Genomic DNA, 72,089 nt, shown 5'->3' with positions numbered 1-72,089 from the left:
AAATTTTTGAATTTTTAATAAATATAAAATTATAAATGCGACTTTAAAAAATATAATGGCTTCGACGTATCCATAAGATTTAATATGTATTCGCCTCAAGTTATATGTGGTTTGAACGCTATTTTTTCAATTTTAATATATGTAAATTTATTAGAATCGTTAATTTAAAATTTTAGAATCCGCTGCTTCTCGACTTATTGGGTTCATTTGTGAGTCATTCTTATCCTGTTATTACATAAACAAACACCGAACGTAGCTCCGAGGCAAAACCAAGAAATACGTCGGGGCGCAAGGAACTGACCTCCTCCTTTCTTTTCTATACTTTAGTACCCTTTCATTTTCATGTGTTACATATTCTTTGTAATTAGGTCTTGTCATTGCTATTTTTTACTTTTTCCCCATTAGTTTATTTGCTTTATCTTTAACTGTTGTTCACTGGATAATCATGTCCATTAGATTTATTAAGTATAATTTATAATATTCAATTGGGTGTGGGGTTTTCAATAGTGAGTTGGCATTATTCCCCATTTACAATTTGGTATATTTCGTCCATTATTGACCATTTAGGTGTTGTGCTAAGTGCGCATGGTATATCTGTTGAAAACTTAACCACCATATCATCCCTGTTGGGAATGTCAATTTTCTCATTTATTTTACCCATTATTCATCCACACATTTCTTTACTAGTAGAATAACTTTGCAGAATGCTAAACATGTGTAGTAAAATCACAGAAAAGAAAATAAAAATCTTTTCAATGACAAATCCGTCAAAACAAAATTACTTTAAACAATATTCTAATATAGTTTGTAAATTCAGACAGTAACAGTTGGTCGGATACACATTGATTAATCCAACTTTGTTGCTACATTATTAACACGCTACGTTGAGATGAAAATACCAAGTAATTTACTAGTTAATGGTTTGTGACATATAATGGAAAGAAAACGAAAAATATAACTGGATTTTCCCAAATGGAACGGGGAAATTGGGCATTTGTAGCACTTCTTAGGTGAGCAAACAATGATGAGTCACGCTCTATAAATAGGTTATTTAATCAAACTTCATTTTGCATTCTTCTAGGAGTATTATGTACAACAGTACATGGGGAGCTTTTTCAATCATTCAAAAACAATGGGAGCTCTTTCTTCTTGTACTTTCGCTCGATCTCCTTATTCTTGAATGTTTTCTCTTGTAAAATAAAAAATTCTTCTTAAGAAAAGGAAACAAGAAACTTAGAAACACCAATCGTCATTTTAATTACAGCTAGAGGGTTCAATTACTACTTGGGGTAATCTCGTCAATCGTCATTTTAATTTATTATTTAATTTTTTAAAAGATTTGCGAAGTCAGTGATGTGGTTCAAGATTCCACCCTCAATAGCGATTAGATTAAGATTAGATTGTGTGAATGGAACAAGCATTGGTGTTATTCAAAATTAGTTAAATTGTTATAAGAAAATGCAATTGACCTCAACTGAAAAAGGATCGATCATCATCCTGCTCATTGATCACCTTCTATAAACTACTCCTCATAAAAATATACCGATTACAATAAATAAATAAATAAAGCATTTATTTTTGGAGTAGTTTTTTGCAATATGGTCTATGTTGGCCCAAGGAAAGGATAGTTTTGAAGATTGACAAAGGAACTCAGGGATGAACCAGGTCCATCACTGGTAGGCATAGACACGGGCAGATTCAAAGCACGTGAGATGCACATGCAGGAGATAAATGAAATCTGGCATAATAATAGATATCTCCTGATCGAAAAGATTGCATAATTGATAAGGAGAATGTCTCCTTACTCAACGAGAACATTATCCAAGATAAGGGAGGAGTTAGAGGTTGAGATCAACTAGAACTCTTCCACCAAGGAAGAGTAGCATTAGAACTCTAGTTGCTTTCTACTCTACTAACTCTATAAATCGCAGGAAGTTCTCATTCTACAGGTGACGCACAAAAGCAGAAGTTAAACGTGAATTGAGAGCAAAATAGCAAGATATTTTGCAAGCAGTTCGTGTGTGATTCAAGTGTGCGAACCTAAAGTTACATGAACTAGATAGAAGAACCAGCTCCAAGTGTCTGTCTTTTATTCTAATTCAATTGTAATAGGTGTTTTCATATTGTACCTTTCAGCTTTATCTAGAGGCAATTGTAATAGGTACTCAAAGAATTCAAGTTAGAGTTAACTTAAAGTTGTCGCAACAGTTAGAGGCTGGTTGCCACAACGGGATTAGAGTTAATCCTAGATTTATAAAAGTATTTTATAAATGCAGTTTTTGGCTCAGTAATTTAGTGAAAAGTTTTGGGAAAATCCTACTGGAAAGTAGATCGTGATTTTTTTTCACCTTTTGAGCCAGGTGTTTTCCACGTAAAATGCTTGTGTTCTTTATTTTCTGTACTTATTATTCCGCAACAGTAGTAGTTGGAACACATAGAAGAACCAGGTCCTTCTATAATCTGTGCACGTGAAAAATTGGACACCACACAAATCACCCCCTCTTGTGTGGTATTGAAGTTAAAACATCAATTGGTAACAGAGTAGGTTATCCTTGAAGAGGCTAACACCTTAGGAGAAGATCAAGATGAGTGCACCACCTGGAATCTGGGAAGGGCAATCCACTGCTAGGCCACCACTCTTCAATGGCCAGTACTACTCCTGGTGAAAAAATAGAATGAGAGACCACATCATAGGATAAGACTATGAGCTATGGGACATTGTCACATATGGTCTACTAGCTACCATGAAGATAAATGCCGAAGGAGAAGAGGTGCCAAAAACAAGAGTTGACTGCACTGCTGACGACTTGAGGAAATGGGAGAAGAATGCTAAGGCCAAGAAATGGCTCGTATGTGGACTTGGTCCAGACGAGTACAATAGAATTCAAAGTTGTACTACTGCTAAGGAAATTTGGGATACTTTGCAAGTAGCTCATGAAGGAACACCTCAGGTGAAGAGGTCCAGAGGAACGTTACTATATTCTCAATATGAGAATTTCACTATGAAGGAAGGAGAAACCATCTAAGAGATGTATACAAGGTTTACCACACTGACTAATGAACTGAAGTCTCTTGGAAAGACTCTTCTTGAAGAAGACAAAGTCGAGAAGATTCTGACTAGGGTTCTAACAGTTTCTTGGGAAAGCAAAATCACTGCAATTCAGGAATCTAAGAACATTGCAATTCTTAAACTGGATGAGTTGATTGGAAATCTCACTGCGTATGAACTTAGAAGGAAGACCATGAAGATGGATGTGCCAAAGAAGGAAAGGAGCCTGACACTCAGGATCACTAAAGGTGCTGATCTGGAGGAAGATGAAATGGCTATGATCACCAAGGACTTCAAGAAATACCTTATGAGAGGAAAAGGTTCTTCAAGAGGTGGAAATTACAACAAAACAAGGGTTCCTAAAAAAATGACCAATGAGGGCTGCTACAGGTATGGGAAGACTGATCATCACATCAAGAACTGTCCTCAATGGGAAATTGAATGGAAGAAGGAAAGATCTGAACGAAGGCATAGGAAGAAGGAACAGGTTCATCCCAAGAAGAACTCAACAAAGGCTATGGTTGCTGCTTGGGGAGAAAGTTCAGATGAGGAATCAGATGATGAAGATGGAGATGAACAAGAATTTATGGCAATTGGAGAATCAGATGGGGAATCTCATGAGGAATCTGAGGTAAGTATAATTCATCTCAAAGACAAGATTAAGTTTTTGTCTAAAGAAAAACTCTCTGAATTATTGCTAGATTTCATTGATGAATCTGAGGTAATAAATAAAGAAAAAGAACAGTTGTCTAAGGATTGTGTGATTTTAAAAGCAAAGTGTAAGAACCTGAAACTCAGAGTTAGTGAGACTGTGAGTGAAAATACTGCTCTCAAGAACCAGGTTCATACATTTGAAGCAAATATTCTTGAGTTAAAATCTGAAAATCTAAAACTGAAACTAGGAACCAGTAAGAAGACATATGATTGCACACAACTCACTTTAGAAGAAAATGTAGGCAAATTGAAAGATGAGTTGTATAAGAAGGATGAGAAGGTAAGAGTGCTAAAGGAGGATCTAGGCAAGGTCAATCATGAATTAGACAAAACTAGTAAATGGAATAGGTCCTCTGATGCTTTGTCATGGCTACAGGAACATCACAGTAGCAATAGAAGAGGACTTGGCTTTGGGAATCAGCTACCTAAGTGGGATCCTAAAAGCAAGTACCTCACTCTTCCTGAGAACAAGATTTTGTTCTCACTGTGGTAAGACTGGTCACTATAAAAGTGAATGTAACGCAAAAGAAAGGGCCAGTCGAAAGTACAAAAATTTTGTTCAAGGGAAGAATTAGTTACCAAGTTGGGCTAAAAAGAATTTAATTCATTCTTTTGCTTAAAGAAAGGGACCCAAACTAGTTTGGGTTCCTAAGACTAACCCCTGATTTCCTTTTGTAGGTTCAAGTGAAGGGGAGCAGCCAAATATGGTACATGGACAGTGGCTGCTCAAAGCATATGATGGAAGCAAGGACCAGTTCCTTTCACTTGAGGACCTCAAAGGAGGAAATGTCTCCTTTGGAAATGGAAAGAAAGGTGAAATCATTGGGGTTGGTAAGGTAGGTAATGATGACTCTCATTCCATTGAGAATGTCTACTTGATAGACGGCCTGAAGTATAGCCTAATCAGTGTGTCATAATTGTGTGATAGAGGTAATTTGGTAGCATTCACCTCTACTAAATGTTTTGTGATAAATCGTATCACTGACAAGATTGTTTTGCAGGGTAAAAAAGTGAATAATATATATATTATAGATCTGTCCACACTCTCAGAGAATGAACTAACTTGCTTAAGTGTGCTGGATAATGATCCCCTCATTTGGCATAAGAGGCTTGGACATGCAAGTCTAAGTCAACTCAACAAATTAGTCTCCAAGGACTTGGTGATAAGACTGCCTAATATTAAGTTCAATAAAGACAAAGTTTGTGAGGCTTGTGAAAGGGGGAAGCGTGTAAGATCCTCTTTTAAATGCAAGAAAGTGGTAAGTACTACCAGAACGATGGAACTGGTTCATATGGATCTCTGTGGTCCAATGAGAACATTAAGTAGATGTGGTAAAAGATATGTGATGATGCTTGTTGATGATTACTCTAGGTTTACTTGGACATTGTTTTTAACATCTAAAGATGAAGCATTTGACATGTTCACTTCTTTTGTTAGAAAAACTCAAAAATAACTAGGTAATCAACTTGCATCAATTAGGTCTGATCATGGCACTGAATTTGAAAATGCTAAATTTGCTAAATTTTGTGATGAGCATGGCATAGATCATAATTTTTCTGCTCCTAGGACTCCACAACAAAATGGATTAGTTGAAAGAAAGAATAGGACACTTGAAGATATGGCTAGGACTATGCTTCTTTCTAGTAAACTGCCTCATAGCTTCTGGGCAGAAGCTGTAAATACTGCATGCTACATCATAAATAGGTGCATGAAAAGACCTCTTATTGAGAAAACTCCATATGAGTTACTTAAAGGGAGAAAACCAAATATATCCCATCTTAGGTCATTTGGATGCAATAATGGTAAAGACTCCCTAGGCAAGTTTGATACCAGAAGTGATGAGGGAGTATTCTTGGCATATTCTTCACATAGTAAAGCATATAAGGTATATAACAAAAGAACTATGTGTGTTGAAGAAAGTGTTCATGTGGTTTTTGATGAAACTAACATTCTTTCTGAGAGACAGGAACATGATGATGAAGCAATTGGCTGGTAAGAAACTTAAATGAAACCGCAGCCCAGACTGAAGCTGCACTGGAAGATGGAACAGGTGATGGAATAGGACCTTCTACCCAGGGCAACCTAACAGGGGGAATAGAACAAAGAGGAAATGATTCTCAAACATCAAGGGAACCTGTCCATGAACCTGTTCCACAACAACAAAACACTGAAGGAACATCAAGGGTAAACCAGTTGGTTGTGAAACCTTACAAGTATCAAAGTTCTCATCCCATTGAGAACATAATACTGATCCAACCTCTGGAATCAAAACCAGATCTTCATTAAAGAATCTTTGTACTTTTGATGCCTTCTTATCTCTTATTGAACCTAAAAATGTTGCTGAGGCTTTGTATGATACAGACTGGGTAAATGCAATGCAAGATGAACTCAACCAATTTGAAAGGAGTCAAGTTTGGCATCTGGTACCAAGACCCAAGGACATATCAGTAATTGACACAAAATGGGTCTTCAGAAACAAACTTGATGAAGATGGAACAGTTACAAGGAACAAGGCAAGATTGGTAGTTCAAGGATATAGCCAAGAAGAGGGCATAAACTATGATGAAACCTTTGCTCCAGTTGCAAGGTTGGAAGTAATAAGACTCCTTATAGCCTTTGCTGTTTACATGGAATTCACCCTCCACCAGATGGATGTCAAGAGTGCCTTCCTTAAGGGCTATCTAAAGGAAGAAGTGTTTGTCAAGCAACCTCCGGGGTTTGAAAGCAAGGAAAATCCTGATCATGTGTACAAACTTGACAAAGCACTTTATGGGCTCAAGCAGACGCCAAGAGCATGGTATGAAAGATTATCAAAATCTTTGCTTGAGCATGACTACAAGAGAGATAAAATTGACAATACTTTATTCTTGAAAGAAAAAGGTATCTCTTGGTAGTTCAGATAGATGTTGATGATATAATCTTTAGAGCAACTACTGATAAGTTAAGTAAAGAATTTGCTAAACTAATGAGGAGTGAATTTGAAATGAGCATGATGGGTGAGCTTAATTTCTTTTTAGGCCTACAAATTAAATAAAATCCAAATGGAACTATGATCCATCAACAGAAGTATGTAAAAGAGTTGCTTAAAAGGTTTAAAATGGAAGATTCCAAAGAAATTGACACTCATATTGCAACAACTACAAAGTTGGATATAGATGAACCTGGTTCATCTGTCGATCAGAAGTTGTATAGGGGAATGGTTGGCTCATTGTTGTATCTCACTGCTAGTAGATCTGACATTGTCTTCAGTGTAGGCCTTTGTGCAAGATTTCAGACAAATCCAAAGGAGTCTCACTTGATTGCTGTCAAGAGAATTTTGAGATATCTAAAAGGCACCACTGATCTTTGTCTTTGGTATCCAAAAGGTAGTAATTTCAATCTTTGGGATATGCTGATGCTGATTATGCAGGTTTTCTTGTGGATAGAAAGAGCACCTCAGGTATGACACACTTTCTTGGCTCATGTCTTGTGTCTTGGGCCACGAAAAAGCAAAATTCAGTGGCCTTATCTACTGGTGAAGCTGAGTATGTTGCTGATGCTTCATGTTGTGCTCAATTGTTGTGGATCAAACATCAATTAAAGGATTTTGGAATTGATGTTGGTTGTATTCTCATTTTTTGTGATAACACTAGTGCTATTAGTATGACCAAGAACCCGGTTCACCACAAGAGAACTAAGCACATAGATGTTAGGCATCGCTTTTTGAGGGATAACTATGAAAAATGGTTGACCACTGTGGAATTTTGTGCTACTGACAAGCAAATAGCTGATATCTTCACAAAATCCCTAAGTAGAGATCACTTTGAAAGGAACAGGTTAGAATTAGGGATGATTAAGATCTCCTAAAAGGACCAATTCAGAGTACACAACGAAAAAAATATATTTTTGGTTAGAAAATCTGAAAATTGTGTACATAATTAGATTAATTTTTGCTCAGTCTCATACTTTCAATAGTATACTCTTGTGCCATGTGTTAAAATGGCTCATTAATCTCTAATGATATTTTCTCTATTTTGGCAAATTTAGATTTACACAAGAGTATTCTCAGTGAAGAACCAGGTTCATCAAGATAACACAGTATGTTTTCTACACTCTGCATAACTTGAAATAATAATGTTTGGATCATGAGCAGAGTCCTAGTTAATTCCAAACTTCTTTTGGACTTATCTGTTACAAGTGAATCAATTCTGTTCAAAAGAGTCCCAATCGAATTGAAGTACCCAGATTTTAGGGATACACTCAAAAGTTTTTTCAAAACTGAAATTCAGTTTGATTAGACTTCCACACCCACGATCATCCCTTCCACCACCCCAACCTCTAAGAAAAGAGTAAAGATGCTTGCTCGCAAGGTTGTTGCAGCGAGAGAACAAATTTGGAGAATAGGTTTGTACTAGTAGGGTCTAAAGAAGGTGTTGAAACTACAAAGTCTGGAGGAATTGATGGTAAAAAATGAAAAAGAAAAAGAAAAAAAGAGCAAGGGTTTTCGAAGTGCTGTGACGGGAAAGGGTAAAAGAGTGGTTGATTCTTCATCCACTCCTGTGATTTTAACCAAAGACACAAGTGCAATAGTTGTTTGGGGAGAAAAATCTGCTGGAGTAGAGGAGGGTGTAAAGAAAACAGAGGAAAGTGGGTCTGGCGAAGCCACTGAGAGGCTGGTTCAACTTGGGAAAAATATAGATGAACCTGTTTCATCTTAGCAGGAAACCCTCGCAGACCTACTGAAGAGAGTGACTGAAAGTTATAATCCAAAGAAGAAAGGGAGGTTGGTACAAGCAAGGATCATTTAGGGGTAAATATGTTGCCTGCTTGTGACTATGAAGTCCATGTCACTCCTAAAGAACCTGGTTCATCTAAGAAGGTACCAGTGAATAGCAAGGTGCGAGCCTTGGTGCAAGAAAGTGGGGCTAAGGATGCTGAGATTGAGAGGCTGAAGAAAAGGTTAGCTGAGGTAGAGTCTGAGAGAGATGCTCTCAAAACTGAACTAGCAAGGGAAAAGGAGAAGAATGATGGAATTCTTCAAGACATGCTGAAACTTCTCCAAGCCAAAAACTAAGCCCCCAGTTCTTCCAAGCCTTAAGCCTCCTAGCCTAGTGTAGATCAATGAGTGACCCAGTTCGGGATTTATTTTGTTTCTTTTGCTCATGTTTCCAGTATGTTTATTTTTTTTTATGCTTTGTGAAAGAATCGTATCAATCATCAATGAAATTCACTATTTTTTGCTCTAACTATTTGTTTATATTTCTTTGATGGTTAAAATTCTTAGCTTGATCTATGATGATTAATCCATGATTGAATTTGAAGTAGCCCCAGTGGCCATGAGTAAGTTTTAAAATCTGGTTATCTTACTTAATTATGCAACTTTTTGATGATGCCAAAAGGGGGGAAAAAGGTTATGCTTTTCACTTTGAACAGTGATGCTTATAACCTAATGAACCTGGTTCTTGATGATAAGTGATAAAAAGAAAAAATGTTTCTAACATTGTGTTAATGTTGAGCTAAGTTGAAACAGGGCCTAAGCTTATGGAAGCACAGAGTTTGTCATCATCAAAAAGGGAAAATTTATTGGTCCAAGTAAAGGATAGTTTTGAAGATTGACAAAGGAACTCAGGGATGAACCAGGTCCATCACTGGTAGGCATAGACACGGGCAGATTCAAAGCACGTGATATACACATGCAGGAGATAAACGAAATCTGGCATAATAATAGATATCTCCTAATCGAAAAGATTGCATAATTGATAAGGAGAAGGTCTCCTTACTCAACGAGAACATAATCCAAGATAAGGGAGGAGTTAGAGGTTGAGATCAACTAGAACCCTTCCACCAAGGAAGAGTAGCATTAGAACTCTAGTTGCTTTCTACTCTACTAACTCTATGAATCGCAGGAAGTTCTTATTCTACAGGTGACGCACAAAAGCAGAAGTTAAACGTGAATTGAGAGCAAAATAGCAAGACATTTTGCAAGTAGTTCGTGTGTGATTCAAGTGTGCGAACCTGAAGCTACATGAACCAGATAGAAGAACTAGCTCCAAGTATCTGTCTTTTATTCTAGTTCAATTGTAGTAGGTATTTTCATATTGTACCTTTCAGCTTTATCTAGAGGCAATTGTAATAGGTACTCAGAGTATTCAAGTTAGAGTTAACTTAAAGTTGTCGCAGCAGTTAGAGGCTAGTTGCCACAACGGAATTAGAGTTAATCTTAGGTTTACAAAAGTGTTTTGTAAATGCAGTTTTTGGCTCAGTGATTTAATGAAGAGTTTTGGAAAAATTCTACTGGGAAGTAGATCGTGATTTTTTTTCACCTTTTGAGCCAGGTGTTTTTTACGTAAAATACTTGTGTTTTTTATTTTCTGTACTTATTATTCCGCAACAGCAGTAGTTGGAACACATAAAAGAACCAGGTCCTTCTATAATCTGTGCACGTGAAAAGTTGGACACCACACAAATCACCCCTCTTGTGTGGTATTGACGTATAAAACATTAGTCCCATTAGGTAATTGATTACGAAAAAACATTGTTCTACCTAATAACCATCTCTAAATAAAAGTTCCTTTTTTTTTTTCTAAAGAAAGGTGTCTCAAGATTATTTGAAGGTCAAAACTTTTCTCAGAAATCTATCAAAACTTTTCTTGAACAAAGTTTGCTTGTCCATACGAAACTCATACTTCCTTCTATGCGTCATGTTGCAGTCTCAAGTAATCCATCATTGTCTAATGATTGATGTATAATTAAGTAGGAAGGTGTAGAGGGAGTTTTATTGGTAAAAGCCTAAAGGAAATATAAAAAGTCCATTGCTTCTTTTCTCAATGAGAGATTAGAGATCTTTTAGTTTTTCTTTTGTAAGGATTATAATTAGTTAATTGAGAGTAACAGATGTCATTTTCCCAAGAGAATATTAGACCTCAATAATAGAGATTAAGGGTGGCTTATTCGAAGTGTCATTACATAATCCAGTGTGAAAGAAGCACAGCCGGGGAAAGCCAGAGTTTATTTAAATCTCTAATGATGGCAAATTCTAACAGTCCATCGCTTCTAAGGTTGGAAAAGTTTAAATTTTATTATTACCATAATTATCAACCAACATTAGGAGGGGATGATTAGCACCATATATATATATATATATATATATATATATATATATATATATATATATATATATATCTCGCTATGGCATGCAGCCCGATCATAAATATATAATCCTCACAACCAGGCCCTTGGCTTCTCTCAGTCATCATATCTTTCGATACAAAGACTTGACACTTGGATATTGGGAAGCTTGCCCAGTATGATTATTACAAATAAACAAACACTATTGTGGAAGGAACAAAAGAGATACATACCTATTGCTTTGTTACAAAATGCACCATTAATACAAATTGCTCCTTGGTTGATGGTTTACACTTACATAAATGAATTTGATCTGCCAGGACGAACTTATAATAACGTTCGTGAAAATATGCAGCAAAAGAAAGGAAAGGAATCTTAAAGGTGAGAAATAGGAAAGAGAAATCTTATCTTAATCTGCAAATGATCTCTTTGGGTGGGTGGAGATCAGCTCTAGCATTTATTTAAGAAATTAATAAAGAACGAAAGTTTGACTACTATCTAAATTATAATCACGGGTTAGTAAATAATATAGTTAAACTAAGTTATTGCCCCAAAATGATTCCATCTGTGACCTTGTTCTCTTTGTGGAGGCAACCCTTTTCAGACCTTCCTTTTTGACTATAGTAATCTTCTAATTTTTTTATGCAGTATTGTCAATCTCTTTTTCTATGTTAATAATAAACTCGCATTGAGTTTCAAGAAAGAAGCAAGAATAATTCTCTCTCTGAGGGTGGTAAAAGGCTCAAATTGAAGGCATAAAATTTCGTTGTTGTTTTCTCCTAATAAAGGTCAAAAGTTCACATGGAAATACTAGTACTACTTGTGAACAACAAAGTAAAAGAAGGAATTTGTTCTGTGGTATGGCAAAATTTGAGTTGATTATATACATTTTTTGCTTTTGTATCTCACGAATGTGCAAAGTGGAAACAAAATGGGAGAGTTGCAACTAGGTTAATTAGATAAGAGAGTGCAAAATTTTTGTATATGATAAATATAGAGAGAATGAAAAGAAGAAGAAAGAACAAAAGGAAGAAGGCATGACATGATCAGATGACTTAAAATGGGTTGACTACCCACTCAGTTTGTACCTTTGGTATCGTTTGAGTAAACGATTTAGTGGGCATTGGACATAAAAATTGTAAAATTTCAAAATAGGGAATAAATGTTTTCAAGTAAAAATGGTATTTGGAGTTGTGTTTGGAAATGAATATAATTTTGGGTTGTTTTTGAAGTTTTGTGTGTGATTTGAGTGAAAATTTTGAAAAATAGCTTTTTGGAGTTTTTCAAATTTTTAAAAATTTTTAAAATATATTTTCAAGTAAAAATTAAAAATTTTATGAACAAACGATGATTTAGGAAAAAAAAAAAAAAATTTTGAAAAAAAAGGAAATTTGTTTTATGTCCAAACGGGCTCTTAAGCATTTAAACCCAACAGCCAAGGTACACCTCTTCTGGACTGTACTCCCCTACCATGCCCTACGGAATATTCTGAGATAGATATAATTATTGAATACTTCCTCCGTTTGAATTTATATGAGATAACTTGACTCGATACGGAGTTTAAAAAAAAAATTTAAAATTTGTGGTCCTAAAAGATTAAAGGGTAAAAGCTTTGTGGGGCTATGACATTTGTGTAATTATAAAAGTTTCTCATTAAGATTAAAATGAATAGTTTAAAATTGAATTATTTTTAAATTTAAAAATGTATCATTTATTTTGGACCATAAGAAGAAGAAAAGTAACTCATCTAATTTAAAACGGATGGTACGTACTATCACTTTGAAAAATGATACATATAATTAGAGGTGACCCTTAGGGAAGGGTTCAATATTATATATATATATATATATATATATATCAAATGATTTAAATTTAAAATCCTGAGCTTAGGTAATTGAATTGGTCAATTTGTGTATATATATATATATATATATATATATATATCAAGAGGAACCAATATTAGCACTAATTCTCATGTTTTAGTAATTGGTCAATTTGAAAAACACAACTTCTTTTTAAGTATACTGTCATTTTATTCGACAATAATACTCCCATCACTTTCAAATATTGAATATACCTCTGCATATCATATAACTAATCACTATGAACGCTATTTCTTTTGTGATAATAGTAACAAATGTCTAATATACATTATTCTTCAAATTTCGTTCAAAGAAGTTATTGCCAAAATAAAATAACAATATATTAGGTGCTTGCTTTCTCGCCCCCGCCCACATCTTCTGACGCTTTTAAGGCCGCAAAAAAATAAAATAAAAAACACACCAAATTCAGCAGCCTTTTTCTTGTGGCCATCCTGCCATCCAACACATCTATCAGTTTGCTCTTTTCATCACATTCCAGATAGGTAAAGGTCATAACAATTCACCTGTTTTCCCTTGGCTTAATTTTAGAGAATAGGGTTAAACCCACTTTCTGTATCAATTTTCACAAGTATGGTTAATAATTCTAGTCATATATCTATTCATAGTCCATTATGTACATTACATATATATCGCTTATATTTAGACAATAAAGAAGCATTTCATGGGGACGAGAAGAACAGTTGTGCTGGAACATGTATTTCAGAGAACATTTTCTTTAAAATATATATATTAAATATAAGATAAATTACACTAAACATATCCATGTAATAAGACTCAGTTGAAGATACACCCCTTCTCTCTTGATTTTACCACGAAGTCATCAACATAGCATTTGACATTCTTGTAGAGAAGATCATCAAAAATATTATGCATAGCCCTTTGGTAAGTAGCACCAGCGTTCTTCAAGCCAAAAGGCATTACCTTGTAGCAATAAATACCCTTGGGGTATGGAATACAGTAAGCTCTTCATCTTTTGGCGCCATACGAATTTGGTTATAGCCCTATGAACCGTCCATAAATGACATTGCCTCGTACCCAGTAGTAGCATCGATCATCAGCTCTGGAATAGGAAGCGGGAATTCATCTTTGGGACACACATTATTAAGATCTTTGAAGTCAACGCACACCCTAATCTGGCCATTCTTCTTCCTTATAGGGACAATACTTGAGACCCATGTTGGGTATTTAACTTCGCGAATAAAGCCAGCTTCAATGAGTTATTTAACTTCACTTTCGATCAAGGGAACCAAGTCCGGCCTAAAGCGCCTTTGGGCTTGCTTAATAGGACGAGCGCCATTCTTGACTACAAGGTGATGAACTGCTACTTTAGGGTCCAAGCCAAGCATCTCTTTGTAACTCCAAGCGAAGACATCCTTGAACTCTTTGATTAACTCGATATAAGTGCTTTCTTCATCGATTGCTAGTAAAGCACTTAGGTAAGTGGGTCTTGGTTCTTCGTTGGTGCCAAAGTTAACTTCTTTTAAGGCATCAACTGTCATCTTCACCCCTTCTTCAAGTTCAGGTGGAGCATCTTTCGCATCTTCATCTTCTTGAGGGTCCCCATCGTTGAAGGATATGTGATAGCACGGTGAAACATCCTCCAATTCTGCATTATCCTCCATTGAAGACGAAATACCATTCTCGCCTTGTACGGTAACATGATACGAAGAACCCACACTTTCTTCATTTTCATCACGTTCCTTAGTGTAGACCATAGTATATGGATTTACCTTCAGTACTTCTTTACATGAAACCACAAGTTTTGTTTGTCGCCTCATTCTAGAAGGAACCAAACTTTGGAAATCCTTAGAGATCCCCTGGATTTTGGGCGAAGCGGGTGTTCTTATGCTTTGATAATTTCTCTGGAACTTGTTCTCCTTCTTTAATGGACCCAATCTCTCAAATACAGAAGTCCTCATAGTTGATTTTCCAAGTTGATCAAAGAGACTTGTTAGATGCGGCAGATTCATCTTCTACAGTGATATAATTGTTGCTCGCCGTTCTTATGGAGATGCGCACTGGTGACGGTTTCTTGTATCCCAAACCTTCATGTGGTTGTCTCATCGCAGTTTCCGATGGGATCTTCCCTAACTTTGACAGCTCATTGGGATTGTATCCATCTTTTGCAAATAGCATGTAAGCGTTAGGATCAAAACCTTTATCGGTTCGCTTTGTAGGGAGTGCCACATTTTGTAAACGATTTTGGGCCACAAACCCTGCAAGTGGATTTGAGGACAACTTTACTGCCTCAATTCATTTTACCGGAAGAGTTAACGCCCTTAGCATGTTAGTTTCCAAATTAGATGATTCACCTTCATCTTTCTTCTTTTTATGGACATATTGGAGCGCATAAGTTACTTTCTTGCCGTGAGACACAATGTTCCCTTTATGAGACTTATTTGGGTTGGGGTGTACCTCCTCAACAACATCTTTGGTCTTGTCGGCAACCACCTCAGCTCTCTTAGTCGTGGACTCGTCATTCTTGTTATTCATGACATCATCAGCTTTTAGCTCCTTCACAATGCGGTTCTTCAAGTAGAACTTTGCATCGTCATATTGTAATTCAGCCTCGGTGAATGGCTCATCATCAGCACCTATCTTCTTCTCGACTTCACCCTCGTGGTATTTCAAACATTGATGGTAGGTAGATGGAACCACTTTATTATCGTGTATCCAAGGCCTTCCAAGAAAGACGTTTTATGAAGTCTTTTTATCGATCACATGCAGCCATGCACTCGATTGCATATCTTCAATGGTGATTCCCAACCTGATCTCACCTATGGCTTTTTTCCCCCCTTGGTTGAATCCTTGGATCATCACACAACTTTTCGAGAGTTCGTTCATGGGAATACCAAGTTCTTTCATAGTGCGAATTGGCAAGATGTTCAATGAGGATCCTCCATCAACCAAAATTCGATTTACCCTTTCATTATGCATATAGCCAACCTGGTACAACAGGAGGTTATGAAGAGTGTCACCTAGTAGAAGGTCATCATTTGTGAATGTAACTTTTTCCTCGCACGTGTTAACTTCTTGAGGGATAGACTCGATGAGCTTTTCTGGAGATGATGCCAATGGTAGGTCATCACTCTTTTCTTCCCCTTTATCAGCATTGCAATAAGAGGCCTCAATACCATCATGGGAAATCTTCATGCGAAACCAACATGGCAAATAATCCTCCAAAGTCACTGGATGTCGTGGCTTTTGAGGGTGGTACACCTCCACTTTTGCTTTCCCCAAACGCCTAACTAGATTCCGTTTTCTTGGTCTTTTTACCATCATTTTTCTTGTTGGTTGTTCTATTGATTCTTTTCGTGGGCTCCTTCTGTGGCGCCTACGATGACTCACCAACGTCCAACCTTTATCATCATCAGGTTGATCGACTTCAACTTTATTGTTCTCTAGTAATTCTTCATCTTTACTTTTTTTAAAACTACATAATTCATCTGGACTGAATGAGCCAAATGTAATAGAGACTTGATTTGCGCTCGCTTTCTCATCTTCAAGCACGATCTTCTTTTCACGAGCCAAGTCCATAACTTTGTCCTTTAAGACAAAGCACCTCTCCAAAAGGTGGCTCACAAGTCGAAGATATTTGCAGTAATTTAGGTTATCAGTTTTCCCAGCTTCATTTGGCCGCTTCATCTCCGGAAGCTCAATGAGGTTTAACTTGAGGAGTTCTTCGAAAATGGCTGGCATATCAGAATCCATAAATGGGTATTCTTTCTCTTACATTTCTTTTAGTGTCAACTTTCCACTTGGCTTATCTTGAAAAGAGGTGGATTTCATACTCTGCTTCTTGCTCATCTTTGTCGTGAACTTCACAGGTGATGTGTTGACATTCATAGCTTATTTTCTTTCAGACTTAGGTACGAAATTGCCCCACTTCCTAACTTCTTGCTTGTCGTTCCCTTGCGAGGTTCATAGATGGGCAACCTTTCATTTCAAGTGGAGGCCATGCTTAATTCCATGTCATGGGCACGAGTTACAAGTTCTTCAAATGTGCTAGGCTTGATACCTTGCAAGATGTAGCGCAATCCCCAATGCATGCCTTGGATGTACATCTTTATGCAAGAAGCTTCAGTAAGTCCGTCTTTACAATTGAGGCTTGCATTCCTCCAACAATTGATAAAGTTGATAACTGGTTCACCCTTCCGTTGACGAGTATTTGTGAGTTCTACCATGCTCACAATACGCCTTGTGCTATTAAAGCGATTGAGGAACTTTTGCTCTAGTTGATCCCAGCTATCAATAGATCCCGCCTCGAGGTATGTATACCAATCAAAAGCATTTTCTTTTAGCGAGCGGATAAACTGTTTGACGAGGTAATCTCCATAAGTCCCAGCGTTGTTGCATGTCTCAACGAAGTGCGCCATATGTTGCTTTGGATTGCCCTTACCATCAAACTGTTGAAACTTTGGAGGTTTATAGCCAGCAAACATCTTTAACATATCGATCCTTGCAGTGTACGACTTTGCGTATGTATGGGAGGACTTGGCAAAAACTTCGTACTTGTTATTAATGGTTCCTTCAATGAAATCTTTTAGTTGATCGATTGGAATCATCCCTTCAGATGAGACATGGATAGCCTTAGTGGATGCTACTTGTCTTGTGGGAGAATCACTCTTTGGAACTTCTGGGATCTTGCCAGGTGCGTGTGTGGATTCTTCTTCCATCAAGATTCCCACCGTATTTGTTAGCTTGTCGATTCTAGTATCTTGATTTTGCATGCACTTGGTCAAGCCTGTGATTGCTTCTGTCAAGTTTGCCAACTGCTCCTCCACAGATGAAGTGTTTGTCACCATAGCTTGCATGATTATCATGGACGATGGAGAGTAGCATGGATTGTCACACATATTGATCCTCGATTGGATCACACTATGTGATGTAAGTGGGGAAGATCGATCACTTGAAGCATCATCATTTTCCTTTACAGTAGAGTGCTTGGATCCGGAGAGGTCAAGCAGAGCAAGAGTTTTCTTGATCTTTTCAGCAACATCGCTTCCTCCTTCGGGTGCAATTGTGGAATATCTTACTCCTTTTGAGGATGAATATCCGAAAATAGGGGTTGATGCGGATGACACTTGGGGTGCTTGTTGTCCTAACGATCTTGCTTTGCTCCTCATAACTAGCCTAAAGCTTCCAAAGGTAACATCAAGGATGCTTTCTACATCAGCATAGAACAATTAGCAGCCTTGGTGGAAGTTGAACTGGAGTTGATTTTCCTTGAAGCCATTTCAATGTTCTTGAACTTTGGCGATTCAAAAGTTGAGATGAGAGGTAGAGATTGTCCCATTGGGCGCGCCAGAATCTGTAGACAATAAAATTGCGTTGAAAAAATAAATTCAAGACCAAAAAATATCGCAACAATCGTAGTATTTTATTTCAAGTAATTTGAATATACAATCTCTTTGAATCCTCTGATTCTTCTTTTCAATTGTAAATAAATTCAAGGGCCTTTGAGCTTGATCTTGAACCTATATTTGTTGTCACGAACGATGATCTTGAATTCAACCAGCACGAACTTTGATTTGAACTCGCACTCCTTGAATCTTGATTTGTTCTTCGTTCTTGAGCTTGAACTTGAACTTGATTGCTTGAAGCTTGAAATTTATGGAGGAATTTACAGCGTTTGATCCACGAGTTCTTTCTTGCTTCTTGTTATAACTTCTGGTGTGTTTTCTGGATTATGAAGACCCCTATTTATAGTTGTGGGAGTGAAGAGTTATGATAAGAACAAACTCTTTCCGACCAATCAAATCGAAGTGTGATAAGGTCGCATTTGATTGGCCAGAACATGTCACTTGCACACGTGACGCGATTTCATTGGCCCTTTAATTTGACTTGGTATGCCTTGTCATTTTGACACGTGTCACAATCCTATTGGTTCTTCCGTTTGACTTGGTGTGCCACGTCATTTGACGCGTGGCACCAAACTGGGCCTCTAAGAAGATGACATCTTGGGCTTAATGAAGTGGGCTCATCACCTTAGCGCAATTAAATAGGTTATCCCAGTGGATTAATGCTTATTTATTTAATCTATATATATCAGACTTATATAATTTTATATTAGCCCATGATATTTATTTGAACTAATATCTTGAATTTAAAATATAATCCAAATTATTTTATGAATTTAATTTTAATAAAATTTATATGCCTACACTTACACCTCTCTACTATGTTAATCCTAAAAGAATATGATTGAGGCATAATGAGTGATGAATCTATTAAAAGAAAAAAAGGGTTTACAAGTCATCCCGGAAATGATGGAGATTAAAACAAATGGAGTAGGCAATAATTTTGGTCAGCATAGGTTGAATTGAAATCTCAATAATCTATAACTAGTTATTGTACGACGACCCTATACATGGTATAATATTATATGTTGCCAAAGAAGACAAAAGAGGATTTATTCCCTAGCTGCCAGGGAAAGTAACTTTCTTACCGTTAAGCTGCACAATATAATGAACTACTCCTACAATAGAAGAAATTGTAGATATCCTTTTTTACTCCAAATAACCAAAAGTAAGAATTACTCGAAGCACAATGTTCATGCTAGTCAACTTGAACAATTACGAATGTGTGTCTCACATTGCTTGGTACTAAGTTTCTTAGAGTTTTGAATTTGATACTCAGATTTACAAACTCCCTCTGTTAAAAGAATTCAGAGGATTATTTAACAATTTGTTTGAGAACAACATGCAAATCCAGCGTTATCATGTTTAAACTGTTGCATTACTTCAGTTTCAACTTCTTCACCTTGATCATAAGATTTCTTTGATTACTTTCATAATTTCACCCTACCTAAGAGGATTATCCGTGTTAGTGTTTCTATTTATCTTCCAAATGACTCTAAACTTTTAATCTATCAGTTAAGGGTAGAAATATTTTATCATTAAAACAAGATTCACTCGTCAAATCACATGATGATGCCTTCATACATTTGATTCCTTGGATTGGGTCATGGATCCGAAGTTTATCGAACCACCGAAGGCCATGCCCAGTTGCCCACACTGTAACTTCGGGTGAAATTAAAAAATAGTCAGATTTATAAGTAGTAATTGAAAAAAAGACACAATTTTAAAAATAATCGAAATTTAATCACTTTTTATGTAAAAATAAATATAAACGAAAACACTGTTCAAAATCTGGAAAATATTACAGCATAATATACTGGAGTTCCAGCATATGTTGTATAGGTGCACCAATCTCCAGTATAGTATGCTGGAACTTTCCGTGTTGCAGGAAAATAGTGGTTATTTTTCAATGACTTTGCAAACGCTGACTATTTTTCAATTACCAGTCCGAAAGCTGGCTAGCCCGTGCTATTTTCACTATAATTTCTTGTGCAATCTCGGAGGTAAAGTCCAGGCCTGATTATTTGTAGAATTGTTTTCAGCTACCATTGATGTTGGTCTTGTATGCTTCGTCCTTTATTTTTACTGCAAACTTTAGGTCCATACCATTTTCTTCGTCAATTAGTGATCTCCAAGGGAACAATACAGTGGCTACAAAGTCATAATTTGGATTGCAGGACACGAATTTGAAGCTCGAAGATTATTGCCATATTTTTTGGTTCCATTTGGACTCCCACTATTACTGCTATGAAGAAATAAAAATAGAAGCTTGTGCACAAGACTTGATAGTTTCTCGTAACCGAATGAAGTTGAAAAAATGGTGCTCCCATGGATCTAAGAAAAAGCCCATATGTTTTAAGTATTTTCTGTTGGGATATACTATTAACCATGCATTTTAGACATAGTATTGTGTTTTATTCTTTGTGGAACAATTATTTATTTATTTATTCAATTCAATAAAGTACTATTTTAATTGATCATTTGTTATTTGTTACATGTGTGTCCTTTAGTTATGTAGTAGACAATTTAGTGTATGAAGTCTTAGCTCATACACAGAAGATTAAATTGTCGGTTCTCATAATTAATAAACTATGTTCACAATCGAAGATATCATTGGGCAAAATATCTTGATGATTGTAGTACAAGATTATAGTATAATTTGTCTTGATTATGGGAGTGGTTTTACTCCGACTTCTTGTGCTAGTATACTTAGTGTATATTGAACGGACCAAGTAGAGAAAAGATATTTTTGTACTGAATATATAAAAAATATTTTCTCTAATTCATTAAATGAGCTTATACTCCCAATCTTGATATAATTATTATGATCAATGTGATTTGTTTATTATTTTGATTTATCAAAAGGTACAACTCTATTTAGAGTTAGTGTATGCCTAATAGATTGGGCAATTTGTGAAATAATAATTAGTTGATAGAATCCATGACTCGATTTTGAGTTTGATGATACCCCTTTATGTAAGCTTATAAATTTTCATGTGAAAACCCAACCGGTAGATTTTGTATCCGTCACATGAAATAGTTTAAGCGGAATTATAGAGGATTTAATTAGTTGATTAAATTAAATTATCAGTAATTTAATTTAATTAACTAGTATTTGTGATCTTAACACGGGGAGTTAAAATAAGTGTCAGTGAATTTTCGAAATTCATATTGAGGAGTTCAATTGCTATTTTTCAGTGGAATAGCTTGCAATTAACTATAATAGGAATTAATTCATCCAAATTTTCGAATTATGCTATAATTGGTAGACTCTTACAATTTTTGCGGTCCATGCTATACCTAGCAAAAACCTGAACTGACTTGGGTAAAAGAAGAGACTTGAGAGAAAAGTCATCTTGTAGAGTTAAAGTAGGTTCTGCTTGCACAAGCAGAATCCTATACGTTTTTTGAACCTTCTTTGGCTGAAAAACGAGTCTACATAAGGAAGACATTTTTCATCCAATGACTTACTTTTAGAGTTGTATTGTTCTTGCCCTCTCAAAGTAAATTCGTCCAAGGTCTTGCTAGGACCATAGCAGAAGACTGCAGCCCTTGATTATTGCTCTAAGGAGGACCTGTGCAACGTTTTCAAGAGGTTAGTGATTCTTAATCTCGTAATTATATCATTATCTAGTTTACATGTATGTGATGCCTGAATTGCATGCTTGCTTCTGCTGCGCATGTTCTAACAATTGGTATTAGACGTCGTCTTAGTAATACAACATGAATAGAGTAATATTAAAACGTGTTGTTTAATGATACATATTTAGTATGATTATTCTATGTAAAAAATGTGACTATTTTAATTAGTATTTTAATTCTGAAAATATGGATTAATATACATATGCATAAACAATGGTGTTATATTTAATGACAAACTGTTTTATTGTGTTTTTGTTGAATAATAGTGTTGTTTTTAATAAAAGCGTGACTGTTTTTTAATACGCCGCAACGAGCCTTATGGATATATATATATATATATATATATATATATATATATATATATATATATATATATATATATATATATATATATATATATATGTATGTATAAAATTGTTATATTTCATGACAATCTGTTTTAGTTGTGTTTTTGTCCATAATCACAATATTATTTTAATAAAAATGTGACTGTTTTGAATACTATTAGTTCTGAAATTATGGATTAATATACGAAATTATGAACAATGGCGTTTTGAATGGGTGAAAATACTGTTTTTTTCCCCATGTTTGTTTAACTTTTTTTTAAAAAAACACTGTAATAATAATATTTTTTTCTGCTGTTAAATCATGGATTAACATACATAAGTATATTATGTGATGAACGAGTCAAAATAATCAAAACCCTAAAAACCAAAATGCCAAAAATAGAATTTTTCAAATAGGTCATGAATTAGGAATTCTGAAATTCTGTCGAACTCCGATTGACCTCAAATTTGGTATGTTCATCAGAAACGACCCAGTGAGCAATACTCATCATCTTTGCTCGTGATGTACTTCGTATTTTGGGCATTTAGAGTGGTTTAGATGGGGGTTTGGCTATTTTCCTATTTTCTGGATGATTTGTTTTAAGAAAACAATGTTGGTAGGGTTAAATTCTCATGGTTCCCAATCATATTTTACAGTAATATAATGAATTTGTATGTTGACATAGGTCTTCTTCCACATCGGATAAGTTCGTTATAGATGATTGATGTAGTTTTGCCTCTAGTTATTTGTTTACTTGTATTAACTCTTCAACTGAGTTACATGTTGATTCAATGAAACTAGAGTTTATAAAAATGATATTTACCTATCTTAAATTAACAGTTTACTCCATCTGAGTTGGTCATGCTTTAATTTATGGGTTAAACATCTTACATAACTCATATATTTTGCATGAATAATTAAGTTTCCCTAACGAATCTAACTATTCAATGAGCATGGTTATATGTGTAATGTGCTGTTTTGAATTTAACTATTCTAATTACATAACTAATGATCTATTTAATGTGAATATCTCTCAGATTAACATGTCTTCATTCAACCCACTTACCTTAATTTTGAACCAAAACAAGTTAGAAGGACCAAATTATATTGACTAGAAAAGGAACCTTGATATTGTCCTAACTAATGAAGGTTACAAATTTGTAATCACTGAGGAGTGCAAAGAAAAACCTGATAAAGATGCTATTGATGATCAGGTTAAGGCCTATGACAAATGGGTCAAGGCTGATGAGATGGCGCGATATTACATTCTTGCCTCTATGGCTAATGTTTTGCAATATTCGCATTAGTCTATAGGGTCTGCTTATGACATGCTCGAAAATCTCAAAGAGATGTTCGGTGAGCAAAGTCGTGCGGCTAAGAAGACAGCCATGAAAGCCCTTTTAAATACCAAGATGGTTGAAGGATCATCAGTAAGGGACCATGTTCTGAAGATGATGGGTCTTCTGAATGAACTGGAGGTCCTTGGAGCTGTGATTGTTAAGGAATCTCAAGTTGAGATGGTGCTGCAGACGCTGCCTGACAATATTCAACAATTTCGCTTGAACTATACTATGAACAAAATGGATTTGTCACTGGCAAAATTGTTGAATGAGCTGCAAGTGGCAGAATCTATTATCAAACAACAAGCTCCAGTTGTGGCACTGAATGTTGAGAAAGCTTCAGCTTTTAAGTCGAAAGGCGGTAAGAAAAAGAAGAAGGCTCAAAAGGTTTTGGCACCTAGAGGTGCGACTGGTGTGAAAAATCCTAAAGGAAAGAGTTATCATTGCAAGCAACCTGGGCATCATAAAAAGCAATGCCCTGCCTATCTGGCAAAGTTGAATAAGCAAGGTAATTCGAATTTAAATGTCGCTGAAACTTGTTTAGCGACTGTCTCTACCATGTTTTGGTGTGTAGATTTAAGAGCCACTAATCATATTTGCACCACTTTGCAGGGGTTTCAGGAAACGCGACGGCTAAGTGAGAATGAAGTTTTGGGTTTTCAAGCCAATGGCGAGCCAACACCAGCTTTAGCATTAGGAGATATTAGAGTTTTATTTAGTAGTGATAGAGTTTTAGTTTTGAAATATGTTCTCTATGTACCTTCTATTAGAAGGAATTTGATTTCGGTTTCGAAAATAATGGATGCTGGTTATAATGTTTATTTTGCTAATAACTCTGCTGTTATTAAGTTTAATAAATGTTTTATCTACATTGCTGCTAGAGTACATGATCTTTTTATTCTTGATATATCTCCTCATGTGCTACAACAACCAAAAAAATTAAATAACATTAATATGCCACATAAAAGAAAACGTATTTTTGAATTGAGCCAAACTTATTTGTGGCACTTACGTCTAGGTCATATAAATCTAAATAGGATTTCGAGATTGGTCTCTAATGGACCTTTGAGTTCATTGAAAGTGAAGTCACTGCCAACATGCGAATCATGTTTAAAAGGTAAAATGACCAAGAGACATTTTTCCTCAAAAAGAATTAGAGCCAGTGATAAGTTTGAATTAATTCAATCTAATTTGTGTGGACCAATGAATATACAAGCAAGAGGTGATTTTGAGTATTTTGTGACTTTCACAAATGATTACTCAAAATATGGATACATTCATCTGTTGCGCCGTAAGTCTGAATACTTTGAGAAATTCGAAGAATTTAAGACGAAAACGGAGAAATGACATGATAAATATATCAAAACATTACGATCTGATCGTAGTGGTGAATACCTTTATGTGGAATTCATTAAATACTTATCAGATTGTGGAATTTATATCTCAATTATCTGCCCCAGGAACACCATAATAAAATGGTGTGGCAGAAAGAAGAAATTGAACCCTTATGAAAATGGTTAGATCAATGTTAAGTTATTCCGATTTACCTTTTTACTTTTGGGGATATGCTTTAGAAAGAACAAATTACATTCTAAAATTGGTTCCTTCAAAGTCAGTACCTTAAACTCCAGTAGAATTGTGGACTGGGCGCAAGCCAAGTTTACGGCACATTCTGGTTTGGGGTTGTCCATCACATTTGCTGAAAGGGAAGCGGATAAATTGGAATCGAGGAAAGAAGTATGCATTTTAATTGGATATCCAAAAGGAACTAAAGGCGGTTTATTTTATGTCCCAAAGAAAAAAAGGTAATTGTTACGACAAATGCCAGATTTTAGAAGAGGACTATTTAGTGAATCATATTCCTAGAAGTAGACTAGTTTTACAGGAATTAAATAATGGAGTAACTAATGACTCATCTCTGGAACATATCCCAGAAGCCATTATTGACATACCACTGCATTATCATAGTGGGAGAAATGTCAATAGGCAGCAGAACGCACAAGAGCAATTGCCTGACATCTCACTACCCCAAAGTAGTGGGAGTAATGTTGAGCAACCTCAGATTGTTGAGCAACCTGAAATTGTTCTGCAGCGTGCACTCCAGGAAAAAGTTAATGATATCCCAACACTGTAAGGTATGGAGGATAACATTGAGGCTTCAATTCCGATAAATGATGTTGTGATTCAACAACAAAATCGGACTGCACCTGTAGTGACTAGTCGTAGTGGGAGAATTATTAAGAAACATGTCCGGTTTGCGCTCTTAGGAGAATCTTATGATAGAATCCCCGAAGAGCCTATTACAGAACCTCTTAATTACAACGAAGCACTACAGGATACAGACTCTGATAAATGGGTTGTTGCTATGAAATCTGAAATGAAGTCCATGTACTCCAATCAAGTATGGGATCTTGTAGAACCGCTTACTGGAGTCAAACCCATTGGTTGTAGATGGATCTATAAGAAAAAGAGAGGTGTGGATGGAAAAGTGCAAACTTTTAAAGCTAGGCTTGTTGCAAAGTGATCGATTATGAGAAAACGTTTTTGCCAGTAGCCATGCTTAAATCTATTAGGATTCTCTTATCCATTCCTGATCATTACGATTATGAGATTTGGCAAATGGATGTCAAGACGACTTTTCTTAATGGAAGTCTTGATGAGTGCATCTATATGGTACAACCGGTTGGTTTAATTAAGAGTGGCAATGAGCACCTGTTATGTAAATTAAAGAAATCCATTTATGGATTGAAACAAGCTTCTAGAGCATGGAATAGTTATCTTGACACATCGATTAAAACCTTCGGTTTTGATCAATGTAAAAACGAGTCTTGTGTCTATAAGAAGTCGGATGGAGATAAAGTTACATTTTTGGTTTTGTACATAGATGATATTTTGCTCATAGGAAATAATGTGAGCATGTTGAACTCAGTAAAAGGGATGGTCGTCTTGGCGTTTTGATATGAAAGACTTGCGACAAGCGGCACATATACTTGGGATCAAGTTTATGCGAGATCGCAAGCAAAGGATATTAGGCTTATCCCATGCACTTTATATTGATACTATTCTCACCAGGTTTAGCATGCAAGATTCCAAGAAAGGATTTCTCCCTTTTAGGCATGGAATCTCTCTGTCAAAAAATCAGTCCCCAAAAACGACTGATGAGATAGAAAAGATGAAGGCGGTCCCTTATGCTTTTGCTGTAGGGAGTCTCATGTATGCTATGTCGTGTACTAGACCTGATATCTTCTATGTTGTTGGCATGGTCAGTAGATTTCAGTCTACTCCTGGACGAGAACACTGGACTGTCGTTAAACATATAATCAAGTACCTGAAAAGGACTAGGGATTATATGTTGGTTTATCACTCAGGTGATCTTGTACCCATTGGCTATACTAATTCAGATTTCCAGTCAGATAGAGATTCTAGAAAATAAACCTAGGATATGTTTTACTTTAGGAGGTGGAGCCATAAGTTGGAGGAGTATCAAGCAATCAGGTGTTGCTAATTCCACTATGAAAGCCGAATATGTGGCTGCATCTGAGGCAGCTAAAGAGGTTTGGCTCTGGAACTTTCTAAAAGAGCTTAATGTAGTTCCTTCGGTTCAAGCACCGATTGTACTTTATTGTGACAATAGTGGTGTAGTTGCAAACTCGAAGGAACCAAGAAGCCATAAAAGGAGTAAGCATATTTGTAACGACCCAGCCGACTGTTTTGAGTATTACAATCCCGTTCTCTCATTTAATGCTCAAGTTGTGCTTTACAGTTATTTTATGACTTACCGGGTTAGTTGGTTGGAGGCTGGAAGGATTTCGGAGTGAAATGAGACACTTAGTCTCATAATAGAAAACTTAAGTTGGAAAAAGTTGACAGGATATTGACTTATGTGTAAACGGCCTCATATTTGAATTCTGATAATTTCAATAGCTCCATATGGTGAATTTGGACTTAGGAGCGTGTCCGAAAAATTATTTGAGGTCCGTAGTGGAATTAGGCTTGAAATAACGAAAGTTACATTTTTGGAAAGTTTGAACGGGAAGGGGGGTTGACTTTTGATATCAGGATCGGAATCCGATTCTGGAAATTGAAATAGGTCTGTTATGTCATTTATGACTTGTGTGTAAAATATGAGATCAATCGGACTTGATTTGTTATGTTTAAGCGTTGAAAGTAGAAAATGAAATTTTTTAGTTTCATTAAGCATGAATTGGGGTATGATTTGTGATTTTGACGTTGTTTGATGTAATTTGAGGCCTCGAGTATATCCTCTTATTATGTTATGAGACTTGTTGGTATGTTTGGACGGGGTCTGAGGGGCTCAGGCGTGTTTCAGAATTGATTTCAGATCATTTTTCTTCATGTTGTTATTGCTGGTCCTGATATGACCGCACCTGCGGCTGGTTTGCGCGCCACAGAGAAGTCGCATGAGCGAAGTGTGCAGAAGCGGCCCAACGCGCGCAGAAGCGCGACCGCAAATGCGGTTTGTGCGCCGCAGAAGCGCCCACACTCGGAGATGCGAGCTTCGTCCGCAGAAGCGAGGGTCGCAGATGTGACCTCTTGTTAGCAGATGCGGAAGACGCTGGGCAGAAGATTTAAATCGTGGGTTTTGGTCTCTTTCTTCATTTTCGAATTTTTGAGCTCGGTTTGGGTGATTTTGGAGGAGAATTGTTTCACACAACTTGGGGTAGGTGTTCTTGACTCCTTTGTGATTATATTCCATAAATTAATCTTCGTTTTCAGCGTTAGATTATTGATTTTTCAAGAGATATCGGAGGAATTTTCTATAATTTCATAAAATGAATTTTCAAGATTTGAACATTGATTCGGAGTCGGATTTGAGTGAAATTAGTATGGTTGAACTTCTAATTGGATGTGTTGTCGGATTTTGTGAGTTTTGTCGGATTTCAAGACGTGGACCCCACAGGCGATTTTTGAGTGTAATTTCAGATTTTGTGGAAAAAATAGTATTTTGATATGGAATTAGTTTCTATCATTTGTGTGGACTGAATCAAATTAATTGTGACTAGATTCGAGCTGTTCAGAAGTTGATACGCGCAGAATGGAATTTTTGGAGCATTGTTGAGCTTGCTCGACATTGGATTCGTCTTGTTCGAGGTAAGTAACTTTTCTAATTTTGGAGTTGAGGGTATGAACCCTGACTGTACGTGTTATGTGTTTGGTGTTGAGGTGACGCACATGCTAGGTGACGGATGTGTGGGCGTGCACCGTGTGAACTGTAACTCCGTTATTTTTGTGGTACTGTGTAGTTACCTGAACTTATCTGTAATCATGAAATCTCTACGTACTAGAGTTATCGAGCTGTGATTTATGTTAGAGGCCATGTCTAGGCTACAAGCTTAGTCTGTTGGGACCCATTGAGGTCATTACTGTTGTTGAGTTATTTGTTTACATTGTATTGTCATACTCAATCATATTCATTTCATTGAATATCATATCTATGTCTCTATTATTATTTATTGATATATCATATCATTATTTCGGGCTTGTTTCATGACATTGTGAGCCCGAGAGGCTGGAGAGATTGATGACTGAGTGAGGCCGAGGGCCTGATTTTGAGATATTGATACTATAACACGTGAGTTGTCCGCGCAGCATGTGAGTTGTCCGTGCAGTTTATAGCGCTTGGGCTGAAGGAGCCCCTCCAAAGTCTATACATGCCCCAGTGAGCGCATGTACCTACTGAGTGCGAGTGCTGAGCGATTGGGAGGACTGAGTGACTGTGAGGACTGAGTGACTGGGAGGATTGAGTGAAATGATACTCTCAGAGTATGCATATGATTTTATCACTAAGTTGCATCGCATTGATATGCACATTTGATATACATGCATAGAGATGCATTTTCCTCATGTTGTACGGTATCACGTCATTCATGACTTCTCACACATATTGGCATATGGGCATAGTGATGCATTTTTTATTGGTTATCTGGAAAGAAAATGAAATATCTTATTTATTGTTGAAAGGAATTTTGTGAAAATTACTGTATTCAAACTTACTCATATGTTTTTTTGGAAATTTCGGTAAAAGACTTGAGTTTGCACTAATACACTTGAGAGGCAGAACTCTTTTCAGAAATTATGATTAAGCTGAGCATTTTATCTCTGAGTTACTTCTTTTATTACTTGCTTTATGTTGTTATGGACTATTGTCGGCTATTGGTGTTGGACCTGACCTTTGTTCCAGCTCGTCACTACTTTCAACCTAAGATTAGGTTTGTTACTTATTGAGTACATGAGGTCGGTTGTACTCATACTACACTTTTGCACCTTGCATGTAGATATTGGATGCTGATGTTGCTGTGATCGACGATAGCTGGATTTGAAGACGTACCTGCGTTCTGGTTGTAGGTGACTCCTGTTCATGGTAGCCTTAGATTTATAAAAATCTGTTTGTGTATATTTCGAACAGATGATGTATTTATTTCATACCAGCTTTGTAATTTCTAATTTTAGAAGCTCATGATTTATACTACCAGTCCTTGGGGAGTGAATTAGAGTCAGTTAAATATTAATTGAATCAGATTATTATTATTGGGCTTACCTAGCGGGTGAGGTTAGGTGCCATCACGACTAGTTGAATTTTGGGTCGTGACAATATTTAGCGTAATTATCATTTAATTAGGGACATAACTTAGAGAGGTGATGCAAGAGTGTTGAAGATTGCGTCAGAGGACAATTTAGCAGACCCGTTTACAAAGAGCTTGCCACAGAAGAGTTTTGACAAGCATGTAGAAGGAATGTGTGTTAGAGTTGTAGACGCATGGTTATGATGGAATATTGTTGGGATATACTATTAACCATGCAGTTTAGATATAGTATTATATTTTATTCTTTGTGGAACAATTATTTAATTTATTTAATTTATTCAATTCAATAAAATACTATTTTAAGTAGATCATTTGTTACACGTGTGCCCTTTAGTTATGTAATAAATAATTTAGTGTATGGAGTCTTAGCTCATGCACATAAGATTAAATTGTCGGTTCTCATAATTAATAAACTATGTTCACAATCGAAGATATTACTGGACAAGTATAATTTGTCTTGATTATGGGAGTGGTTTTACTCCGACTTCTTGTACTAGTATACTTAGTGTATATTGAACGGACCAAGTAGAGAAAAAATATTTTTGTACTGAATATATATAAAAACATTTTCTCTAATTCATTAAATGAGCTTATACTTCTAATCTTGATATAATTATTATGATCAATGTGATTTGTTCGTTGTTTTGATTTATCAAAAGGTACAACTCTATTATGGGTTAGTGTATGCCTAATAGATTGGATAATAACGAATAGCATTTGTGAAATAATAATTAGTTGATACAATACATGACTCATTTTTGAGTCTTATGATACCCCCTTTATGTAAGCTTATAAGTTTTTATTTGAAAACCCGACCGGTAGATTTTGTATCCGTCTCATGAAATAGTTTAAGTGAAATTATAGATAATTTAATTAGTTGATTAAATTAAGTTGTCAGTGATTTAATTTAATTAAATAATATTTGTGATCTTAACATGAGGAGTTAAAATAAGTGTTAGTGAATTTTTGAAGTTCATATTGAGGAGTTCAATTGTAGTTTTTAGTGGAATAAACTGCAATTAATTATAGTAGAAATTAATTTATCCAAATTTTTGAATTATGCTATAATTGGTAGCCTCTTACTATTTCTATGGTCCCTTCTATACCTATTAAAAACGTGGACTAACTAGGGTAAAAAAAGAGACTTGGGAGAAAAGTCATCCTATAGAGTTAGAGTAGGATTGTGCTTGCACAAGCAGAATCCTACGCGTTTTTGGAGCCCTCTTTGGATGAAAAACGAGTCTACATAAGGAAGACATTTTTCACCCAATGACTCACTTTTAGAGTTGTATTGTTCTTGCCCACTCAAAGCAAATTCGTCCAAGGTCTTACTAGGACCATAGCAGAAGACTGCAACCCTGGATTATTGCTCTGAGGAGGACATGTGCAACGTTTTCAAGAGGTTAGTAGTTCCTAATATCGTAATTATATCATTATCTAGTTTATATGTATGTGATGCCTGAATTGCATGCTTGCTACCGCTGCGCATGTTCACATTTTCGACCCATCATTTAATTTTGTGAATTTCACCAATCTTTTGGGATCTAAATTGACAAAGACTATTATAAGCTGGCTTTTAATTACTCTGGTATATTTACATAGGAACATGTACATGAAAAAATCTATATATAGTAAAGAGGAACTGAGGCCAACAAAAGGTTGTGGTGGAGTAGTAAATTCTTCTTCATCCTTAACAGTTCGAGCCTTGAATATGTAGTCGTCTTTATTAGGGAGCGCTTTACCATTCAATATGGTAGATCCCGATGCGAATTCGAATTTAGTCGGGTCGCAATACGGATACCGAACACCGGGTAGGAAACCAAAAAGGAACCGAGATATCTCTTGATAAGCAAAATATCAGAGCTTTATTCAAAACTGAAAGTCCAAATACTGCAGGGACAATTGTAGGCTAACACAACAGACGGAGTTCAGAACCAAAATATGTGAAAACAAAACATAGAGACCAAAATATATATAACGCCCCTTTAAAGGGCGCTATACCTTAACAATCGTTTTCCCGTTAAGGTATAGCGCCATTTTAAAAGGCGCTATAGTTGAACCTGAAAAGAGCGGGAAGGTATAGTGCCTTTTATTAAGACGCTATACTATAGAGTCTTAATAAAAGGCGCTATACCCACATAAAAACCCGTCCCCTTCCCTTCCCCACCAAAGCAAAAACTCCCCCCCCTAAACAAAAAAAACAGCGGTACCCCCATTGTCAACGAAAAAAGCTCGAGTGGAGCCCATCGGTCCCACAAAAAGTATAGATTCTCGGTCCCACATCCTAGCAAAGGCGTATTCTAGTAGTGGGTTGCTCGTTTCAGCTCCAAATCACCAAATCTTCAACTTTCCAAATAGCTTAAATCGAGATATTCCGGCTTAGCTTTTGTTAAAACTCGTATAAAAAATGCATATTAGTTGTTTTTAATGTGCTCTATGTTATTTTGTGATTGTTTTGTGATTTAACTAATTTGTTATTTTTTATCTGGACTATAGTATTAGTGTGCCAAAAAAATTAGTAAAATAGAGAAATTGTTATTATTTATTAAAAAAATATTAATTAGTTACTTTTTACTGTGGTATATATATTTTCATTATTGTTTTTTTATTAAATTAATTTGTTGTTGTTATCCGCTTTAGATTTTTTATTTGCTAAAAGACTAGTAAAATAGATAAATTGTTAGTTTAGTTCCGTGTAGTGGTATCTTGTGGCCTAATGTAGTGCTCTTATTTGTAATGTAGTGCTCTTTAGCGTAGTAAAATGTAGTGCCCTTAGCGTAGTATCATTGTAGTTATTAAAATTAATCATTTAAGTATCTCTTATACTAAAAAATACGTCAAAAAACCTGATAGTTCAAATCGGGAAAATTTTCTCATCATGAACTTTTAAATAATAAACTAACATTTAAAATAATAGACCTATTGAGTGATAAATTGAGAAAATTGTCTCATCATGAACACAAAAATTCAGGATACCTTGGTGCTACTGGGCCTCAAATATAGAGCCTGGAACCCATATGTGAATATTTAATAATTAAATCTTGTATAATTATAAAAAGTAATTATTTAATTTTATTATAGTAAAAAATAGGTGAGTAACAAACAAATATATAAAATAATAAAACTAACATGTAAAATAATAAAACTAACATATTAAAGTAAAATAATGTAATTAATATTGTTCAATTTATAGTAGCTGACATGGAGGTTCCGCCTTTGCATCCCGGACCTGCCACGCTAGAGTTACTGTTGCTACAGGGCGAGCATAGGTCGTCCTACATATGAGAGGGACAGTTACTGGCCCAGACGTTCCGCACTAGGAGAGTAGACGATATGTGGGACTTTCTTAGGGCTCACCTTCTCCATCCCCTTATAGTTAGACGCTTCCAGGATACGGGATTTTATAGGATTGTGGAGATCGGCCGGCTGCGGTTGGATTGGCCCTTGAACACGACGCTGATAGAGCGGTGGCGACCGGAGACGCACTCATTCCATTTGTCCATTGGCGAGGCCACTATCACGCTTCAGGACGTGGAGGTCCTGTATGGGCAGCCCGTTGATGGACACCATGTTGCTTTGTCGAATGCCATCAGAGAGTATACGGGTTTGCAATACCTGGAGATGTTGCAGCGGCTCATCGGTTTCCAGCCACAGGATGAGACTGCATTGATTGGGCTAGTCCTCTGTAGTTGACGCTCGTTTGGAAACATTTGGAGGCGATGCACGCTGACATCACATATGATACACTGGAGCTTCATATTCACCTATACACGAGGTTGTTGCTTCTGCTTATGTTTGGAGGGGTTTTGTTCCCGAACACTTCGGGGAACCTAGTTAGCTTGAGATTTATACATCATCTTGACCGACAAGATGATTTACATCATTACGATTGGGGTGCTGCTGTTCTTGGTTACTTGTACAGGCAGATATGCCGGGCGAGCATGGGCACCCAGCGAGACGTTGCAGGATTTTTGCCCCTGCTGCAGGTGAAAACGTAGTTGAGTACTCTCTTCATTATAACATACCTAGTAAAAATATACCTTAAATTTTACGTCCATGTTGTATATTAGGTTTGGGCTTGGGAGTGGTTCCTGCAGTTGCAACCACCTCTACCACCCTTAGCTCCGGATGCACCACCTCCGTTTCTCTTTTTAGCTAGAAGGTGGGTTGATAGGCGAGGGTATGGACGGGAGTACGAGGCTCGACATAATCTACCATGTTGTAGGGATTTGTTGGATTTATTGGAGGGCGCACAGGTAAATGTATACCTAAGTTTACTTGGCCTGGCTTTATATGTGTTGTGTATAGTCACATTTCCTGTTTTTACTTAATAGTTCATTTGGAGGCCATACAGTGACGAGCTAATAGATGGTTTGCCCGATTATTGCTCGACCGACCGAATTATGTGGGGCTCTTCCGTCCCGTTGATGTGTCTCGATATTGTCGAGCATCAAGCCACCGACCGAGTACTTCGCCTGTTTGGTCACCTGCAGCTTGTACTGCCACCGCCCGCTTGGCATATCACACATTACCAGCGGGATGATCGTTCGACGGTTGACCAGACATATGGGGCATGGCCAGAGGCACATATCGATATTTGGGACCAACGACATAACTTGATTCCTCCACCCTCTCCAACCCCCACCTGACCGTACAGATGGTGTGTATATTGGCTGATACCGTAGCATTACCCGACTTTTAGTCGGGAATCCCGTTTATTGCGCTGGCGCTCGGTACGTTCCATACTCCGGGAGGCCTGAGGCACTGGTATGTTATTTGGTATACTTACTTATAATGTTAACCTAGCGTTCCGTAATTTATATTTTACATATTGTATAGGCTATTGGCCTATATCTATTCCACTAGTTGGGACTGCAGATACAACAAAATACCCGCGAGGGAGCAGCCGCTTTGCATGAGTATGGCCGATAGGTTACCGATCTGGCTTCCCGAACATTGAGGTGAGCCCGGGTTGATGAGCACTTAGGATACGAGGCTGAGTATGTGGCACCAGAATAGTACTATCGTGGGCCACCAGTGGAGCCAGAACGTGGTCGACATGGCAGGCATGCCCAGAGAGGTAGGGATGTCCCACGAGGTCGTGGGGGTTAGCGAGGAGGTGGTCCTCAGCAAGGGGCCGTTGAGGCACCTGTTGAGGATGTTGGAGTTGATCAGCCAGGTGGCCACCATGAGCTAGACCATGCTCCTAGATATATGCAGTCATTCAGCTTTCAGCTTACTCTAGGGACTTTGCAGGTGACCCCGTCAGCTCCATTATTGATCGCGGGCTTGACCATTACACGACAGGAGTAGGATCAGTATTTTCCTGACCCATCGACCATTGCTGATGATCGTCCGACACGAGATGTGGATAGTGGGCACCGATTGAGTTATGGCTCATCATCGAGGAATGCTGAGGATCTTTCAGAGGCGCAGGTTTGTTTGTATTACTATTATTTATATTTTTTTTTATCTCATTGATTAGTCATAAATATCTAAATGTTTTTAAGGCATCATCCTCGCCCGTCACGGAGGCCACTTTGTGAGATATTGACATGGCTGCGACAGATGATTATATTCAGGAGCCTGACGAGACCATGGTAAGACAATTTAAATTTATATGACTTAACACGTATATTACTAATACATATTTCATATACTAAAATATCTTATTATTCTGTAGGTTACTGCTGGACTGACGACCCCTTCTACCGAGCCTACCAGCCCTACTGACAATCATGCTGCATCGCATCCTCCAATAAAGAGGCGACGTGATGAGGATGATACTGATAGTGTAGCTGGGCGGGATGGGATACACCTTAGGCCAACGACTGCTTTAAAGCATACAGGATGTGGGACACATTGATTTTTTTTATTTTATGTACATATGACATTCAGTAAATAATAGCAACAATTTTTATTGTTTATATTATATGAGCATTATGTTTTTATTTCTCCGGTTCTTCGTTATTTTAATACTACAACACAAACACAAACACAAACATAGCAACTTAACATAATTTAAATTCAGTACAACTAATGAAAATACATGACACGAAAAACATAAAGATAAAATACTACACTCAACATATACATATGTTTGTTTAGTCACTACCGCCTATTATTCTCAGCTCCAACCACTTAAATTTCTCTTCCAGCCTATTTTTTTCTTCTACCACCTCTTTTAGTTTCTCCTGCATTGCCACAATTTCTTGTTGCATTTGAGATCTGGCGTTAGTATTCACCGTTCATATTCCAAACATACTGCAAACATGATTTGTACGATTCCTGGTTAATGGGTTCATCATACCATTCCTCAAACATACACTGATTTTCGTCATTGCGTCCAATCAATTGATGACATATCCAGTATTTGCGCCCAACATTACCATCTGACCAACATGCCTTCAAAATCGCACGTTTTCCACAATAGCACCTTGGTTGGTCATTGCGTCCAAACATTTGTTAATGCAAGAAAAATGAAAAATTTATGAAAAGTTTTTCTATTTGTTTTGGTTAAGCGCAGATAATAACTAAAATACGCTAGTTATTTATAGGCAAGACAATACACGTAACGTAGTATTTTACCGCGCTATGCTTCGCATGTTAAAGATTCTTTCGGGTACAAAATAGCTTTTCCAGAAGATAGCTTTTGCAGGTGAGCAGCTTTTTAGGTCGACAAGACAACACACAAAACGTAGTATTTCACCGTGTTATGCTTCACGTGTTAAAGATTCGTTATTTAACAGCAATGGAAACATAATTTTATTTCATACATTCTGTAATATAAACAAGTACATACACTTATTACAACTACATAACGAAATAAAAACACTACGTGTATCCTTGAGATGAACTTCCACCAGGAGCTGAATTACCACCGCCACCCAAACTAGCTGAAGGACATTTACGACGGTCGTGTCCTGTTTGCGAGCATATGCCATATTTGCGCGCATAAACGGTATCACCAACATCTATTTGGTTCCGTATACGCGTTATTTTTTTCACTTGTCGTTGACGTACATAGTCCTTGTTACACAATATTTTAAATGGTTACAGCGGCCAATAATGCTCAGCACCCACTAGCTTCAACTGCCCATTATAGGTGTTTAAGTATGCAACAACACTATATTCTTTATCAACATAGTTGGTTGCCCCTAAACCTATATATTGAAAGCACTTGATGGCATGTGAGCACGACATGTGGTAGATGGACCATTTCCCACAAGAGTATAACCTTCTGGCTTCATTTACGGTGTGTGTATTATTCCCCCGGTTTTGATGGATAGCGGTGCGAATTTTAAAAATATTTCGCTCATTGCAATACTGTAAATATGAATGCTAGTGTGCTCGTCACCTATATTTCTCAAATCTTTTTATTGGTATTGGCATAAATTCAACACCCCTTTCCATCAATGACGATACACCTCTAGCCCTTTCAATAAACCTCTCCGCCATCTGCTTGAATGACATCCGCACTATGGCAGTGACAGTCAATCCACGTGCAGACTTCAATAACCTGTTGAAAGGCTCTGACACATTTGTAGTCAGAATTCCCCATTTTCTACCACCATCCACATGCAAAGTGCACTTGTCAAGCTCATGTCGCATCAACCAATGATAGGCTCCCTCGTCTTCCTGCCTCATAGATTCCATGCGCCTCTTGAATTTACACTCTTGGTGATCTGTTACAGCCATCCACATTAAATCATGCAAATCCTTGTTGGGATATGCTTTCTGAAAATTGGCCTTAAGGCGCCTCACACAGTAACGATGATAGGTATACGATTCCTGCAATGCACGCAAATTCTGTACAGAACCTAAAATACCACCATGCCGATAAGATATTATACAAATACTTGAACGTTGTTTGATAACGTGCTCTTTCAAGTGGTTCAAAAATAGTGTCCATGTCTCCTGGCTTTCATTGGCACAATAGGAAAAGCTAAGGGAAATATACTTTCATTAGCATCTACTGCAACGGCGATCAACAACTTAATATCATACTTTTCATAGACATGAGTGCCGTCTATGGATATTACCGGCCGACAATGTAGAAAACCATTAATTGTTGGTTTAAGAATATATGTTTTGGTATTCTCGGACTCCGCTCGAGCTTCCAATCAACAACAGTCCCGGGGTTAAAGTATTACAATGCAGCCATGTACCTGGGTAGAGATGCAAAAGACTTATCCCAGTTACCATAAATAATTTCAAATGCACGTTTGCACCCGAGAAATGCCTTTCTTTTGGTAATGGTGCACCCATATTCGTGGTGGACTGATGTTATACACTCTTTGATTTTGTTCCTTATGGACACTTCAATGTGTGGAATCAAAACAAGAGAAATCAAGTCAACATTCAAGTTAAAATGATTCCCATTGGATGTGTCCATTTCACAATTGTGGGTGCCAATGTATTTACCCACAACCCACATATTTATTTTCTTCTTCCTCGCATGCATCATCCAATTACAACCCGTAAACCATCTACGACAGACTACCTTGTATACATCTGGAGATGAATCGTGTGTCGTGATCTCACGATACTCTTTTACGCTGTACATTAGCACCGCCCTGGTTAGGCGCGCTTTATCGGGAAAAAGCATGCCCTTTGATAGCACCCTTGCTCTAGATTCATCCCACATTGCTGTCCGAATTTCGTCAATATCCCTTGTGAGGGCATCCACATCCGGCATACTTGGCAAATGGTCAAGGTAGGGAATCTCCCCTGAATGAAATGCCACGCAGGACTCGTACACTCTTGGTCTAACGGGGGGTGGAGCATGCTCCCTAGTCAAATCAGGTCCAACATTCTCTTTCTCCTCATTATCACCCTCATCAGGGAAGGGTGTGTCAACTCCAGACTCATCGACATTGTTGTCATAATCATTATTCTCTTCCTGACTCTGTGCATCTACCAGATCTCGATTAAATATGTCATCTTCTGGCAATTGAGTAAGGACATGACCTTCAGGATGCTCGTTTTCACTGCACAACCAACAAAATAATGAATTACTCAAATTGATAAATACTTTACATATAGTTATATCACTTCACTTACAAATCGTAATGTGTTGGCATCTCATGATGGATATTATCCTGTTGGTGATGACTCTCAGATGGACCACCATGATCCAACACACCATACCTAGGCATATTCTAACTGGGCGTTGGTTCATAACCTGTAAAATTCATATCTGGCCGGTATCACCTGTGAAATATATGAGTGTTAATACAAATTCAATACAACAAAAATAAACACCGTAACACAAAGGAAAATTAAAGTTTACCACTCGTCTTGTGGATTATGTAAACTAGGAGAGAAATTATTTCCTCGCTCCTCATTCGCCCGTGGAGATAAGTTTAGATCAGGACAAATTCTTTCAGTCGGAACCTGTTCGGCTAAAACTGCTCTAAAATAACCACCCGATGACTGAGGGATATCCCCGCTTTGCGCGACCTCATTATTGCGAACGTTTTCAACCTTGACGTACATTTCCAATATTTTTATCACAAGAAATTCCTGGTATTCATCCGGAGTCCTCAAAAAATCTCTCAGAGTTTCATCGTCCTTGATATTAAACTCAGCATAATAAGCAACCCATTGCGGAGTGACAGAATACAGATATCTTTCGGTTACTTTAAGGTTCACCGAATGTTTGATCACACTCATTTTTTTACATAACAACTATACCATGATCATTTAGGAGCTGCAACCGTAGGTACGTTTAATAACATGGCAGTAACAATGGGGACACGTTCTATCATAGCAGTTAGCGGTTCGGCGACAGTATCCACCGATCAAGCTATGACCAGTTAGTTCTTGTATGAGTCCTGTTATAGTTGTCGACATATCTCTCTCTCACACACTACTAAAAAATGGTTCTATTGGAACTGTTAGAGAACTGTTACAATAGATTATGTATTGGAACGGTTTTAATCGTTCCAATAGAGTTAAAAGACTTTTGGGACACTTCTGAAGCAAAGCCGTTCCAATAGGATAATAACCGTCACCATAAATAAAGTTATGAAGGCAGTTTATAAAGGCGATACAATAGGGTTATTTATGGGAACAGTTTGGTAAAATAAAATATATATTGTGATGATTTATCTTTCCCTCCCTACTTTGCCTCCTACATATTTATTAAAAAAAGAAAAAATAATAGATGATCCCACCAAATTTTAATACTAAGCTAGCGTTTGGCCGTAGATTCTCAAATTTATTTTAAAAAATCTAATTTTGGTGAATATTTGGTTTGAAGATGAATATCTGTTTGGACATAATTTTTCAAAACATATTTCACTTTTTTTTTTGAAAAAATATGAAATGTGACTTATACCCATGGGTTATAAAAACTATCAAAATTACCTAACAATAACAAACAAATAAACTTGCTAATGATCCTGTATATGCAGAACCTTCATCAATGCCATTCATTATCATTATCACAAATCATAGTTCTGAATATAGATAAATTTGGTACAAAATTATCATTATTATAATGAATTACATAATATACTATCTTAAAATCATAACCTAATATTTTAATATCAACTGCTAATAACACAATTACTAGCCACTATAATTCGTCAAATTGCAATATCATTACAAGATCCATCCGTCCAAATGAAAATGATAGTAATTAGCTGGTGGATTAGTTGGGTCATAATAGATGGTGATTTTTTTTTTATAAAATATAAAAGTTTGGGATAATTTTTGAAAATTTTCAAAAATCTAACATTAATATTTTGGGCCAAAAACATGTCTAGAGCTAGTTTTGGGATTTGAAAATTTTATTTTCAAAATTTGCCAAAACATAGATAAAATATATAAACAAACATGTTTTGCCAAAAGTTTTTTGAAAAAAACTTACAAAATCTATGGCCAAACGGGCCTAAGTCTTTAATTTATGGTAACTCAAAGATCCAGTAACTAACTTGTTCTAATCAGTTGGAAAGAAGTTATTCTATGCTTGAAAGGCAGAAGGAAGTCAATTTTTTGTTCTTGTGTATGCTCTTGGAGTTTTTAGTTTGTTTCAGTTCCAAGCTTTTGTAATATGCTAAGTACTTGGAACTATAGTCTGATACATGAAGCTATTTTAATATGTTATAGTTCAAGCTTAGTTTGTTCCATTCCAAGCTTTTATAATATCTAAGCAACCTTTGTTTTAAATTTTCAGTTCTTGCGTATGACCTTTGGCGTTTGATCTCCATTTGAATCTATATCTACTGTGTAGTCTCATATGTATGCTATCTTATTTGTCTTTGGCAGGTGAATAGGAAAAGAGAAAACTCATAACAAGAGGCTTATTGTGGAGGTAATAGTCTGGTCCCGTGTTAACAAGAAAATTATGTATCCATTGCCATTTTTGTTCGGGTGCTTCTTTTGTTCTTCTGGTGCTTAAGCGCAGAATTGATCTTTGAACAGACAAGACTTTAGACAAGATGATAGTCCTGGTGCTTCTTTTGTTCTGGTACTTCTTTTGTTCTTCAGGTGCTTAAGCAAGCAAAATTGATCTTTGTACAGACAAGACTTAAGACAAGATGATAGTCCTGGTGCTTCTTTTGTTCTTCTTTCACTTTGTTGTTGCTGCATATATTCTGCTTGCTACTGCTGCTATTTTATCTTTTTTCACTACTAAGTATTTTGGGCAACCCACGACAGATAACACATTCAAATTCAAATTCAAGCCATTTATAAGATCAGATAGCAAGCCAAAAGAGATTAGAGAAACAGAGCAAGAGTTGGACCTGAATAAATCAACGTTCTCTTGAACCTTGGCTAAAATAGGGACCTTGAACGGAGAGCTCAAAAGGTATCGACTCGCCGACTCAAAGGGTGACAGCTTTTCCAATTATAAGAGTGGTGGTATGACTTATGAGAAGCAACCAGGATCGGAGACCACAGACGGAACCGCGTGCAGCGAATTCAAATGTCTTCTACACCCCCAACTCCGATACAACTTGGCAGAAAAGAAATCTGGTGTTCCGGAAGAAGAATTGACGGAGCTTTTAATAACAACTGACTCAAAAACTCAAATGATCTGAATGGCAAACGGGGATGATTTTGGCTATGGTATTTTAATTTGTGGCTGCTGAACCAGAGGAGCTTAGTTTTGGGTTATGGAGTTCGGTGACTTTTTTGCTAACTAAAGGATGATGGCCTAACGCTAGTGGTGGAGCTGCTGCGGCGTTAATGGAGGAAATCCGGGGTAATTGGTATATGAGGAAGAAGGCGACGGTGTTCTTAATCCTAAGCTGCTAGGGTTCGTCCTGGCGACATATATTATGTTAGCTGTTGTTATTTTATCTTCTTTCACTGCTTTTTCTTTGTCGTCACTGCTGCTTTTTGTTTTAAATTTTCGGTTTTTGCATATGACTTTGGTAGGTTAATAGGAATAGAGGAAACTCTGGAGGTAATAGTCTGGTCCTTTGTTTCCACTTTTTCCTTTGGCTTTTCCTTGTCTTGCAATCTGAAACCATTACTTGGAAACCATCATATATGCATCCTTTCGAACTTAACATGTGAGGTGTGATGACCCAAAACGTTATTTTTAAATTTAACAAGTAATTCTGTATTTTAAGATCTCGAAAAGCACTATTTATCATTCTTCGACTTGCGTGCGCAGTCCGTACAATTTTTCGAAAAGTTTTTATGTGAAAAATAGATTAAAATGAGAAATAGAGCTTTAAAATTCAAGTGAGTTGACTTTGGCCAACGTTTTTAGCAAACGGACCCGGATCAATGTTTTGACAGTTCCGGTAGCTCCGTATCGTGATTTGGAACATGGGCGTATGCCCGAAATTTAATTTGGAGGTCCCTATCTCAAGTTATGACCATTTAACGGAACTAGCAATTTAAAGGCCAAATATTTCAAGTTTGACCACGGGGTTGACTTTTTGATATCGGAGCCGGAATCCGATTCTGGAAATTTGAACAGCTCCGTTATGTCATTTATGACTTGTGTGCCAAATTTGAAGTCATTCCGGATTCATTTAATATGTTTTGGCACGAAATTTGCAAATTGAAAGTTTAAAACTCAAAGTTCGAATCGGGGTGTGAATTGTAATTTCAGTGTTGTTTGACATGATTTTAGACCCCGAGTCAGTTCGTATTATGTTACGGCACTTGTTGGTATATTCGAGAGGGGTCCCGAGTACCCCGAGAGTGAAACGGATCGAAATCGGAACACGAATTGGACTTGAGCAAAATCTCAAATTTTGAGTTCTGGTGTAATCACACCTGCGGAATTTTGACCGCAGGTGCGAGCTCGCAGAAGCGAGACTTCCATCGCAGATGCGGCCTTCGCAGGTGCGGCCCTTGTGCGCAGATGCGGACGTCGCATGTGCGACATTTTGTCCGCAGATGCGGAACCTCGCCTGGCAGCCCCTTTTCGCATATGCGAGATTTTTCTCGCAGATGCGAGCTCGCATGTGCGAGCCCAGGCACCGCAGATGCGAAAATGCTGGGCAGAATACATAAAATCAGGTCTTATCCATTTTTACTCATTTTTGAGTTTTGAGTCTCGAATTTGGGCGATTTCAAGGGGGATTTTCACGACTTTGAACTGGGTAAGTGTTCTTTATCATAAAATGATTATATTTCACAAATCCATGTCTATATTCATCATTTATTTCGGATTTAGACGGAAGAAATTTAAATTTTTGTAAAACTTTCCAAAAATGAAAATTTAAGTTTTGAAGGTCCATTTGATAGCGGAATTGGACAAATTTGGTATGGTTGAACTCGTATCGGAACGGGTGTTCGAATTTTGTGAGTTTTTCCGAGATTTGAGACGTGGATCCTACTGCCGAATATTTTAATGAATTTTGGATTTTTATCCGGAAAATTTATAAATTCATATGGAATTAATTCCTATGATTCGTATTGAATATATCGAATTGTTTGTGAATAGATTTGAAACTTTCGGAGGCAAATTTAAAAGAAAAAGCTGTGGTTGAATAATTGATTGGAATTTACAAAGCGAGGTAAGTATCGGGGTTAACCTTGACTTGAGGGAATAGAACCCTTAAATTGTTTGTTATGTGAATTGCATGTAAACGACGTATAGGCGAGGTGACGAGTGTCTATACGTCGTCAAATTAATTGTTTGCCTGCTTACTTGAAAAATCATAAATTATTTTTAATCATAAATTAATTATTATAATAATTATTTCTCTCTTATTCTTTACAAATATAAATTCTTGAATTCCTGCATTAATTGTTACATGTTATTTGAATTATGTGCCTTAATTGTTATTTGACATTTAGCATAATAAATATTAAACTGCCTATTTGCTCCCTGATTTCTATAATAATTTGATTTGTCATTGTTTGCTTCATAATTAAACCATAATTATTGTATGCTTGTTGTCTTGTAATTTTATATTAATTGTTATATTTGTTGGGAAAATTTCTTCTATAAGAATTGGTAAATGAAAATGTTGGAGGAGCGGGTTGCACATCGCAACATGATTGATTATAATGAATATATTGGAGGATCGGGTTGCACGCCGCAACAGACTTATTAAAAGTCAATATTGGAGGATCAGGTTGCACGCCGCAATAAACTTGTTAAAAAGTTAATATTGGAGGATCGGGTTGCACGCCGCAACATACTTATTAAAAGTCAATATTAGAGGATCGGATTGCACGCCGCAACAGACTTATTAAAAGTCAATATTGGAGGATCGGGTTGCACGCCGCAACAAACTTGTTAAAAAGTCAATATTGGAGTATCGGGTTACACGCCGCAACAGACTTGATTAAAATGAATTCGTTGGAGGAGCGGGTTGCACGCCGCAACATAACTGAATATGGATATATTGTGAGAGCGTGTTGCACGCTGCAACAGAAATAATGGAAATGATAATTGGTTATGACTGCTGAGTTGCCTTCAATTATTATAAATGAATTACCTAATTTATTCCTATTATTGTTGTTGTTACTAATATTGCGTACATGTTAATGTAAGTGAACCGCCTTAGCCTCGTCACTACTTCGTCGAGTTTAGGCTCAGCACTTACCAGTACTTGGGGTCGATTGTACTGATACTATACTCTGCACTTCTTGTGCAGATTTTGGAGTTGGTCCCAGCGGCGTACCATAGACTTGCTCGGATTTCAGCTATCAGAGGAGACTTGAGGTATAACTGTATGGCGTCGGCTGTTCTGAAGTCCCCGTCTATTGTACTTAAGCTGTGTGTTTATTTTCAGACAACTTTATATTATTCAAACCTTTATTTGTATTTATTCTAGAAGCTCGTGCACTTATAACACCAATTCTGGGATGCTATTTAGATACCGTTATTATTATGGATTTTTTTCAAAATTGCTTCTGCATTTGCTTTCTTGTTATTAATACATTTAAAAACTGTTTTAAAATGGATAATATTATTCTAACGTCTGCTTGCCTAGCAAGTGAAATATTAGGCGCCATCACGGTCCGAAGGTGAGAATTTCGGGTCGTGACAGTTGGTATCAGAGCACTAGGTTATATAGGTCTCACGAGTCACGAGCAAGCTTAGTAGAGTCTGAAGGATCGGTACGGAGACGTGTGTACTTATCTCTCAGAGGCTATGAAGTTTAGGAACAATATTACTTCTTTCTTATCCTGTCGTGTGATTTTATTCTATCATCGATGATTGAACTATTCTACTCTTATTCTCTCGCCGATGGTGAGAACGCGTAATACTTCTACCGATGGACAGGGACCAGAACCCCCGGTGGCAACTATGGCCAGGGGTAGAGGTCGAGGCCGAGGTCATGCTAGAGGCCGAGGTAGAGGCCGAGGTAGAGCTCAGTCTAGAGCTCGAGCAACTGCACCTGTTGTAGAACCTCAGGTAGACCTTCAGGAGGAGGTCCCAGTTCAGAATGTACCAGTTGGACCAGTTCAAGTCTTGGAAGGATTCATAGCCACTCCAGTGCTTCAGGACGCTCTAGTCCGATTGGTGAGTCTTATGGAGGGTATGGCCCAGAATGGTACATTTCCAGTGGCACCAGCCGTCTCACAGGCTGGGGGAGGAGCACAAACTCCCACTACTCCCGCTCCGGAGCATATGGCTCCCCAGAATCAGGCTCCAGCAGCCCCGCCAGTTGGGATAGTTCACCCAGTTGTTGCGGCACAGATCGGTGATAGGCTCGCCATGTCTTTTGAGGCCTTATTGAGACTGGATAAGTTCACTAAGCTCTTTCCAGTTCACTTCAGTGGTACACCTTCTGAGGACCCACAGGATTATCTTGAACGCTGCCATGAGGTGCTGCGGAACATGGGTATAGTTGAGACCAATGGGGTTGATTTTGCTGTATTTCAGATGACGGGTTCCGCCAAGAGGTGGTGGAGAGATTATACATTGACCCGACCAGTCGGATCACCTGCACTTACCTGGGAGCAGTTCTCTCAGCTATTTCTGGAGAAGTTCCTACCTATCACGTTGAGAGAGGAATTTCGCAAGCAATTCGAGCGTCTACAACAGGGCAGTATGACTTTTACTTAGTATGAGTCCCGTTTTGTGGATTTGGCCCGCCATGCTCTCCTTTTACTACCTACGGAGGGAGAGAGAGTGAGGAGGTTCATTGAGGGACTCACTCACCCTATCAGACTTCAGATGGCCAAGGAGACCGGAAGTGAGATTTCTTTTCAGGCGGCTGCTAATGTCGCAAGGAGGATCGAGATGGTTCTTGCACAGGAAATAGGGCAGAGTTCCGATAAGAGGCCTCGTCAGTTCGGTGGTTATAGTGATGCCTCGTCTGGAGGCCGGGGTAATTTTGGTAGGGGTCATCCTCCCAGACCGTTTCATTCAGCACTTTATGTATCTCTCAGTGCTTTAGGGAGTCACGGTCCTAATATGCCTTACTCTGGGCAGCCAATATTCAGTGAACATTCACCTCCTATCAGTTCACCACCACTCTAGAGTTACTACAGTGGTTATCCGGACCATCTGGGTCAATTTCAGCTTCAACAGCCATGGCATCAGGATGGGTGTTATGAGTGTGGGAACATTGGTCACATAAGGAGGTATTGCCCTAGATTGGTGAGTAACAGATCTCGGCAAGATTCTCCTGCCATCATACGAGCACCGGTTGCTTCACTGCCTGCTCAGCCAGCTAGAGGTAGGGGTCAGGCAGTTAGAGGTGGAGGTCAGGCCATTAGAGGTGGAGGTCAGGCCATTAGTGGTAGAGGTCAGACCGTTAGAGGTGGAGGCCAGCCAGTTAGAGGCCGTCCCAGAGATGCAGTTTAGAGTGGTGGGGCTCAGCCCCAATTTTATGCTTTTCTAGCTAGGCCTGAGGCCGAGTCATCTGATGCTGTGATCACAGGTATTATTCCAGTTTGCCATAGAGATGCTTCAGTTCTATTTGATCCAGGATCTACTTATTCCTATGTGTCCTCCTATTTTGCTTCATATTTGGTTGTGCCTTGTGATTCTCTAAGTGCTTCTGTGTGTGTATCTACACCGGTGGGAGACTCTGTGGTAGTAGATCATGTCTACCGTTCGTGTGTGGTTATAATTGGTAATCTTGAAACTAGTGCGGATCTTCTACTTCTTGATATGGTAGATTTTGATGTCATCTTGGGTATGGATTGGTTGTCTCCTTATCATGCTATATTAGATTGTCATGCCAAGACAGTGACCCTATCTATGCCGGGGTTACCTCGATTAGGGTGGAAAGGAACTCCTGGCCATTTTGCCAGCAGGGTTATTTCTTATATGAAAGCTCGGCGTATGGTAGAGAAAGGATGTCTAGCCTATTTGGCTTATATTCGCGATCCCAATGCGGATGTCCCTTCTATGGACTCAGTACCAGTTGTTCGTGAATTTTCGGAAGTGTTTCGTGCATATCTGTCGGGGATGCCACCCGACAGAGATATTGACTTCTGTATTGATTTAGCTCCGGGCACTCAGCCCATTTCTATTCTACCATACCGTATGGCCCTGCCAGAGTTGAAAGAATTGAAAGAGCAGTTGCAAGACTTGCTTGATCAGGGATTCATTAGACCCAGTGTCTCACCCTGGGGTACACCAATATTATTTGTAAAGAAGAAAGATGGCTCGATGCGGATGTGTATAGACTATCGGCAGTTGAACAAGGCCACTATCAAAAACAAATATCCGCTGCCAAGAATTGATGACGTATTTGATCAGCTTCAGGGTGTCAAGGTATTTTCAAAAATTGATTTAAGATCTGGTTACCATCAGTTGAAGATTAGGGCATCTGATGTTCCTAAGACAGCTTTTCCTACTCGGTATGGGCATTACGAGTTCCTAGTGATGTCATTTGGGTTGACAAATGCTCCATCAACATTTATGGATTTGATGAATCGGGTGTTCAAGCCTTATTTGGATTCTTTTGTGGTTGTATTCATTGATGATATCTTGATTTACTCCAGTAGTCGAGAGGAGCATGAGCATCATCTTCGAAGTGTGCTTCACACCTTGAAGAATAATCAGTTATATGTCAAATTTTCAAAATGTGAGTTTTGGTTAGACTCAGTTGCCTTTTTGGGACATATTGTATCGGCAGAAGGCATAAAGGTGGATCTTAAGAAGATTGGGGTTGTTCAGAATTGGCCTAGACCTACTTCGGTTACAGAGATCCGGAGTTTCCTGGGTTTGGCAGGTTATTATCGTCGGTTCATGGAAGGATTTTCATCTATAGCAAGCACCTTGACCAGACTAACCAAGAAGGGTGTTCTATTCAGATGGTCAGACGAGTGTGAGTTGAGCTTTCAGAAGCTCAAGACCGCTTTGACTACGACGCCATTATTGGTATTACCCACAGGTTCAGGATCGTATACGGTATATTGTGACGCATCTCATATTGGGCTTGGTGCAGTATTAATGCAAGATGGCAAGGTAATTGCATATGCGTCGCGTCAGTTATAAGTTCACGAGAAGAATTATCCTGTTCATGACCTAGAATTGGCAGCCATTGATCATGCGCTGAAGATTTAGAGGCATTACCTCTATGGTGTCTCGTGGGAGGTATTTACTGATCATCGCAGCCTTCAGTATCTGTTCAAACAAAAAGACCTTAATTTGAGGCAAAAAGATGGATGGAGTTGTTGAAAGACTATGATATCACCATTTTGTATCACCCCGGAAAAGCCAATGTGGTGGCCGATGCCTTGAGTAGGAAGGCTGTGAGTATGGGCAGTCTTGTGTATATTCCGGTTGGTGAGAGACCATTAGCTGCATATGTTCAGACTTTGGCTAATCAGTTCGTGAGAATAGATGTTTCAGAACCCAGTCAGGTTCTAGCTTGCACACTCGCTCGGTCTTCTTTATATGAGCGCATCAGAGAGAGGCAATATGATGATCCTCACTTACTTGTCCTTAAGGACACGGTGTGGAACAGTGATGCCAAACAGGTTGCTGTGGGGGAAGATGGGGTTCTACGAATGCAGGTCCGTATTTGTGTGCCTAATGTGGATGGGCTTCGTGAATTAATTCTTGAAGAGGCACACAGTTCCAGGTATTCTATTCATCCAGGTACCGCCAAAATGTATCAAGATTTGCGGCAACATTATTGGTGGAGGAGAATGAAAAAGGATATAGTTGCATATGTAGCTCGGTGTCTGAATTGTCAGCAAGTTAAGTATGAGCATGAGAGACCTGGTGGTTTGCTTCTGAAGTTAGAAATTCTTGAGTGGAAGTGGGAGCGTATCACTATGGATTTTTTTTGTTGGGCTCCCACGGACTCAGAGAAAATTTGACGCAGTTTGGGTCATTGTGGACAGGCTCACCAAGTCAGCACATTTCATTCCAGTGGCAGTTGCCTATTCTTCAGAAAGGTTAGCTGAACTTTATATTTGTGAGATTGTCTGCCTTCACGGTGTGCCCATGTCTATAATTTCAGATCAAGGTACGCAGTTTACCTCACATTTTTGGAGGGCTGTACAACGTGAGTTAGGCACACAGGTGGAGTTGGGTACAACATATCATCCACAGACAGACGGACAGTCAGAGCGCACTATTAAGATATTGGAAGATATGCTCCGCGCTTGTGTTATAGACTTTGGAGGTTCTTGGGATCAATTCTTGCCACTTGCGGAGTTTGCTTATAATAATAGCTACCAGTCGAGCATTCAGATGGCTCCATATGAGGCATTATACGGAAGGCGATGCCTATTGCCAGTTGGTTGGTTTGAACCGGGAGAGGCTCGGTTGTTGGGTACCGATTTGGTACAGGATGCCTTGGATAAGGTAAATATTATTCAGGATCGACTTCGCACAGCTCAGTCTAGGCAAAAGAGTTATGCCGACCGTAAAGTTCATGATATTGCATTAATGGTAGGAGAAAGAATATTGCTCTGTGTTTTACCTATGAAAGGTGTAATAAGGTTCGGAAAGAAGGGCAAGTTGAGCCCTAGGTATATCGGACCCTTTGAAATTCTTGAAAGGGTGGGCGAAGTAGCCTACAGGCTTGTATTACCACCTAGTTTATCAGCGATTCATCCGGTGTTCAATGTGTCTATGCTCTGGAAATATCATGGTGATCCGTCCCATGTGTTAGATTTCAGCTCAGTCTAATTGGACAAAGATTTGACTTACGAGGAGGAGCCGGTGGCTATTCTAGCCTGGCAGGTCCGACAGTTGAGGTCAAAGAGTTATCCTTCAGTTCAGGTGCAATGGAGAGGTCAGCCGGTAGAGGCATCTACCTGGGAGTCCGAGTCGGACATGCGGAGTAAATATCCACACCTTTTCTCCAGCTCAGGTACGTTTTCTAACTCCGTTCAAGGACGAACGTTTGTTTTAGAGGTGGAGAATGTGATGACCCAAAACGTCATCTTTAAATTTAATAAGTAATTTTGTGTTCTAAGACCTCAAAAAGCACTATTTATCATTCCTCGACTTGCGTGCACAGTCCGTACAATTTTTCGGAAAGTTTTTATGTGAAAATGGATTAAAATAGAAAATAGAGCTTTAAAATTCAAGTGAGTTGACTTTGGCCAACATTTTTAGCAAACGGACCCGAATCAGTGTTTTGACAGTTTCGATAGCTCCATATCGTGATTTGAAACTTGGACGTATGCCCGAAATTTAATTTGGAGGTCCCTAGCTCAAGTTATGACCATTTAACGAAACTAAAAATTTAAAGGCTAAATATTACAAGTTTGACCACGGGGTTATTATTTGATATCGGAGCCGAAATCCGATTCTGGAAATTTGAACAGCTCTGTTATGTCATTTATGACTTGTGTGCCAAATTTGAAGTCATGCCGGATTCATTTAATATGTTTTGGCACGAAATTTGCAAATTGAAAGTTTAAAACTCAAAGTTCGAATCGGGATGTGAATTGTAATTTCAGTGTTGTTTGACATAATTTTAGACCCCGAGTCAGTTCATATTATGTTACGGGACTTGTTGGTATATTCGAGTGGGGTCTCGAGTACCCCGAGAGTGAAACAGATCGAAATCGGAACAAGAATTGGACTTAAGAAAAATCTCAAATTTTGAGTTCTGGTGTAATCCACGAAATTTTGACCGCAGGTGCGAGCTCGCAGAAGCGAGACTTCCATCGCAGATGCGGTTTTCGCAGGTGCGGCCCTTGTGCACAGATGCGGACGTCGCATGTGCGACATTTTGTCCGCAGATGCGGAACCTCGCCTGACAGCCCCTTTTCGTAGATGCGAGATTTTTCTCGCAGATGCGAGCTCGCATGTGCGAGCCCAGGCACCGCAGATGCGAAAATGCTGGGCAGAATACATAAAATCGGGTCTTAGCCATTTTTACTCATTTTTGAGTTTTGAGTCTCGGATTTGGGCGATTTCAAGGGAGATTTTCACGACTTTGAATTGGGTAAATGTTCTTTATCATAAAGTGATTATATTTCACAAATTCATGTCTATATTCATCATTTATTTCGGATTTAGACGGAAGAAATTTGAATTTTTGTAAAACTTTTCAAAAACGAAAATTTAAGTTTTGAAGGTCCATTTAATAGCGGAATTGGACAAATTTGGTATGGTTGAACTCGTATCGGAACGGGTGTTCGGATTTTGTGAGTTTTTCCGGGATTTGAGACGTGGATCCCACTGCCGAATATTTTAATGAATTTCGGATTTTTATCCGGAAAATTTATAAATTCATATGGAATTAATTCCTATGATTCGTATTGAATATATCGAATTGTTTGTGAATAGATTTGAAGCTTTCGGAGGCAAATTTAAAAGGAAAAGCTGTGGTTGAATAATTGATTGGAATTTACAAAGCGAGGTAAGTATCGGGGTTAACCTTGACTTGAGGGAATAGAACCCTTAAATTGTTTGTTATGTGAATTGCATGTAAACGACGTATATGCGAGGTGACGAGTGTCTATACGTCGTCAAATTAATTGTTTGCCTGCTTACTTAAAAAATCATAAATTATTTTTAATCATAAATTAATTATTATAATAATTATTTCTCTCTTATTCTTTACAAATATAAATTCTTGAATTCCTGCATTAATTGTTACATGTTATTTGAATTATGTGCCTTAATTGTTATTTGACATTTAGCATAATAAATATTAAACTGCCTATTTGCTCCCTGATTTCTATAATAATTTGATTTGTCATTGTTTGCTTCATAATTAAACCATAATTATTGTATGCTTGTTGTCTTGTAATTTTATATTAATTGTTATATTTGTTGGGAAAATTTCTTCTATAAGAATTGGTAAATGAAAATGTTGGAGGAGCGGGTTGCACATCGCAACATGATTGATTATAATGAATATATTGGAGGATCGGGTTGCACGCCGCAACAAACTTATTAAAAGTCAATATTGGAGGATCAGGTTGCACGCCGCAATAAACTTGTTAAAAAGTTAATATTGGAGGATCGGGTTGCACGCCGCAACATACTTATTAAAAGTCAATATTAGAGGATCGGATTGCACGCCGCAACAGACTTATTAAAAGTCAATATTGGAGGATCGGGTTGCACGCCGCAACAAACTTGTTAAAAAGTCAATATTGGAGTATCGGGTTACACGCCGCAACAGACTTGATTAAAATGAATTCGTTGGAGGAGCGGGTTGCATGCCGCAACATAACTGAATGTGGATATACTGTGAGAGCGGGTTGCACGCTGCAACAGAAATAATGGAAATGATAATTGGTTATGACTGCTGAGTTGCCTTCAATTATTATAAATGAATTACCTGATTTATTCCTATTATTGTTGTTGTTACTAATATTGCGTACATGTTAATGTAAGTGAACCGCCTTAGCCTCGTCACTACTTCGTCGAGTTTAGGCTCAGTACTTACTAGTACTTGGGGTCGATTGTACGGATACTACACTCTGCACTTCTTGTGCAGATTTTAGAGTTGGTCCCAGCGGCGTACCATAAACTTGCTCGGATTTCAGCTATCAGAGGAGTTGGTCCCAGCGGCGTACCATAAACTGCATGGCGTCCTCAGTTCTGAAGTTCCCGTCTATTGTACTTAAGCTGTGTGTTTATTTTCAGACAGCTTTATATTATTCAAACCTTTATTTGTATTTATTCTAGAAGCTCGTGCACTTGTGACACCAATTCTGGGATGGTATTTAGACACCGTTATTATTTTGGATTATTTCAAAATTGTTTCGCATTTGCTTTCTTGTTATTAATACATTTAAAAATTATTTTAAAATGGATAATATTATTCTAACGTTGGCTTGCCTAGTTAGTGAAATGTTAGGTGCCATCACGGTCCAAAGGTGGAAATTTCGAGTCATGACATGAGGCCATAGTTTATTCTGAAACTATCATATGCACTGCATTGCCATAGTTTACTCTTAAACTATCATATGCATATCCTTAACTTATCATATGAAGTTGTACTTTATTTGTCATTCTACTGTAGCCCATGTACAAACTAGATCAACCACTCCTGCAAAATATGTTGTTCCTATTAGACAATCAAACAAGGAGCGTCCGAATATCATTGAAGAGAATCTCCTATTGCCACAATATTCAGGAGTAGCAGCCCATGTACAAACAAGATCAATCACTCCTACAACACAAGTAATTGAGGAACAAGTTCAATTGGATTCTACAACTCCTATCGAAGATGAACAATGTGAAGAACAAGGTAAGAACATATAGATTTTATCTAAAAATATTTACATCATATTTCAGTCATAATGTCACGCCCCGAACCCAGGGGCGAGACCGGCACCCGGTGCCTTATCTATACTTGCATATTAACTTGCGACTAAGAGACTCTGAATACATAATGTCATTCTTTGGCCATAGGGCCACATATTGCAAGATGATTTGCGAAGCAAAATATAAAACTGAACGAAAACTAATACTGGCTAAACAATAATATAAAGCGGGTCCGACAAGGCCTTCATACCTACTACACCTGACAAACCAACATATTATACATACAAGGCCTACAAGCCCAACATACTACACTAACTAACATGAAATGTCTACAAGCCTCAACGGATGGATGTACCGAGATAGGAACAGGACCCCGATCTACCCATAACCTATATACATATGTATATAAAATGTATACAAAACTTTAGACCCGGCAACTCCAAAGGACGTGGAGCTTACCGATAAAGCTGAACTCGGGCAACACCTACTAAGGAGGTCTACCTGTCTGTCTATCTGAACCTGCACGCATGAAATGCAGTGTCCCCAGAGAAAGGGACGTCAATACGAAATAATGTACCGAGTATGCAAGAAAATAATATAACTGAAAGCTGAAACTGAACTGATAATAATAATAATAGCTGAAAGTAACTTGGAGTCAAAGATAATCTGATGATATGCTCACCTGCTGATACTGACTCAATTCTCTCAATATAGTAAGTGAAATAGTTGTCCGGCCTTATAAGGCTCGGTATATATATACAACTTCTCTGCCGTAGTAGGTTCGCTCATAGGAGCCCGGCCATACTAGGCTCTGTATCTCGGCCAACTGAGCTCGCTCATAGGAGCTCGACCATAGTAGGCCTGGTATATACCATCTGATCAGAGGTTGCCCAATAGGGGCCTGCCCATCGATTATTGCTCGATGGTAATGAAAATATTGTAATACTGTATATATAGGCTCTTTGATCTCTTGACTGGAAGAAGACAATACTCAATTAAATATGAAGTCCCGATAAGGAGAATATTATCATTTATGAGACTAGGATAATGTATATAAATTCGGGAGTATGAACTTCTCTTTATGCCTCGTTATAAAATACATGTAATTACGAGATCTTGCCAAAATGAAGGAAGGGCTTAACCTTAACATATATGGAGTAGGAAAATATCCGTATGATATTCTTGGAAAAGGTTGCACCGTACTCCTTTAGAACCGCAAAAGCTTTCGTTGCTAAGGTGCTAATAATTCTCGTTGGAATTGTTTTGTTGCAAGAAAGTTTGTTGAAAACTTATTGGATTGAGTTTAGCGTCTGTTTTGAAATGTTTGAATTCGGAAAAAGGTTATGTGATTTCTTACTTGATTAGTTTAAGTCCAAATGAAGCCAAACTTACTAACTGTCTTACACGTGTCATGTGTATATTACTTTAGATGGCCACCGTTCAGTCAAGATTGTGAGTCACTTGAAGTTGAATGGGGGCCTGCCACATCATGCCATTTAATCCTTATCCCATATATCCCTAATTAATTAGGTAGTATCCCATTACCTAATAATTAACTAATTACCCACATAATTAAGAATTATCTCAAATTACTTAAAATACTACTCACTTTTAACATACCTTATACACCTTACTATCATGGTTATGTAGTACCTTGTATGGCACTAGTCCATAGATACCGGGTATTATCGCTCGGACCGTATTGTATCCCAAATCAACAACCTTCAATGAAACTCATTTTCTTTGATTCGTTTACCCTTTATCTTTCACGGCACATACTTATTGCTTGATATAAATAGCATAAATGCTTATAATCTCAAAAAAATATCATCCCTGAGTCTACGTCAATTAACGGAAGATGAAACTTTAACCGTACAAAAATCGAGATGTAACATCCTTCCCCCTTAGAAATATTCGTCCTCGAATGTTTACTCTTAGATACTTTGGGAAAACTTTGCCAGTGTCTCCTCCGTACACTAGACTAAAACTAACCTGTACGCAACCAGAAAACATACTATACATGCCACACATGGCCACTGTCTATAAATAGCAACACTTGGCTTCACACAACTGTCCATTATAAATTCTGAGAGTAAAAAATGAGAGCTTACCTGATGACCTACTGGCCTGAATAGAGCTGTGCTGAGGTATCCCACCTCAAGCCATATCTTTAGTTTGAAATAGGTGGGATTATTTAGACTTCATTTCTTCCTCCGCTTCCCACGTCATCTCTTCCACATTCTTGCTTCTCCATAAAACCTTCACGGAGGCTACCTCCTTATTCCGTAGCTTGTAGATTTATCTGTCTAGGATGGCAACCAGAATTTCCTCATATAAAAAGTCCTCTGTAATCTGTACATCATCCGTGGGCACCACCCGGGTAGGATCGCCAATGAACTTTCGTAATATAGATACGTGAAAAACCGGATGGACAGATTCCAATTCCGACGGAAATTCCAACTCATAAGCTACTTGGACCACTCTCCGAATGATCCTATAAGGCCCAATATACTGTGGGCTAAGCTTGCCTTTGTTGCCAAACCTCATCACGCCCTTCATAGGCAACACCTTTAAGAATACCAGTCATTAACCCCGAACTCTACGTCTCATTGCCGCACGTTAGAATATGACTTCTTGCGATTCTGGGCTGTCGACTGTCACTCCTGGATAAGCTTTACTTTCTCTATGGCCTATTGAACCAGGTCTGGCCCATGTAACCCAGATTCTCTATTATCAAACCACCTTATAAGAGATCTGCACTTACGCCCATAAAAAGCGTCGTTCGGAGCCATCTGGATACTGGAGTGGTAATTGTTATTATATGCAAACTCGATAAGAGGTAAATGTTCATCCCAACTTCTTTTAAAGTCCAACACACATGCTCGTAAAATATCTTCGAGCGTCTGAATTGTGCGCTCGGCTTGTCCATCAGTCTGTGGATGAAAAGCTGTACTGAGATTCACCTGAGTCACTAGACCTCTCTGAAATGATCTCCAAAAATGTGTTGTAAACTGGGCCCCTCGGTCTGATATAATAGATACTGGTACTCCGTGTAGCTGCACTATTTCCTTAATATATAACCTTGCATAGTCTACTGCCGTATATGTAGATCTGACCGGTAGCAAATGAGATAATTTCGTGAGTCTATCAACTATCACCCATATGGAATAGAATTTACGATGAGAACGAGGTAAACCCGTGATAAAGTCCATCTTTATCGTCTCCCATTTCCCCGTCGGGATCTCTATAGTCTGCATTAGCCCTCCGGGCTTCTGGTGCTCTACCTTTAGCTACTGGCAACTAGGACACTGAGCGATAAACTCAGCAATGTTCTTCTTCATATCGTTCCACCAGTATACATCCTTAATGTCATGGTACATCTTTGTCAACCCAGGATGAATGCAGTACCACGAATAATGTGCCTCTGACATAATCCTGTCTTATAGCCCTGCTACATCTGGAACAAACAAACAACCCCTATATCTGAGAACTCTATCTCCCTTTATCTTTAACAATGGCTTCTTCTGCTGTAGAACTCGCTCTCTCAACTCGACCAACTATGGATCCTCGTACTGCCTCTCCTTTACTTCAGCTATGAGAGATGATTTTGCAGTATTTTGGAGTACAACTCCACCATCGCCAGAGTCTACTAACCGAACCCCCAAACAAGCCAATTGATGAATCTCTCTGGTTAACTTTCTTTTTTCGGCCTCTACATGTGCTAAGCTACCTATAGATCGGCGACTTAAGGCGTCTTCTACCATATTAGCTTTGCCTGGATGGTAGAGAATGTTAACATCGTAATCTTTCAATAACTCAAGCCATCGCCTCTGTCATAAATTCAATTCTTTCTGCTTGAAGATATATTGCAGGCTTTTATGATCTGTAAATACATCAACATGAACGCCATATAAATAATGTCTCCATATCTTAAGTGCATGGACAACTATAGCTAATTCGAGGTCATGGGTCGGATAATTCCTCTCGTGCTTCCTTAAATGCCTTGAATCATACGCAATTACCTTCCCATATTGTATCAGGACACACCCTAACCCGACACCTGAGGCATCACAATACATAGCATAACCATCTGGACCCTCTAGTAGTGCTAGACTGGCGCTGAGGTCAACCTGTTCTTAAGCTCTTGGAAACTGTGCTCGCAAACCTCCGTCCACTGAAACTTAGTTTCTTTCTGCGTGAACTTCGTTAATGGTGCCGAAAGAGAAGAAAACCCTCTACGAACCTCCGGTAGTATCCTACTAAGCCTAGAAAGCTACGAACCTCTGTCTGAGTGGTAGGTCTAGACCAGGATTTCACAACCTCAATCTTTTGGGTGTCTACCTTTATACCTCCATCGGATACAATGTACCCCAAGAATGCTACTGGCTTCAACTAGAACTCACATTTAGAAAACTTAGCATAGAATTTACTATCACAAAGGGTTTGGAGTACCGCTCGCAGGTGGTCCGCATTCTCATCCTCTGAACGTGAATAAACTAAAATATCATCAATAATTACTATCACGAACAGATCTAAAAATGGCCGGAATATGCTATTCATCAAGTCCATAAATACGGCAGGTGCGTTCGCCAACCCGAAGGACATGACAAGGAACTCGAAGTGGCCATATCAGGTCCTGAAGGCTGTTTTAGGAATATCTTTCTCCCGAACTCTGACCTGGTGGTACCCCGACCTCAAATCTATCTTTGAAAAGCATCTAGCTCCCTGCAACTGATCAAACAAGTCATCTATCCTTGGAATTGGATACTTATTCTTAATAGTTACCTTTTATCAGCTGCTTATAATCGATACACATCCTCAGCGAGCCGTCTTTCTTCCGTACAAACAGTACTGGTGCACCCTAAGGTGAAGTACTCGACCTGATGAAACCTTTCACCAGCAAATCTTTTAACTGCTCCTTCAACTCCTTCAATTCGGCAGGTGCCATTATATGCGGAGGGATGGATATTGGTTAAGTTCCTGGAAGCAAATCGATGCCAAAATCAATCTCACCCTCTAGAGGAATACATGGAAGTTCATTTGGGAATACATCTGCGTACTCTTTGACTACTGGAATCGACTAAAGTGTAGGTATCTCAGCATCTGCATCTCTAACTCGCATAATATGATAAATGCACCCTTTGGCGATCATCTTCCTCGCCTCCGACCGGTGTAGATACCGCAAAAGGATCACTTAGTATTTTAGTCACTATACCAAACTTCCCCGCGACAAATGGGGTAATACATGATAAAGTAGATCCTGGATCTATCAAGGCATAAGTATTGTGAGATAAAATGGTCAACATACCTATCACAACGTCTGGTGAGCACTCCTGGTCTTGTCGACTCGCTAAAGCATAACTACGATTCTGGTTACCACCTGAACTGGACCCTCTACCTCGACCTCGACCTCGACCTCGACCTCGACCTCTACCTACCGAAGACTGAGACTCGCGCCCTGAAGGATGCACAAACATAGATGATCCTATTGTTGAATTCGCTGGTTGTGTCATACCCACAGAATCTCTATTTGGACAATCTCACATCATATGCCCCGGACGTCCACATGTATAACAAGCATCAGAACCGGCTTGACATTGGCTCAAGTGTCCTCTACCACATATGTCACACCGCGGCAGAAATGGCCATGTCTGCCCTGAACCTCGCTGTCGCTGCAAACCTGACGCCCGGGAGGTTTCACCTTTTCCTGAATGAGTATAGCGGTCATACCTGTAACCCTGTAGCTGAGGTGGCGGAGGCCTATGTGGTCATTCGAAGTATTAGGGCTTATAACTGCCCTGAGACTGCTCCTGAGACCTGGAAAACCTCATCCTCTTATGCTGTCCTGACTCAGTCCTCTCTGTACCATGCTGTCGACGACTACCCCTTTCTATATTCTGGGCGAATGCCTGAATCCGAGAGATATCCATACTATCCTGCAATGCAACGATGGCACATGCCTCGGTCAACTCTGGGGCCAATCCTGCTATAAACTTGTGAATCTTGTCCCGCATAGTAGCAACTATGGATGGTGCATATCTGGCCAATGAGTCAAAACGGTGACTATACTCTTGAACACTTATATAGACCTGCTTGAGGGCTAGAAACTGATCAACTCAAGCCTGTCGGATCTCCCGCGGTATGTACTGGTCAAGGAAGGCATCCGAAAAATTCTCCCAAATAGCTGGAGGTGCATCACGTCCCCTGAACCTTGTCCATCCCTCATGCCAAAGGATGGATATATCTCGGAGTCAAAAAGCTATTAGCTCAACTGCCTCTTTTTCCGTGGTATGCATAACCCGAAAGATCCTGTGAAGCTGATCTATGAAATCCTACAGGTCCTCCCTCTGATATGTCCCCGTGAACTCTAGGGGACTCAAAGTAATAAACTCTCGGACCCTTAAACTCCCAGAGCCCTCAAAAGATCCTGCACTAGCGGATGCCCGAGCCTGTTGATGGGTAGCTACCAACTGTGTCAACAAATGCACCGCACTCCTCAAGTCCTGATCGGATGGAAGCGGAGGGGGGACTGGATGTGCGGTCTCCCTAGGAATCTTCTCAGGTAGTGGAGGAGCCGGTAATGGGCCTCATCTACTGGGGGGTACCCTGCTAGTCGCCTCACCTACTGCTGTATCTCTTCTCTTGCTAGCCGTAGTCTTCCTAGTCACCATCATCTGTGCATGCAAATGCCAACGCGTAAGTTTAACTCAAATTTCCTATAACTCAGTTCTATAGCATGATTTAGGTTTAAAAGAAGGGTAACCAACTCCTAAATGACTCGTAGTCCCCTGATTATATAATGTGATGCACAACACATCTATAAACAAGACCCTACTAGACACGACTTGTAGACTCCCTAGGATAGAACCGCTCTGATACCACTTTTGTCACTCCCCGAACCCGGGGGGCGAGACCGGCACCCGATGCCTTATCTATCCTTGCATATCACCTTGCGACTAAGGGACTCTAAACGAAAACTAATATTGGCTAAACATCAATATAAGGCGGGTCCGACAAGGCCTTCAAAGCTACTACACCTGACAAACCAACATATTATACATACACGGCCTACAAGCCCAACATACTACACTAACTAACAGGTTATGTCTACAAGCCTCTACTAATGGATGTACCGTGATAGGAACAGGGCCCCGACCTACCCATAACCTATATATATATATATATATATATATATATATATATATATATATATATATATATATATATATATATATATATAGAGAGAGAGAGAAAACTCTAGACCCGGTAACTCCGAAGGACGTGAAGCTTACCGATAAAGCTGAACTCGGGCAACACCTACTAAGGAGGTCTACCTGTCTGTCTATCTGAACCTGCACGCATGAAATGCAGCATCCCCAGAGAAAGGGATGTCAATACGAAATAATGTACCGAGTATGCAAGGAAATAATATAACTGAAAGCTGAAACTGAACTGATAATAATAATAGCTGAAAGTAACTTGGAGTCAAAGATAATCTGATGATATGCTCACCTGCCGATACTGACTCAATTCTCTCAATATAGTAAGTGAAATAGTTGTCCAGCCGCATAAGGCTCGATATATATATATACAACTGCTCTGCCGTAGTAGGTTCGCTCATAGGAGCTCGGCCATACTAGGCTCTGTATCTCGGCCAACTGAGCTCGCTCATAGGAGCTCGACCATAGTAGGCCTGGTATATACCATCTGATTAGAGGTTGCCTAATAGGGGCCTGTCCATCGATTATAGCTCGATGGTAATGAAAATACTGTAATACTGTATATATAGGCTCTTTGATCTCTTGACTGGAAGAAGACAATGCTCAATTAAATATGAAGTCCCGATAAGGAGAATATTATCATTTATGAGACTAGGATAATGTATATAAATTCGGGAGTATGAACTTCTCTTTATGCCTCGTTATCAATTACATGTAATTACGAGATCATGCCAAAATGAAGGAAGGGCTTAACCTTAACATACCTGGAGTAGGGAAATATCCGTATGATATTCTTGAAAAAGGTTGCACCGTACTCCTTTAGAACCGCAAAAGCTTTCGTTGCTAAGGTGCTAATAATTCTCGTTGGAATTGTTTTGTTGCAAGAAATTTTGTTGAAAACTTATTGGATTGAGTTTAGCGTCTATTTTGAAATATTTGAATTAGGAAAAAGGTTATGTGATTTCTTACTTGATTAGTTTAAGTCCAAATGAAGCCAAACTTACTAAATGTCTTATACGTGTCATATGTATATTACTTTAGATGGCCACCGTTCAATCAAGACTCTGAGTCACTTGAAGTTGAATGGGGCCCGCCACATCATGTCATTTAATCCTTATCCCATATATCCCTAATTAATTAGGTAATATTTTATTACCCAATAATTAACCAATTACCCACTTAATTAAGACTTATCTCAACTTACTTAAAACACTACTCACTTTTAACATACCTTGTACAGCTTACTATCATGGTCATGTAGTACCTTGTATGACACTAGTTCATAAATACTAGGTATTACCGCTCGGACCGTATTGTATCCCAAATCAACAACCTTCAATGAAACTCATTTGTTTTTGATTCGTTTACCCTTTATCTTTCACGGCACGTACTTGTTGCTTGTTATAAATAGCATAAATGCTTATAATCTCAAGAAAATCTCATTCCCGAGTCTACATCAATTAACGGAAGACAAAACTTTAATCGTACGAAATTTGAGATGTAACATCCTTCCCCCCTTAGAAATATTCGTCCTCGAATGTTTACTCTTAGATACTTTGGGAAAACTTTGCCAGTGTCTCCTCTGTACACTAGACTAAAACTAACATGTACGCAGCCAGAAAATATACTATATATGCCACACATGGCCACTGTCTATAAATAGCAACACTTGGCTTCACACAATTGTCCATTATAAATTCTGAGAATAAAAAATGAGAGCTTACTTGATGACCTACTGGCCTGAATAGAGCTGTGCTGAGGTTTCCCACCTCAAGCCATATCTTTTGTTTGAAATAGGTGGGGGTATTTAGACTTTATTTCTTCCCCCGCTTCCCACGTCATCTCTTCCACATTCTTGCTTCTCCATAAAACCTTCACGGAGGCTACCTCCTTATTCCGTAGATTGTGGATTTGTCTGTCTAGGATGGCAACCAGAATTTCCTCGTATGATAAGTCCTCTGTAATCTATACATCATCCGTGGGCACCACCCGGGTAGGATCGCCAATGCACTTCCGTAACATAGATACGTGAAAAATCGGATGGATAGAATCCAATTCCGACGGCAATTCCAACTCATAAGCTACTTGGCCCACTCTCTGAATGATCCTATAAGGCCCAATATATCGTGGGCTAAGCTTGGCTTTGTTGCCAAATACATGTAATTACGAGATCATGCCTAAATGACGGAAGGGCTTAACCTTAACATACCTGGAGTAGGGAAAAATCCGTATGATATTCTTGGAAAAGGTTACACCGTACTCCTTTAGAACCGCAAAATCTTTCGTTGCTAAGGTGCTAATAATTCTCGTTGGAATTGTTTTGTTGCAAGAAATTTTGTTGAAAACTTGTTGGATCGAGTTTAGCGTCTGTTTTGAAATGTTTGAATTAGGAAGAAGGTTATGTGATTTCTTACTTGATTACTTTAAGTCCAAATGAAGCCAAACGTACTTAATGTCTTACAGTTTTGTGAGTCACTTAAAGTTGATTATGGGGCTGCTATCATGTCATTTAATCCTTATCCCATATATCCCTAATTAATTAGGCAATATTTCATTACTCAATAATTAACCAATTACCCACATAATTAAAAATTATCTAAATTTGATTAAAATACTGCTCACCTTTAACATACCTTGTACACCTTACTATTATGGTCATGTTATACCTTGTATGACACTAGTCCATAGATACCGGGTATTATCGCTCGGACCGTATTGTATCCCAAATCAACAACCTTCAATGAAACTCATTTTCTTTGATTCGTTTACCCTTTATCTTTCACGTCACGTACTTATTGCTTGTTATAAATAGCATAAATGCTTATAATCTCAAGAAAATCTCATCTCCGAGTCTACGTCAATTAACTGAAGACGAAACTTTAATCATACGAAAAGCGAGATGTAACACATAAAAAATGTATTGGCAATAGTGATTTGGTGGTTTTCTTTGGTTCGTATAGTTGAAGACCCTTCTAATCAAACAAGAACAAGAGGTAAAACAAAGATAAAAAATATACATGGACGACATGAGCGTAAATTGATTTTACTTAACAACTTAAATCAACCCGTCGGTCCTAGTGAAGCGGTTGTGATTGAGTTTGGAAACTTTCTCGGTGCATTGGGAAGGAGTGCGACTCTATGTCCTCTTGATATTTTGGATTGGAGGAAGATGGACACAAAAGAGGATATATGGGAATATACCAAGGTCTAAACTTCTTAATTTTTAATTTTTGTTTGAAAATCTTTCATATTTTCTGCACTAACAGATTTGAGACCAATTGTAGGATAAAAATGATATTTCCGAAGCTGAAAAAAATAGACTTTGGAATCAGTTCAAGATGCCCGGAGAAAGTACAAGAGTAAATTGAAAAAAGATCACTTTGGCGCCTATGAAAATGATGAAACTCGAATGCAACATATCCCTGAAGATGTTCCAGCTTCTCAGTATGTGACTTTTTACTTGTTCTTCTTCTTCTTGAACTTCTTATTAAAGTTCTTCTTCCTCTTGAACTTCTTCTTCTTCTTCTTCTTCTTCTTCTTCTTCTTCTTCTTGGCCATTGTTATTGTCTTTCCCTTCTTTCTCTGCTTCACTGCTGCTGTTTTTTTTTTCCTTTTCGTGTTTCACTTTGTTGCTATTGCATATACACTCTGCTTGCTACTGCTATTTTTTAAAGACTAGCCAAAGGCCTTGCAATCTGAAATTTCCTAAAACTACTAAACAAAATACAATCATACTTGGACAAGATGTACAACACCAAAAGATATTATTGCAGTTGCTCCATACTCATGATTGAAGCAAGAAAACTACTAGTTTTGACCAAATACCAGAGCGCATAGGGTTTAACTTTATTGTTGCTTCTAATTTGTGAACTATTGATCCAGTGTAGCTATATTATCTTATTTAATAGGCTTAAGGGTGCTTTACTGTTTTCCTTTTCTAATTTCTTCCTATTGTATGTGAATTTCCTACTTGTCTTAAAAGGAAAGTAGATTATCATCTACTGTAAAGAATATCAGTTATTTTTAACATTAATCTAATCTTCTAAATATGCATTGAATACATTGTGAGTTGATCCACAGTATTTTTGCCAGGGCTTAATGCTTCTTAAGTGCTTCATGTAGCCTTGTATTTATAGAAATTTATTACCACATCTTCATTTTTCTTTTCGAAGTTTTGTTGAGAAAACTCGTCCAGTTGTTGTTTGATGTTTCTTTCTGTTACCAGAAAGTTATTACCACATCTTCATTTTCCTTTTCGAAATTTAGCTGAGAAAACTCGTTCAGTTGTTGTTTGATGTTTCTTTCTATCGTCCAGTTTAGTTGTGATGCTGTTTTATGATGTAATAGTGTTCGAAGATGTTAAGGCAGATTGTTGATTAAAAAACAACAGACTAGAGAGTTCTTTGATATGGTTTGTCTGTTGCTGATTCTGGTTTGTTGTATGTTGTTAAAGAAGTTAAATATCATTGTAACAAACTGGAGAGTTGAAAATTATTCTTGTGTATAAGATAATATTGTTTTGAGCAGGTTAAAATATATGGGATAGTCGTATTTATTGAGAAAATTTTGCCGAAAATTTTAAAAATTTGCAGAGTTAGAAAATTTTTGAGTTATCAAATTGGTCATTCAATTACTTTGTGATTCAATTATCTTAAAATTTTCTTTGTTTAATTATTTCTGATTGAATTTTGTAGGTGCATCGATTGGGGATGACAGCAGTGATGAAGACCTTACTTGAGTGTTATTGAACGTTGATAGACTTTCTATCATCATGTTCAAGGATATTTTAGTTCAGAACTTTTTGTATGCAAATTAAAACTCATCTATCTATTTTGACTTTTGAATTGTTGATCAAACAATATATTCATATTTGGTTTTTGTATATGTATAATGTGAGTTGGTAATTTTAATCTTATTTCGTGGTTTATATAAGTTATAGTGTATAAAATTTTATTGCATAGAAAAATATTCATCATTTTGCTTCCATAAATATTAGAAATTACAATAGCGAATTGTTGTAATAGACAATATAACCGTTCCAATAGACCTAGCAAACAACAATAGCAATCCTCTAATAACCGTTGGAATATGTTGCAATAGGGTACAGATAATTGTTCCAATATATAACAAAACCTTAAAATATATCATGAAAATCGTCGCAATAGACTTAATAAATCATTAGTATAATTATAACACAATGGTTTATAACGGTTCCAGCAAACAGAAAATTGTCCCGTTAGATTGATCAATGATAACAGTTTCATAACCGTTACAGTAGCTATATACGGAGACGGTTTTGAATCCGTTGCAATTAACCGTTCAAATTGACCTATTGTAATGCTGGATCTTGAAACGCGTCCCAAACCGTTCCATTAACCCCATAAGGATGGTTATAGTAGCTATAGCTACAGTTTTGAAAGGGTTGCCATAGGCTTAATTTCTAGTAGTGTACAACAAGTATTTTTACTTTTGGAGATTGAGCCAAATAAATTATAATGAATTAAACATAATCAAGTGTCAAAATCAGTTTGTTATACCATTGTGGTCGAACGTGAAAAAGATTACACATTATATTGACATATGTAAATCAACACAGAGACATATCAAATAAAAAGGCAGTGAGGGGGTAGAAAAAGGTCATTTACCAGACATCACCATAAGTGAAATAGAAAGCATAACTGCGAGCCATGATAACAATATTACTAAGACGGAGCTGAAAGATAAGAGAATTATGTATTATTACAGTGCAATTTTTGCCTCATGAAGAGCCATGAATTTATAGGCCTCTTCTCCCCCATATTTTGCCTATCTAATTTACAACCTGTCTTTAAGTAGCAATACAACATTATGTATCTATAACTAGGGATTCTCAGCTACGAGTTTATAAAATATGGCTATTACCTAACATTAGCCACATAAATCAAATTTTGGTGGCTATTCATAATTTCATAAAATTGTTTAGCTACACAAATTAAACTGACAGTTAATTTCTCATTTTTGTTACAGTTTCTCGGTATCGTGGCAATAACTGCCAAAATAATTACAAATTTATTGCTACACTAAAACATCTGTAGCTAATTATTAGCTTTTGCCATGTCTTTGAAGTTGTTATAGTAAAAAACTATTTTTTCCACAATAAATTATGTCAATTTTATAGCTAAATGAACATCTTTGCTTCAATTTATAAAATTTGTGCCTATAGTTAGCTCTATAGAAACAACTAATTATCATGACAAAACGATATAGCTACGAATTTATATAGCGACAATAAGTAGTGTAGCCAATTTGAAGTTTTGCTCTGCATTTGAAATCAGTGCAGCAATTGTAATCTTTTACCCACGATACATGTGTTTGAACATAATTTTATAGCTAAAAAAATGGTTTTGCCTCAATTTTCAAAAATCATAGCAACTGTTGGGACATAATAACTAAATTTATTTGTCATGACAAAATAATATAGCTACAAATGTAGAAACAAAATAAATTGTCGTAGCAAAGTATAATATTTTTTGATCATGCACTTAAAGTAACCGTAAAATACTATAAACATAACTAAAGTTTCATAGTTAGATGAATTATTATAGCAATATTCATATATACCTGCTTTTCAGAAGATTTCTACATTCATGAAATCAATACAAAATTTGTTTCGATAAACAACTGGGTTATATTTAAAATTTAATCTATTGATCTAACAAAAAAAATCGATAAGTTTCCCTTGTAACTAGATAATACATCAACATACATCCTGTAGAAAAGAATATTTGAACTCAATCCAACTACAATTATCAACTCAACACTATTAAATATTAATTCATATTCAATCAAAATAATTCAATTTAATAAAGTAATACATAAATTTAGTAAACTAATAAAGAATCAAACATCATCTCTCAAGTAAATAAGTAAAAGTTTTAAAATTTACTGAGTATAAAATAAATATGCATATAAGGCTTTTATATATTTAGAGTAACAAATCTTCATCATTAGTTTCAGAAATTGATTCCATGTCTTCAATAATATTATCAGTTGAGGTTGTATAAGTGCTGATAACAACAAGATCATTTCTTCACCAGTATATAAAGTCTTCATATTCCTCGAATGTACACGAGAAATCTTGAGCATCTTGTTGAAATATTTCTACACTGACAGTACTATCAATTGGGATGATGAAGCCATTCAAGACAATTGACCAATTGGGATGAATATTATGACATAAAACTTGTTCAGCTTGAGATGCAAGCACAAATGATTCATTTGTTGCTAGCTTTTGGTTAGTATTGACACTAACAAAGTCATGTTTATCTATTTTTACTCCTTTTCCAATGTGATCAACATCCCACCAATCACATTTAAATAAAACAATCCATTTACCTTTGAAGTATTGAAGTTCTAGTATTTCGGTTAGAACACCATTATAATTTATGTTTTGACCATTCGTTACTCCTCTTTCTAAAACACCACTATTTTGCTTGACCTTGATTCCTTCGAGTTATTTAGTATGAAACTTAAAACCATTTATTTCACCACCCTTGAATCTTTGAATTCCATCAAAAGGACCTCTAGCTAAAAAAATATAACCCGCAATTTCCATGTAAATTTTCTTCCTTGTGCATTTGTACAATCTGTACAAAAATAAATAATTAATCTAGTGATACTAAATAAGTATGAAAATTGGAATTGAAAATACAATGAAAACTTACTCGATGAAAAAATCAATCATCGAAGTCCATGTTCCTACTATTCTGCCCACATTCACTGCTTAAAAATAAAAATAATAATCGAGAAAAAGCTAACAAAATCAAATTAGCGATGTACAATACCATAAGGAAACATACCGTAAAAATGGTTGAACTACTTCACAATTTCTCAAAACATAAAGATGAACTTGTTTTCGCTCAAACTCTTCAAGATTTCTGGATGTATCTCTTAATAAAGGGCAACCTTTTTGTTGAAACATTGATAATCCACAGTATGACTCAACATGATCACCTTCATCATTTTTGTCCATTCGACTATATCCATTTCCACTTTCATATAATTACCTTGAATAAAATATTAGACTTTCTTCAACAATATACCCTTATGTAATAGATCTTTCAGGTCGACTTCTATTGCCAACATAACATTTCAATTTGCTCAAGAATCTACATGATATAATATTCGGTTAAATGCTTAGCATGATAAATTAAAAAGCCACATAAAATTAAATCGAAATTACAAAAAACTAAAATATATTGCTCTATTGGGTACATCCATCTGTATTGTACAGGTCCAACAAGCTTAGCCTTTATTGAAAGACAAATGACCACGTGCACCATAATATCAAAAAATGTTGGTAGAAAGATTTTTTCTATTTTTCTCAATGTTAGTGGAATTTGAGTTGCAAATTTATCCAACACATCATCAATTCTTATATTTTTTTAAACATAACTCTCTGAAGAAAATACTTAGCTCGGTGATAGCATTAGAGACATGGTTCGATAGGACCCCGCGAATTGCAAAAGGAAGCAGTTGTTCCAAAAGAATTTGAGAATCATGATTCTTCAGTCTATAAATGTTATGATCCTTTAACTTTACACAGCGTGATAAATTGGAAGAATAATCATGTCACGACCCAAAAATCTCATCCCCGTGACCGTGGTGGCGCCTAACATTTCACTTGTTAGGCAAGCAAATGTTAGAATAGTTTATCCATTTTTAATAGTTCAAATTAAATAATAATAAAGAAACCGAAATAACTAAAATAAATTCTGAAGTAAAGTGCGAAAAATCATAACAACTGAAATATCTAATACAACCCTGAATCCGGTGTCACAAGTGCACGAGCTACTAGAAGTTCTACAAATAGAGTCTGAAATAAATACAACTGTTTCGAACGAAATGAACAGTAAAATAGGAAAGAGAAAGGAAACTTCAAGGTATGCGGACGTCAGCATATCTACCTCAAGTCTCTGAATGATAATCCGAGCTAGTGCACCTCACGTACAGTTGGGACCAGTACCAAAATCTGCACAAGGAGTGCAGAGTGTAGTTTGAGTACAATCGACCCAATGTACTCCGTAAGTGTAGAGCCTAACCTCGACGAGATAGTGACGAGGCTATGATAGGACACTCACGTAATTAAACATGTACAAATAGAGATATATGTACCAAACAGCAACATAATAGAGATTAAATATGCACAATTTGGGAGGGGACATGCGAAATGGGTGAAAGATACGGTAACTACAACAGAAAAGACAACACAGACAGTCAAATAAATCATCAACCAAAGAGGACAAATAACATACGATATGAAAATGGCACAACATCATCCTTCTTGCTTTTACTCTCATCCTTACCTTGAAATGATGTCATAAGAGAAATAAAATGGCACGACATCACCCTTCGTGCTTTTACTCTCATTCTCACTATGTAACACTGAATAACTGATATAGATTGGCACGACATCACCCTTTGTGCTTTCATTCTATTCCTCACCATGTATTAATTAGTAATTAAAGAAATAAAATGGCACGACATCACTCTTTATGCTTTAACACTCTCCCTTACTATGTCATAATGAATAGACAAATTCGGGAGATAAATAATGCAAGGGATGTACTTTACGTCAATTATGATTCCAAAATACCAAACCTCAACTTCCAAAAATACTCAACCATTACCAATTAATCCATAATTACGGAAGGAACGATCATATAGTAATAATCTAATCTAAGCATGGATGTCATAATTAAAGAGATAATAAATCACAAGGAAACAAGTTCTACCCGAATGCTTTAACCTAACAACAACGCATAAGTACTCGTCACCTCACATATACATTGTACCCACCCATTAAACACGTAGTAAATAGGCAAATAAGTCATAATCCCTCAAGTCAATGTTAACCATGACACTTACCTCGCTTCGCAACCAATTCAAAGTTCAACTACGGCCTTGCCTTTCGAACAAGCCTCTGAACCAACCAAATCTAGCAAATTATCAACCAAACGATTCAAAATAAGCCTTAGAAATTACCCCACAAATGAAAGAGGATCAATTTAGATCATTATTGAAAATGTCAACAAAAGTCAACCTTCGGGCTCTCTTGGTCAATACTTGAGGTTCGAACCAAAACCCGATCACCCATTCACCCCCGAGCCCAGTTATGTAGTTCAATTCGAAATCCGACCTCAATTCGAGGTTTAAATTCAAATTTTACTACAATTCCTAATTCTACAATGGAAATCTTAGATTTAGGGTTGAAATCTTATGGAATATAATGGATAATTGAAAAAAGGTAGATTAGAGTCACTTACCAATGAATTGAGGAAGAAAGGCTTTGGTAAAACCGCCTCTAGCGTGTTTAGGGTTGAAAATTTGAAAGAATGAGCTAAAATCCCGTCTTTCTCAGCTTTTGACCAGGCACACCACAAATGCAAAAAAGTCTTCGCAAATGCGAAGGTTTCAAACCTCTGTTGCCATCGCAAATGCGAACAATTTGTTCGTAATTGCAAACATGATGCCCTCGCAAAAGCGACAGAATTGCAAGAACCCTAGTCCCAACCTATGACCGCAAATGCGAAGTGTCCTTCATAAAAGCGAGTCTCGCATTTGCGAGGTCTTGCGATCCAGACCTCGCATTTGGGAAGCCTGCAGTTCAGCACCGGATGAAAGTTGCACCAGTTATTATTCTAAGTCTAAAACCACTCTGAAGCCTATCCGAAACTCACCCGAGCCCTCGAGGCTCCAAACCAAACATGCACACAAGTCG

At 37.7% G+C, this 72,089-nt stretch overlaps 2 protein-coding genes and 1 long non-coding RNA gene across 4 annotated transcripts; 1 reads left to right on the top strand and 2 right to left on the bottom strand.

Annotated features, from left to right (window-relative positions):
- The first annotated feature begins 25,560 nt into the window (after window positions 1-25,560).
- On the top strand, window positions 25,561-25,947 carry LOC142175748 (putative mitochondrial protein AtMg00820). Its single transcript, XM_075242734.1, has one exon. It carries the CDS (start codon window positions 25,561-25,563, stop codon window positions 25,945-25,947), a length of 387 nt encoding a protein of 128 aa, XP_075098835.1.
- A 10,938-nt stretch (window positions 25,948-36,885) lies between these two features.
- LOC142176474 (uncharacterized) lies at window positions 36,886-42,477 on the bottom strand. Of its 2 annotated transcripts, none has more exons than XM_075244335.1 (3): window positions 41,782-42,477; window positions 39,092-39,241; window positions 36,886-39,018 (listed from the first exon to the last, which is right to left on the bottom strand). In XM_075244335.1, exons 2-3 carry the CDS (start codon window positions 39,184-39,186, stop codon window positions 38,178-38,180), a joined length of 936 nt encoding a protein of 311 aa, XP_075100436.1. In that variant the 5' UTR covers window positions 39,187-39,241; window positions 41,782-42,477; the 3' UTR covers window positions 36,886-38,177. The 2 variants fall into 2 exon arrangements, with proteins under 2 accessions (XP_075100436.1, XP_075100437.1); XM_075244336.1 differs by lacking the exon at window positions 41,782-42,477 and adding an exon at window positions 39,321-41,611.
- Window positions 42,478-64,522: 22,045 nt separating this feature from the next.
- On the bottom strand, window positions 64,523-67,064 carry LOC107791016 (uncharacterized). Its single transcript, XR_001649162.2, has 2 exons — window positions 66,976-67,064; window positions 64,523-65,041 (listed from the first exon to the last, which is right to left on the bottom strand). It is a non-coding gene; the product is annotated as an uncharacterized LOC107791016 (long non-coding RNA).
- Between the last annotated feature and the right edge of the window lie 5,025 nt (window positions 67,065-72,089).

The sequence above is a fragment of the Nicotiana tabacum genome, chromosome 22 (assembly GCF_000715075.1).
Source record: "Nicotiana tabacum cultivar K326 chromosome 22, ASM71507v2, whole genome shotgun sequence".
NCBI classification, from domain to species: Eukaryota; Viridiplantae; Streptophyta; class Magnoliopsida; order Solanales; family Solanaceae; genus Nicotiana; species Nicotiana tabacum.
This window is presented reverse-complemented; position numbering and strand designations above follow the sequence as displayed.

Excerpts from the sequence above, each read along its gene's own strand:
- LOC142176474 (XM_075244335.1), bottom strand. The coding sequence starts at position 39,186 with ATGCCTAGGTATGGTGTGTTGGATCATGGTGGTCCATCTGAGAGTCAT. Across the intron at positions 39,019-39,091 it reads ATGCCAACACATTACGATTT|TGAAAACGAGCATCCTGAAG; the intron begins GTAAGTGAAGTG and ends TTGGTTGTGCAG.
- LOC142175748 (XM_075242734.1), top strand. The coding sequence starts at position 25,561 with ATGGAGGATAACATTGAGGCTTCAATTCCGATAAATGATGTTGTGATT.